At 39.7% G+C, this 60,948-nt stretch overlaps 1 protein-coding gene across 2 annotated transcripts; it reads right to left on the reverse strand.

Moving 5' to 3' along the window:
• Positions 1 to 24,461: 24,461 nt before the first annotated feature.
• On the reverse strand, positions 24,462 to 59,364 carry hhip (hedgehog interacting protein). Of its 2 annotated transcripts, none has more exons than XM_053340793.1 (13): positions 58,530 to 59,362; positions 54,387 to 54,579; positions 49,376 to 49,514; positions 47,194 to 47,395; positions 40,292 to 40,443; positions 38,749 to 38,922; positions 38,113 to 38,256; positions 37,856 to 37,974; positions 36,535 to 36,658; positions 35,511 to 35,656; positions 34,066 to 34,147; positions 27,345 to 27,493; positions 24,462 to 27,106 (listed from the first exon to the last, which is right to left on the reverse strand). In XM_053340793.1, exons 1-13 carry the CDS (start codon positions 58,797 to 58,799, stop codon positions 26,910 to 26,912), a joined length of 2,091 nt encoding a protein of 696 aa, XP_053196768.1. In that variant the 5' UTR covers positions 58,800 to 59,362; the 3' UTR covers positions 24,462 to 26,909. The 2 variants fall into 2 exon arrangements, 1 of the variants encoding a protein (XP_053196768.1); XR_008323515.1 differs by having other exon boundaries at positions 26,971 to 27,106; positions 38,117 to 38,256; positions 58,530 to 59,364.
• Positions 59,365 to 60,948: the final 1,584 nt, after the last annotated feature.

A 60,948-nucleotide genomic window follows, 5' to 3' on the forward strand; every position in this document is an offset into this window, starting at 1 on the left:
ATATTTAATATACCATTGGGTAGTTTAATCTATAAGACTCCATATTACCATATTTTACGCTTCATGATACAGTTCTTATGGTAAAAATAACAGATAAATGTAATACAGTGAAAAGTACAACAAAAGTCAAATGGATGCTCTTTGCACTTATGGAAGTACATCACCTGATAAAATGTACGTATTTGCTGTACATTTCATTGATAAAGAAACTATTAAAATTAAGTAAAGAACAGACAAGAATCAAACTTTTTCACAGTTATTTCCTACCGTTATCCGAGATACTGGGCTGATAACCTGTGAACTCTGGGTAATCTGTCATTGTAGTTGTGCTGTCACTAAATCGCAGAGTGACTTACGCTGACAAATGCCGTTAACATTCCTCCATCCCAAACAACAGGAAGTCGTCTGACCATAGCTGCAAAGCCCCGGCTGTGCGCGACCCCCAGTGTGCTCCAGCGCATCCTCCACTGACCTGTGGAGGCTGGGACAAAAGGTTATCAGATCATTAAGCATCGTCAAGCCTTCAGGGCTTCAATTTTAGCACAACATCCACAGTCTGATATACTGGAAGAAGGTTGTACTCTTTAGTATTAGAAATGTTTAGAGGTATTATTTTGCCCTTGCTATACCTGTAGCCATGCAGCAAGCTAAACAAACTTCCAATAAAGCTTGAAGACAAAAGTGGGCCTTTAAAGTTTGTTTAAGTTAAGTTAAAGATAGATAGATAGATTGATAGATAGGTAGGTAGGTAGGTAGATAGATAGATAGATAGATAGATAGATTCACAAAAGAAGTGTTAAATAAGTTATATAGGCTCTGTGCTGCTAACAATCACACAATGTAATGTGCCACACTTTATACGCAAAAATGACCATTGTGCAAGTCTACTGCTGTCCCTGATGACACAAAATGATGATGATTAGTAAGTATCTCAAATCTCAGTTTACTGCAGATTTTTGTTATTCTAATAGTGGAGAAGCCAACATCACTCTCTATTTTGCCTACTATATAGTGCACTGTATTTACCGTCCGCCATTTTATCTGAGGGTGCGAGTGTGTAAATGTACACACTGTATAGTACTCTCAAAAATCCCCCCATTCAACATAAAAGGGCATGACATTTCTGCTAGTGATCCTACATTGTAATGTGCCACATTTTATACAAATGAGATTACCATTGTGTGACTCTACGGCTGTCCGTGACTACGTAACGTGATGATGATCAGTAAGTGTCCTAAATCTTCTCTCTACTAAATAAACTATTGAGCGTTTTTAAACAGGGAGTAGTAAGTGAGTGAACTAGGGAGTGATTTTGTAAAATTAGCAACAGTAAATCCAAATGTAAACTAGAGTGTAGCATTAGCAGATACGTTAGCATCAGATGGCTAGCTTGGTTAGCAGTAAACTCAGAGAAAACTAAATGAACAAATCAACAATAACAAAAAAACAGTAGCCACAGATAATTCTTAGAGAAAGGAGTGAATAAAGAATAATTGTCAATTTGTGCTAGTTTACAGATCTGCTGGCAGAAAGATGAATTTGACATTATTTGTACAAATAACAGAGCCATAAGAAAAGGTCACTTTTTTTATTTGTGTGATTGGGTTCAGCAATGCACACTATTCTGCTTCTTCTTCTGTACACTTGTTGTGTAAGGCTCCAACTTATTTACACTTTTTCTTACACTGCATCCGACTACCACGTTGCATTGTGTATAATTGGACGCTTTCTGTCCACACAGAATTAATTAAATATGCACTTCTTTTTTCGTGATGTAAACAAACCACTTACATCAACTGCGCACTTAAGATCAAACTGGAGATGTAACCACTCAAGTAAAAGATGTGTGAGTACTTGCTATCTTCCTACATTTGACTTTTTGCTTCTATTCAGAAATGCACTGACATATTTTACCATGTCAAACTTTTTCTACCATTTGCATCTTTAAATTTTACACTAGTACACACGTTTTAAGTGTTGTCAGTGTATACATTCAAGCTTCAACATCATTCAGCACTTCTATTTTAACTGCTTAAACTTTTGGTACGCATATTTTGACTGCCTCTTCATTTACAACATCAACTCATTCAACATTTCATCCAAATGTTCCAACTGCATATATGTGAAGTTTCCTCAGAAAATGTTTCATGTTTCATGACTGAGATTAATTTTTGTCATACTAAATTTCCCTCCCGGTGGAGAAAATCTCTTTTTTGATTACAGAATAGCATAACTAAATCCATACAACAGTTTGTTATTGGATCTTTAGAGCACTCTGGAGGCCATTCAGTGCAGCTGTATACTGTAACTACTTATGAAACACCTTCATCATTTTCATGCATTCACAAAAAAGTCTAAAAGAGTGCATTATATTCTGAGCAGTAATCATTTCCCCCTCATTAAAATCTGCTGTCATAAACAAAAGTGCAATAAACTACACAGTCTAGAGAACCATTGAACATAGCTGGCGTTAAATCTCCTCACACCCACACTGCAATAAGAGGCTCTTAAATGATTAGACACAGGCCAATTAGGTTCATTTCACATGCTCACACTGTACTGAAAGAGGCCACCAACAGTCTGTGTGAGCAAGAAATACACAACCCTTCCTATTTTTAAGAAGTTGACTAAATTGTGAAGCACTTTACTGCTCATAGGAAAAAACTGAATCCTATATTGTTTTAAAAAGATTGCCACTAAATACCAATCATTCTTTTTTTTTACCACAAAAATCAGGTTTACTTCTACAAATGTCATTAATATGGAGTCTTACCTTTCTTGATGATGAGCCAAGGAAAGCGTAATAAAATGCACCGTCACCACAAAGACCTGTCGTCTCATTTCAATCATTTTCTTCCACCACAGTTTTTATTATAACCCTTTAAACACATATTAGCTTCCCCTATCCTCCGAAACCTTGTTCTGTGGCAAACAACAGCTTGTTTTAGATGTGTACTGTATGTGTGTTTAAAAAGCTATTTTCGAGGCGTCTTCCGTGCCAAGGGGCATTCAAGTGTGTGTGAGTATGTTTGTTTGAGGTGTGGAACAGGAAGGGGGGACTCATGGTGTAATTGTAGGGTTCTGAGAGTAAGAGGTGTGACAGCTCACCTGCGTGCAAAGAACAGAGAGGGACAGACAATAGAGAGTCAGGAAGGAAAACAAGAAGAGAGAGAAGTCTAGAAAGTATAAAAAGAAAGTATAAGCATCCAAAAAACAAAAAACACATTTTTTATATATATCATTAGTTGAAAAAACAAATCATCTGTTTGGCTTCTTCTGTAGTTTTAGAGCATATTATACAAACTTGACTCATAGATGGAGTTTGCAGCGTTGTCATGTAATTGTAAATGTTCAAATCCTCCATTATTCTAAACATTGACTTGTTGTTCATGCTGGACTTAAAATTGAGCTTGACAGTTCATATTTGGCTTTAGAAATGGCATTCAGCAAAAAAAATTAAAGGATCAGTGTGTAAGATTTAGTGACATCTAGTGGTGAGGTTGCAGATTACAACCGAATGAATACACTTCCCCTAATCCACCCCTTCCAAGCAAGGAGAACCTATGGAGGCCACACAACTCTGAAACTGGTCAAGAGACCAAAACAGAACTCACACTTTTACAAACATCTGAGGGAAATATCTGTACTCTGTACTACATGCTCCACTATATTCCCCAAAGGTATATGCTAACTTATTACTTACTGTATTTTGTTTGTTATTGCACAGGTAGCTTATAATGAGTTCATCAGAACTTTATGGTGAAAACAGCTGCCAATTGGAGAACACTGATGATACAGTAAAGTTTCAGGGCCTAAAACCAAAACAATGAGCTTAAAGATGCTAAAATCCAGAGTGAGTTGATAATTCTCTGTGGGTTCATCACTATGACCGACACCTATCCTACTACACGTAGTTATTTCATCAGTTATCAATATAAAGATTAGTGCAGCTTTAAATAATTAATCATTTTATATTTTCCTAGCCTATGTTAGCATAGTATACCCAGTAGTAAAGCTAAAGGTGAAAAACATCAAATATTAATCTCAATAAGTGTAAGAAATAGACGTAGAGACTGCTTTGAGACTAAGTGTTTTTCAAAGGCTGAGACTGCGATCTCAGGGTCGGAAATAAGTGCTGGCAGCCTCAGAGGTAGTGCCTTTGAAGCCTTAACTATTACCAGCACTGATCAGAGTGCAATCAGTTGTATTAAGCTCAAAGGCGGAGTCCATGTCTGGGCGCCTGGTGGTCCACTCACCAGCAGAATCACACAAACACACAGACGCCACACACACACTGCTTTAACACACGCATCGGTCTGATGAATGAACATCAGCTGTTAAATTTTTTTTTTCCAAGTTGATGTCATGTGTTAACTTCCCTTCAGCTAAAGGCGCAGATCAAACTGATTATACCTTTTCCCACCAAGGGCCAACATTATTCTGCATGTTTTGTCAGTTTACAACAAACCAGACTTTTCTGCTCTCAATTGACACCTCAATTTGTCTGACCCCAGAACAACAAATGGCACATATTTGGCAGGTTTTACAAAACCCATTTGGCTAATTATGAGATTACTGTGGGTAGGTGGCCCCAGAGTGCCACCACTGCAGAGGAGACCATAGTGTAGATGTACTCAAAACTGCATAAACCACACAGTTTTCAGATTCAAACAATTGTACTTGTAAAAAAATATGACTGTGTGTGCTGGATGGTAGAGGGGAAGGTGCGGTTGAGGCTGACTGAAAATTGAAAATTGGTGTGTGTAAAATTTCTGTCTCAGTTCATTTTCAACTCTGTCTTTCTCTCTCTAAACACACACACATGCACGCACACACACATCCAGGCGCAACTCCCCACCCAACCCTCAGCCTTGGATGGTTTTTGTCAAATGTGTCACCACCACACATCAGTAAGTGAGGTGGAAAGAAACCATAAAATGCCTGTGCACGGTCTGCCTTGAATTAGAGCCAAACCTCACTCCGTATCTGTCATATACGATACAATTAAACTTAATCCTGCCAAAGGGAAAGGGAGTGAGGAGAAAATGGAGAAAAAAAGGAAAGTGGCCATCAACAGTAAAGCAGAATGATAAACGTTGTCGGTGCAAGCACAGTGTGTGGCAAGTGCAGGAGTTGATCAGAGAGTTGTGCTGTGCTCTTTTTTCCATCTGCCAGCATGGACTCGGTGGGAGCAGATCAAGATTTCAAGTGTGTGTCTGTGCCAAATCTGCAGATCCTTCTTGTCCTCCTCCTCCTATCCTGACCACATTATAGGTGTAACACACTGGTGGTCTTTGATTCTTTAACTTGAAAAGGGAAGCCCCAAAAAGAGATCAGATGTCTACTTAAAGCCCCTTCCCCACCCCCACCTGCTCAAAAAATATAACACATCCGTCATAAATGATGAGGTTGGAATGAATCCTCCCATGTGAGAACAAGATTCCTGGAACAGTGTTGGTGGTCAATCACATATAATATATAGGCAGCACTTCTGCTCTCATTAAATTGAACTTTTTCATATGTGGATGTGACATGTGGGTGCACTATGTGACAAGTTAGATGCATTTTTAAGATTTTCTTCATGGACTTTCGAGAAATGTTCCCCCCCCCCCAGTGTTAAAAAGACCACCAATGCAATGGAAAATCAAATTAAACTTAATTTTGTAATTGCTGATCATATCAAATTTACAAAAAAGGACATTGCTTTGTACCCACGAACCAAAACGGCTGTAGATTTTGTGCTTCCTGGATTTCATCACCATGCTATAGGTACAAAAAAATGAAAAAGAAAAAAAGAGCAATACCTGCATATATATTTAAAAACTAGGCATGGCACTGGTATAGTAAGAGCTGAAAAATTCCTACATGACAAGTCTTTAATACCACATAATTTGATAATCACTGGGTTTAAACAGTAATCATGACCCATCTGATATAAACAAAAGATGTTAGATACCGCTTTTGTTTTCCCAAATGTATGGAGATGCCCAAAAAGAAAATGAAAAATGAAAGAAGACTGAGAAATTGAGTTTATGTCTCTTTCTTTAGACAGAAAGACTTTTTCAACATTTTGTCAGAGTAGGAAATAATAAATATTAAATTAAGCTGATGTAAACTGTTTTATTTAAAGAGCAAATTAACACTCCCTAAAAATCATGTTTGTGCTAACGCCCAGTACTTTAATGTTTAACCTTGCTGCTTTGATCTAGAAGTGTAGTCCTGGGTGTGTCAGTACATCTTGCTACAAAACACAGAAACTTGTTAAAGATACATTAAGCTGTAAGTATATATTAACATTGAAACAAATTACTCTCGGAAATTGTATTTTCCAGCAACATCTAACTCTACAACATGATGTAGAGTGGGATCATTTTTAAGTTTTCTGAATTGACAAAACCTAAACAATGTTGCTTCATATAAAACTGTGGGCTGCCGCTCTCAGCACAGGAGATGCCCAACTTGAAATGGTAGAGTGCAAAAGTAAATAAATAAATAAAAGAGAAAGACATATGACACTAGACTGTACAACACTTTTCCCCCTGACTCTCCAGAGTGCAAAAGTAAACAAATGAGGAAAATGTGTTGTGCTTTTTGACTTTTCTTAGCAGGAAATGTACAGTTTACTGTCTGTCATGGTATGTATGATAAAGATACTGGTCATACACTACTTCCTTTTCTGTATTCATGTATTCATATGTTTAAGTGCACATGGAAAAGAGTACATCTGGTTCTAATATACATACAAGTATACAGTATGAATGTATGTATGAGTATTTATGTAAAAAAGGTATTCGTATGCATGCCTTTCTCCATTCCTAGGAAAAAATACAAGAAAATAACATTATTATTCAACACATTTAAACCTGTTTTAAAGACAAAAGAGAAAGATGGTAATAAAGTGATACATGATTGTATTGTTGGTTTGTATGTAAAAATGTCTATTTCAGGATTTATCAGGAAGTATCAGATAATTAAACTTTAATAAAAAAAAGTTATGTGTCATGATTGTTTTGAGGGTGTTCTCTAATTTATGGATGGCTGCTTCATCACCACTGAGCGACTACTTTTTTGCTTAATGTTCTTACCAGGTGACCTCAGGATGATGGACAGTCTGAGGTCAGAGTTCGGAAAGGGTATGCAAAGGAGTAGCCCAGGTGTGATGGGGTTAAAGGCTAGAGGTCAGGTATAAGGTCACCAGACGGGACACCTGCAAGGGCCTGATGAGGACAGCAGGGACGGCTGTGGCAGGAGGACAATGTAACAGATCTGAGGGGGCGGGAGGGGTCTTACTCCATCTATCAACATGATGATGATCACCTGGTGCAGCTACTTTTTATTCTCGCCTTCATTCTAAGTCTTCATATGCAGGAACATATGCCAATTTACACATCTATACTGGCTTATTAGAGGCAAGCATGGATCAAAAGCTGTTTAGTTAATATTTATTACTGAATCTTCCTGTTTGAGTCATCTTGTTTTTCTATTTGTGAGTCAAGATCATGATGGTGAGATAATTTCAATGTTTCTGTCATTAGGCTATCTGTTTAAAAGAACAGTTTCAAACATTTCAAACAGGATCAAGTCACTTTGTTGTATGACGTGATCTGTCTCATGGAAACCTAGAAAAGTCTGTAAACACACCTGAAAAAAATCTACATGTTCACCATTCATCATCATTTAGTTCATTAGCATGCTAAGATTTGCTAATTACAACTGAAAACAAAGCACAGCTGAAACTGATGAGAATGTAAATTATAGTTATGTCCTGTTGATGAAAGGTCACGGGATCACCAGAGTTACAATTCATCCTGAGGGGGCATGAATGTCTGTAACAAATGTCATGTCTATCCATCCTATGGATGTTGAGGCATTTCACTCAAAAAACTACAAATGTCAACCTCATGGTGGCCATAGAGGTAACAAAGGAGCACCCAAGATGATAGGATATATCCTCTGGGGGCCATGAATGTCTGTACAAAATTTAATGGCAATCCATCAAAGAGCTGTGGATATGTTTAAGTCTGGACCAAAGTGGTGGACTGACCAACAGACCTACACTTCCATTCCTGGAGCCATGGCTAAAAGCATTCATGTTCTAGTGGCATGTGTGTGATGGAGCTGCAGAATGAGCAGCACAGGATACACAGACATTGAAACTGCAGTTGAAGCAGTATCCAAAATATTTGAGGAGGATGTTTGTGCCATGAATGCACCTACGTCTTCTTTTACAGGCCTGCAAAAAGAACACAACATCAAGTATCAACCAAAAATGCCAAACATTCGCTGGCTCCAGTCTTTTAAATGTGTGATTTCTCTGTTTTATGTGACCGTAAATTTAATACACTGAAGTTTTGGCCTGCTGGTCTGACAATTTGAAGATGTCACGTAGGAATGTTGGAAACTCCAATAGGCATTTTTCACTGACTTTATAAATCGTTAAGGATAAACATTAACGACTGATTTATTAAAACTAAAAAATAGTGTAGAGTAACTGACAATGAGGTAATTGTTAGTTGCAGCGACATCACCATTCAAAACACAAAACTGGGGCCTGCTATCACTGCCAAAATGATTGACAGGTCTTACACGATTCATATAGGATGTCTTCACAACATACAATCAAAAAAATCTCAGTAATTATTCTTCTATAATACCATGACATATTTGCCTACATCTGCATATTGTTGTGATTGTGCCTATAGTAGAGATTGAGCGTTTCCTTCCTTCCCTCCTTCCCAGTCTGTTTGTGTAACAACCTCTTCCTGTCACCACTTTGCCATGCCTGTTAAGCTATAGCTATACTGGAAGTACACAGTGTACAGAGAGGCAGTGCAGCCATTAGACACAGAGCTTTGGAGAGATTAGGATGCACACAGTACACCACCACCACAGGCAGTCTCTGTACCAAAACGAGGATTAGGGCTTTGGCAATGGCAAGGCAACACCACAGAACACCATACAAAAGACACCAGGGCATCACCACGGAAAATCATACACCATATGTGTTTTTGCCTTATGTGGCAGTGATGAGAATGAATGGGCAATATTTTCTGAGGAGGAATGGGCAATGTTTTTTATTCAGTCCAATATTTCACTTAGGAGACAGGCATGTTTACTCTGTTTCTGGAATAACACTGACTTGATTTATTTATGATTCATTTTGTAGAGTGCGCTGTGACGCTGAAGTTGGACTTATCGGGGTGCATTTGTGTGATTGTGTGAGGGTTTGACTGAGAGGCCACACACTGTTGCAATTTGTTGTTTTAGCACAGCCATAAACAATCAGATTTTTTTTGTTTACCAAGCCTCGCTTTGCATTTTTGTTCTACAGTAAATGTTGATTCATTAGACAAGTTAAGAGAACATTTTCTTCTTATTTTAATTGTTGAGTCATTAAAAAGCTTTCCTTAATTAAACATAAAACCTTGAAGGAATGGTTTAACATTATGGGAAATACAATTATATGCTCTCTTGTGGAGTTTGTTTCTCAGCAAGTTTTTGATGTGACCCTTTGAAGTAAGTGTTTAGCTGGTCAGGAGTTGATTAGCTTAGCTTAGCATAAAGTCAGATCTTAAAAATAAGCCTACCAACCTTTTAAACCTCCACTAATTGACACAATGTATCTCATTTGTTTAATCCATAGACATAAAAACAAAAAGGCCAATGTGGTTTTAGATGAGATCGCTTTAACCGTCTCTTGGCCGACAAACATGCACAATCTTGTAATCAGAGTGAGAGCAGAGAAGCTACACAGAAGTGCTGTGCAGATGGATACATTGTTTTCTGTCAAGAAATAGTTACAGCACATTGCTCACCCTTAAACCCCAAATTGTTGTTTTTACATTTATATGCATGTACTGTCTAAAATAGATCAAATGTGTTGTTTGGAAATCTTTAAAGCTATATTTTGTACTAAGCCAGCTATTTCCTCCTGTTTCCAGCCTTTATGCTAAACTAGGTTCATTACCTCCAGAGATGGCCCGATAAATATATTTCCAAAAATGTCAAACTAACAGGGTTTCTTTTTGGCCACTTGGGGTCAGTGACACATTATCACTTTCCAAGTTGATATGGTGAACTTGTGAGTTAATAATTGCCCCTTTTCACATTCAGCCAATATGGAGCTACATTTGAATCTATTTGGAGTGTATATTCACTCTTCTTTTATGTCCGTTTTTGCTCTCCACTAGATGATGAGGGTAATGTCTGGCTCTTTAGCTGCTGAACACTCCACTATGTTCTGTATTAGTTGTTAACGCAGTTGGTTTACTGGATTTATCTGAGCTTTTCCTTGACAACAGCTGCCTGCCTGATGAAAACAATACTGAGAATACTGAGGATAACTGCAGAGTCAGATAATTTTTTGTACGCTTATTACTACATTTGACCCATTTAAAATCCAAGTAGTCATATGTTACTGTAACTATGAAAATATTGACCATAGCTGCTTTAAGTAAGTTGTAATTCTTGTTATATTTATGTTTAAGGAATTAACAAAATAGGCTGACAAGGAGTCAATTTTGTACAATACTTAAGATATATGCTGTAGTGTAATAATAGTTACTGGAACATCTACAGTTCCTGCAAAGGTGTGTTTTTGTCTCCATGCAAGATTTTTCTTCCTCTGCTGGGTTTTTGTATGTGTGTGTGCTATCACTTGTGCAAGACCCCAACCTCTTGTTAGTGGTGTGTGATAAACTGTTTGGCCCACATGGCGCAGCAGAACGGGCCGTGCCTGTACTGATAACAAGGCGGCAGGCATCTGGCAGAGTTCACTGGCCAGGACACACAGACACACGGACACATGGACAGAAGGCTGATGCAAGCTATGGCCCCATTCCAGTCAGGATAAACCACATCTTTGCAAGCAGTGAAAACCAACTGTGCCTTACTTTCTTTTTCTTTCACTCTTCATTTCTCACTTTCTGGTTGGTACCCTTGCCAGTCAGTGTTTAAAGAACAAATACTTATCGGAGCTTGGTCATCAGAAAAATGCATGAAAGGGTTAAAAAGTGAAAATATGAAGGGGGTCATATCTTTTTCAAATGCGAGACACAAAATATAAGCAAATTATGATCAGGTGCCTGTGACACCTGAGTGGACACTTGCTGACCTTTTTTGGCTTTTCTTAGTCTCTCTAGTCGACACACACTCTGAGACAGTCACACAAACACACGCAGTATTTGACCCCAGTGTTAGCTCTGGTGTTAGGAGTAATTCTGCAGCGGATATCTCTCTGTTGACTCTGAGTGATGTAAGCTTGAGATGAGCCCTGCAGATTAAGAGTGAAGGCAAACAAAAGGCCCTGCCAAGATGAGCCACAGTGTATACAGATTAATACAACAATACAGCCACACGAGCGCTGCCGTAAACCATTTGCATAACTCTTTTTAATGTGTTTCGGAAAATTTTCTTGCTTTGCTTTGAGGAGATACTCCCACATGGAAACTTATACCTAGGTGGTCCATTCCAGCCGACATCAGTTGTTTACCTAGCCGGGCTGAGGATCATAGAGAGGGGAGGTAGACAAAGAGTGATGTGTTGTTTTTGACAGCCACATGCACGTTCATATAGATCAGACACACACACACACACACACACACACACACACACACACACACACACACACACACACACACATACACACACATGCACGCACACACACACATAGAAAGATGTTATACATGCAAACTTGTATACAAGTGCTGGACCTTTGTACTCTATCATGTACGCCACCACCCAAGCATAAATACAAACACTTATAGTCACGTATTTTTGTATCCAGAGTATTTGTGCTTTTTTTAGAGAGTTGTGGGGATTGGATGGATGGCAATGTTTGGTCGTATCAGGATTTAATATCTTAGCAATTATTGGATGGCGTGCCATGAAATTGTGTGTTGAAAATTGAGTTTTCCAGACGGTGAATCCTACCTACTTTGGGATCCACTGACTTTTCCTGTGGCGCCACCAGCATGTTGACAGTTTTGGTTTAGAGTGAAATGTTTCCACAATATTGGATAGATTGCCGTGAAATTTGCTACAGACACTCACGTTCCCCTCAGGATAAATTGTAATAACTTTGCTAATACCCTCACTTTTCATGTGGTGCCATCATCAGGTCAAAATTTTTCATTTGTCCAATACTTTGGTTTATAACCATACAAGTGCCACAGAGCAGCTTCACATATCTGCTAGCGTGACTGTTTCTCTCTGTGAAGGATTTCAATCTGGAAGGAATACAGAATAAACATTCCCTGAAGAAAATGCTTGTGATTGCTGCTAGCTAATTAGACTGGAGTTTTTAAAGTGAGTCCATATTTTTTTTTTTTTATCATATGTTTTTTTTCTTATCAGGTTCATTCAGTATTGACCTGAGGACATGAAAATTGCATGACTTTCATGGACCACAGGCACAAGAAAGGAAAGGGACAAAAAAAAAGGAATAAACACATACAGACCCTCAGGCTGCCTGTCACACTAACCTGGCATCCTTTTATGGGGCCCAGTGGAGTAAGCTGGTGCCACTCTGCGCTCAGGCTCTACTGATGGAGGAAACTGCTGCTCTGAGATGGGCAACATGAACGTCATGGTGGTGACATTCATGGTGGTAGGTTGCACAAAAGTAGGTCTGAAAGAAAATAGCAACACTAAAAGTCTGATTGGCAAGAGGAACATGGCTAGAAAGATCATTGGTCAGGCGTGGAAATGTCAGAACTGCGAATGAACCGATTTTGACAGCATGGAAGTGTAAGAGATGACCGAAGCTTCATTTCAATAAATAGAGAACAATTGAAAGGTGGGAGAATAAGGAGAATATTATGAAACAACATAGAGTGATCATAATCAGCAATAGGAGTGATTTACCTACAGGAACAACTGTTAGGAATTAAGATAAATACAAAATGGGGTGAGATAGAAATTCTATGAAGGAGGCTAAAAGCTGTCAGAGGTTTATTAATATAATTTATTAATGTTATGAGACCATAAATGTGTAACTACCACCAGCTATATGTACAACTTACCATATGGGACATAGGGCTTGAGGGAATTTTTGAGCAGAGAGGATGATATTAGAGTCAGATAGAACGTATGTGGATTATGTTGAAGACGATCAGCTGCCCATTTGTTGGGGAGAAGAGGATGAAATTCCCTGCATATCCATGGAGGTAGTAGTGCCTATACTTAAGGGAAGTGGACTGAGTACTACAGAAGTTAATTCAAGTCAATTTAATATTTGCATAGTCAGTATCACAAATTAACCTTATTGGGGCTTACAGTCTTAACAGCAATACAAAATCCTCTGTTGATTTACAATTATGTTTTAGAAAATAATAAAATCTAGATAAGTGGTGTGGGTAGTTTGAAGAAATTGAAGTTGATAAAGCTGGAGACAACCATTGTCCTTATTTAATAAGAAACCTTATTGGAATAAAGAGTTAAAAAGCATTATGGCAGCTGTGCATTAATGGAAAGGGAGAAATTTGCAAGTTTTCAAAGAGGACAGGTTTTAAACTTGAAGAAAAATCAAACATCAAACCCAAGAAATTTTGCTCTGAAATAAACAAACTGGGTCCAAGGCAGGTTTGGAAAACACCCATGTAGGTGATGGGGCTTGACGGTCATCTTGGGTTGTCTGAGGTACTTAATAGATGGTAGAAAGACTTAAAAGGTCTCTTCTCTGGTGAGGCATTGTTTGACAAGGAAGACATGTTTGAGTAAAATGTAATAGAGAGCCAAAAATGAAAAGAAAATTTAAAAATGAGGACCTTGATAAGGGTCTTACTCATAATGAAGTTCAAATGGCTATCAATAAAGTAAAACTGGGATAAGCAACTGGATTTGAAATTATACCTAATGAGACACTAAAATCACACAAATGATTTGATATTTTGTGCAAATTATTTAAAACATGTTTTGAATCTGGCAAAATACCATCTATGTGGCTTAAATCTATTACAAATCCAATACCAAGATCCCAAAGTGAGGACCTGAGGGTGCCATTAAATTAAAGAGGGATCAGCCTAATGAGCACAGTTTACAAGCTGTGTTCCACTACACTTAATGAGAGTCTCATTAAGTATAGTGGCCGTTCTTTGTAGAGAAGGAACGGCTGCTCATGGAAGAGCAAAATGGGATTTGTAAGTCAAGGTCATGTTTTGATTATATATGTGTACTGTCTATAATTACAACACTTAGAATGAGTGAAAACATTGATGTCAGACAGCTTTTGATATGATCAGTGGAGGTCTTTTAGCTTATAGACTTACTGAGTATGAGGTGAATGGAAAATTATAAAAGAAGAAGAAAATGAGCGAGCCATAGCATGTGCAAGATTGAATGAGTAACATACAACCTCATCAGGGGTGAAACAAGATGATGCTTTGTGCCCCTCATTGTTTGCAAATAATTTAAATTAATTGCCTTGGATTTCAGGATAATGTGTGGAAGAAAAATGATAAGAATTCTTCTGTATGTAGTTGACATAGTTTTACTATGATGCAGCAGATACTCACCTCACCTAACCAGTGGTGCAAAAAATGGAGATTATTTCTTTAACAAAAGGAAAACTGAAATTACAACTTTTTGTGCACCCCTAGTGCGCCCAAAAAAATTGTAAAAGTAATTAGGGCCGATGTGCCTTGCAAAAAGCCCAGCTGAGATATCAAATCGAAATACTAGTTCAAATATGGGTGCAACATTTCCTGAGTTTCTTTTACTAAAGGCCTTAAATGTGCCAATGGGCCATGTAAATGTGTTTGTAAAATGGGAATTGACATACCAAAATGGCTGACTTCATGTTGGATGTATGAGAGCAATGATCCCACCAAATTTCATGAACATCAAAGTAACTTTATCCCGACATGACCCTAACCCTAGTGGCTACACAGGAGGTTTTGAGCACTGTCAAAAATTCAATGGCGTCCATTAATAATCTCCACAAAAACAATAGGTTCCTCACACATTCAGCGTCAGAGACCGTTGGGCCCTTGGCAATTTTGTGCTCGGGGCCTTATCACTTTAGAAAACCCTCATTTACCTTCTGTACTTAAAAGTTTAAAGTTGGATCACATACGATGAAATACACAGACACACATAGATATCTCGGTTTCTATATTGGTAAACATATGAATTCCCAAGCAGGTTTTTTGCTGAATCAAGAGGGAGAAATCATTGGTAAAAGTAAACATGTGAAGAATATGAGTTTCCAGACATACTCTAACTGTTTCAAGCATGTGTGTGTCCTGTGTTTGATTATACTGCCAGAGTTTGGGGCCTTAGAAATATCTCTATGAGTGCAAAACAATGCTACACGATATTTTATGGGTGTGCACAAATATGCACCAAAGTTGGCTATAGTGGGGGTAATGGGATGGGAATCATGTGAAGCTTGTTGGAAGAGTATGTATGTATCAGTTACTTGATATGGAAGAAAGTAGGTTGACAAGACAAATATTTATCTGGGATAAAAACAAATGATTGGTTCTCAGTCTAGAGATATGTGCAACTCCGGGTTTGATTTTTTTTAATAACTAAAAGCTCAACATTGATTTGTTTAGAGAATCTATGTTTGCCAAGGACAAAGGGCAGCGGGCTGATGATATATGGACTGAACCAAAACTGCATATTTTTACAATGATAAAAACTGAGTACAGAGAATTATATTGTATGTAATTTGTCTAAAAAGCTATGATCTCTATGTACCCAGCTGAGATCTCGTATTTTACCTCTGACTGTTGAAACTAGACAGTATATTAATCTAGAAGGAAAAAAAACACAAATTTGTCTAATGTGCTGTCTAATTGATAAAGAAAATAAGTTCCATTGTGTTTTCTGCTGTCCTTTTTATTGTATACAGCACAATGTTTTGTTTAGTAAGACAAAAATAGATGTTGGTTTTGTATGCACACTGACCGAGTTGGCTGTTCACACTTGAAACATAATTAGCCAGGGATAAAAGCTCTTTAACTAGATCATCTGTAGATATGTGTGTAACAGTTCTTTATGTGAACAGTTCATTTGGGATTATTGTTTTGCTTTTTTTTTTTCTTTGTGTTTGTTTCTCCTCCTTTTCCCTCATGGTCTCTTTATATATACAATACCAGAAAATGTATGGTTTGTAAAATAGTGGTGTCTTGTAATCCCAAGTGGGGCGAACCAAATGTTTGGCATGAAATAAAACTAAAACTAAAACTAAAATTAAAATTAAAACAAAAAATAAAAATAAAAATAAAACCAAACTTTAAGGACAGCTTAGAAACCCATAACAGTCAACAAACTACACAGTCAAGAAGTGCATCTACATAGGTAGTAAAAAGCCATGGCAGAGAATAGAAAGAACTCCGTGAGGAATGGAGACTTTAATAGGCTGATGACTATTAGAGACTGAAGGGGAGACTTTCAGCAACTTTTCTACTTTTTTTCTCCTCTTCTCCCAACACACAATGAGGAAATGCGTCTGCTATGCTAAAACTGACCACAGACATGGTATGATAATGTGACAGGGTATTTTTCAATGAGCGCAGAAAGAGACAGTACAGAAAACTGTCATGGCAACTGCCTTGATAGTAAGCATACTTCCATAAACACTGACTAGCTGGCTCAACCGGCAGTCTATAGCGCCCATGCTCGGCCCATAGAGCATGTCTAGTGAGCATTCATCTGGTCAGTGCAGGAATATCAAACCCAATACCAGATTAAAAACTGGTGTACTGTGAAATACAGAGATATTAATCTGGCAGTGATAGGCACGTTCATTTATACGTAAAAGTTCCACACTCCAAGTTTTAGCATTTCCACGTCACCTGTCCCAAATTGAGGTTGATCACTCATGCCATACACTGCCATTATACATTTGAATGTTTAAAAAAATACTTAAGATCACTGGAATATGGTATAAAAAAGAAAAGTCATAGCATACATCTCCTGAAGAAGGCACTTTCTGTCTTTTTACAATTATTTTATTTTATTGTGAAATAAAGACTTTAGATTTTTTTTTATGACTAAAAGTTATTTATTTTGACCAGTATAACTAAAAACAAGTTTCTCCAAAAAAAATGAAATGAAATTGAAACCACAAAAAAACCCTTCTGAATTGTCCATCTGTATGCTCAGTATGTTTCCTACAAGGTTACAGTGGGTGAGGGACATGCAAAACATAGATTTTTGCTGAGATTGCTTTTTATATTGTTCCATTACCTCATCTACCTCACCTGACTATTTGCTCTTTCTGTGATTATTTACTCTAAACAGTCACATTATGATATAGGATTTTTTTAAATGTACATTTAATTCTTTAAACTTTTTTCTTTCTTTCTTTTTTTTCATAGATTTTTTTCCCGTTATTGTTTAGGCACTTTTTTTGAGACTCTGAAAGTAATTGTACTGCTAATGGAATTATATGGTTACTTTTTCCATAAACACACAGTGCTGGTTGTAAGGGCAATTAAGGGTGAGTAGTAAGTGTTGTCGTTCAGCTTTATAGACGCTGCCCTTAATTAGAATTTTTTGCCTGGGGTTTTTAATCATTGTTGCCTCTAAAATGAATCACACCATCACCTTTTAGTTTTCATTTCTCATTTTAATGGCACCACTCATCTTAGATTAGGGCTGCAATTAACAATTGTTTTTTTTAGTGCTGATTAATCTGCTGATTATTACTTAAGTATTCCACAAACAGATTCCAGTGAGATCAAAGGATGATGACCAGTATGATGGCAAAATTAAATAATAATTGTCAAGGGATGACAACAATTTAATACAGAAGAAGCTCAGAGAAAGTCTTACCCTCTTTTATGCTTACTCTCTGGACTATTTTTTTTCCTTTCCTGTTTCCAACGCCTTCAGCTGAATGAGGGCATTCACACTTTTTCACCTCAATCAGATTGTGACGTCTGTAAGCCAGTCATCTTTTTGCTGTAACATTTTAAAGTCTGTTCCTCTCTCTGCTGCTGACGGCTGTCATTTCAGTGTCACTTTGATGTGACTTCACCTCCAACCCATTCACCTCTATCACAACCAACTGTTCAGTGAATCCTTCCAGTGAGCTCATCAGGAATCCCGCTCCACATCACATCCACTCTTTTACCACCTCCAATGTATTCATTTCCTATATAGATGATAAATAAACCAAATGAATAATGCAACTCTGTTTGCAAAGTCAAAATACTTTTGGTATGACATGAGGGCATTCAGAAACCCAGACACCCACACACAACTTACATTTTCTGTCTTGATCTTCTAATCTGTGCAGTGTGGATGCACACGTTTCTAATTTTTCTCTGTTACATTTTGCTGCTTCTGCACTACAAGACATCAGACCAACATTCCTCCTCCTCCTCCTCCTCTCATTTTTTAACCACCACCGCTCACCGCCGTCAGTCTTACCTGTCGGTCGACACTCAGAGTCCTGCTCTCAGCACTCTGTGGGGGTTTTGCATGTGTTCACATGACAGATTGAGCCCCAGTGGGAACCTTAATTGCATCATTTCATGGATGCGAGTCAGTGCTGTGGTCCGGGAGAGTAAACAAGCTCTGAATCCAGGAGCAGGGAGAGAGGAAGGGGGAGAGGGACTGATGGAATGAAGAGTGGATGGAGAGATGAAAAGAGAGGAGCATGAGAACGAATACTAAAGCTGGTGTAAAGAAAGGAGGAAACGCTTTAGGATGGGCGATTAGTGTAAAAACGAAGGTTTTGAGATGAATTGTGAAATATGAGACAGTATAGGTGTGAAAAAGGCCAAGTGTGATGACAAAAAATGTCTAAGCTAATAACAAAAGCTGACAAAATTCAACATCCTTGCATAAACCCAGCCAAACCTCCTCCAAGGTGGTCGGGGAGTGCGGTTTGTTTTGTTATGTGATAAGCTGAGAGTTCAGTGAGGTGGGGCGGGGGGGAAGGCGGCAGCGGCAGCAAGCTGGTTGGAAAGTGTGTCTTCATTAGTAAGTGATCGGCCAGGGAATATGAGATTTCAGCTGCCTCGGTCCTGCGTTTCAGCAGTAGTACTCACTGAGGCAGCCCAGAGTAAACACATGAGGTCACAGAATACACTACGCAATTAGGGGTGTGACAAAACCAGATATACAACCGGGGGATTGACTTGCACACAGATGTACACATATAAAAATGCAGTTAACAGACTCACTGAAACAACCACCACAAATGTTTACACAGTCCAGATCCAATATTCTCACATAAATCAATATGTTGAAACCTGGAGGGGGCCACAATTTATGTCCAAAATCTCAAGAGAGCAGTGCCAATATGGACAAACACAGATGTTAATGCACAAGATTAATCAAATTTGCTCCCCAGTTAGGATCTTTTTCTGACAAGACATCATGACTTCATATGTTAACACATGACATCAAAGTACAACATACATTTACCAGTGATTTCCACCGTTTTGTGGTATTGTGGCGAGGCGGTAATGCACAGTTAGATCACAGTGGAAACATTTATTCATGTCGGAGGGGAGAGTGAAATGAGACTTGAAGGGATGTCACAATCAGAGAGAGCATCAGGAGACGTTCCCAAAAAGCTGTCACTGGCGGACATGGGTGGTATCAGGAAAATCAAGTAATCAGTCAGTGGAGTCAGCAGTTAGAATAATGTGGGTTTGATAAAGGAGGACTGCCAGACAACAGGAAAACAGTGGAAAACGACATCTTTTCTTTTTTCTTTTTTTTTGTGGTAATAGAAGAAAATATATGGAAACATGGTTGACCACAGTTAAAATAATTAAGCTTTACTTACTTAATTAAAGGCTCTACCCCAAATGTATTTACATCATATTATATTTAGAAAACCTTGTAAAGGCTAGTAAGCAGCAATTTAAACACATTTTCTCGCCAGCTCCAGGTTTCTCAAGTTTCCATATGACTGGGCAGAATTATATATGTTTTTTATTCCACTACTTTAAGTCATTATACAGTACATGCACTGGCAACACTATATTATGTTTACCTTCATGTGGTGCTCACTGTACTCTGAAGTGAAGATAGTGAAGAGCCACCTGAATACTGACTTACTAACCCTAACCCTAACCTTCCTGTACGCAGACAATGCTACACCTGTATGAAGCTATTGCCCAAGCATTAACTCAGTAAGTTCCCAGTAAGTAAGTACAAATAAAAAATTACAAAATACTTAATGGATATTTTGAGAATTCCATTTAAGTTGATCACATCCAGTTTGAATGAAAAATAGCGAAGGAGTACAAAATGTATCATTCACTTCAATCAAGACTTTATTAAGGACACAGCTCATGGGGGGGGGGGGTAAATAGAACAACGCAATTACTAAATGATAATTCCATTTCCTTTTCTGTTGAGTATTTTTTTTTCCAACTTGGGTCTCATTTTTATAGTTTTTCCCATCCCTCCAGTCTGCATTAATAACTGTATAATTGCTTAGATCTGGGAACTCTGCGTCATTGCAGAAAAGAAGTCCAACAGGGTGAGAAACACGGGCAGTCAGACTATTATATAGGTTGTAAACAAACTCCCAGGTTTACCTAATTTATATGGAAGAGAAAGTGAATGAGAAAGTTTTACTGAAACTGTTGGTTGTAAACATTCATCACGGTTTACACACAGACTTCCTTTTTCAACTCTGAACTATCGTAAAGCACCGACTGTGCCCCAGTTTTTTTTCTGTGCAGTGAGAGAGACATACTGACATTTCAGACACTCTCTTTTGTTTTTTAATCTCCAAATAAAGTGGTTAGTTTGTTAGTATTCCCTGTGGGACTTTGTTGTAGTGATGCATCACTATGAGGACAATGTTATCACAACAGATAGAAATAATGGCTAAACATACAAAACTAAGATCCAAGTTGTAATAAATCAGAATTATCCTTTTAGTTTAGAAAAATACAAAAGCACAATTATGAAAATAAATATAAACAGTTCTTTGTCAAACTAAAGTATTATGGATTAAAATCAAGCATCCATTAAACTTGAATAATGTATGACTCAGAGTATGTATTGATATATATACAACATGTGGATAGATATCCTGAATAAACATAATCTGTATGATGGTTTGTATGGTATTGACTGGCCAACTCTGGAACAACATTTCACCTGTTAAAAAGTTTGCACCCCTCCCAGATGACTTCTTCTTGTGTGTGTATTCATTCATTTTTTCATTGTTTGATTGCTTTGGTGCGAGACAGTGATAGTCCCAAGACAGAGCAGCTATGGGAGGACCTGCAGTAATAAATTACTACAGAATAGAAACACAAGTAAACACAGAATAATGAATTGTTCACTTTTGTCTGGATGAGGAGAAAAAGAATGACGTGCCTCTTTTTAATCACAGGACTATTGTTTTTTCCTGCTCCGTAGGTCTCCTCCTGTTACCCTATAAGTATTGCTTGTGCTGACTCTTTCAGTCATGTATACAATATTATAGCATGCACTTCCAGCCATCTCAGTCCTACAAATATTTGGTATACAGGCTCCTCATGTTTATTCAAAGTACTGGGTTACACTGTTTGGGAAAGATAGCCAGACAAGGGCCCTTTGGGAAGGAAAAAGAAAACTATTCCAAATGAAAAGTAATGATTCATGCCACAGATAGTGTATAAACTCAAATATACGCTGGACCTTGCAGCACTATTGGACAGTTCCACTTTATGCAATTTTGATTGGATCTGAACAGAGCATAGACAACTTAGTATTGCATTACTCTAAATATGGCAGAGTGTGCACTTGTGTGAGTGTGTGTGTGTGTGTGTGTATGTGTGTGTGTGTGTGTGTGTGTGTGTGTGAGGGAGACTGGAGTGAGGTGGGTGGTCTCCGCTCACTATCATTATACAACACAAAGCCTCATTGGTATTTTGAGAAGGAAATTAATATTGCCATCAGCAGTGGCTCTTGCGTGTGTGCCTCCACGCATGAATGTGTTTGTGTACTTCCGAAAAAAAGGGGAAAAAAAGCATGAGGGGGAGAATTTCCACTTCAAATGAGGAATTTTCAGCTTGAACTTTGAGCAATGCCATGACGCTGCATGACGTCATAGCAGCCATCACTCGGCTCTCTCCTCACTGTCAATTTTGGAGGCAGCTTTTCCATTCAAGCGACTGTAAAGGGAAAACCCTGGGCTCATGGCCATGTTGGCCCAAGTTTAACTCAAACATTTTCTCAACATCCTTCTCTTTACTCTTTTTACCTGGCTGGAAGAAAAACCATCAGTGGAAATGTTGCAGCTGACTTACCAGAAATGAGAAAATTCCCAATATGGGGCCACAACTAGAGGGTGTCTATAGATTTAATTACCATCCATCCATGTAGTCTGCAAAATACTCCACAATACCATGCTGTGCTTCCAAAACAATCAAGACCAACATTGTGATTAGCTAATTGATCCAAGTAGCTATAAAATAACACACAACAAATGTAACTCCCTGTATGCCGTGTTGCTCTAAACATTTTAAAACAACAGTTCATTTTTGACAGCACATCTCATGGACTTCATCAGCAAAAAACAGAATTTTCCAATCAGAAGTGCGTGATATGTATATGGATGGATCCTGAGAGGAGACCAAGATACACATACTGCCTAAGACCAACTTTTTCCGAAATTATTTGCAGACTTTAAGTCAAGTATTTATTTTTATAGTCCAATATTACAAATCTCAAATGCGGGTCCTTCAGTCTGTACAACGTTCAACATCCTCTGTCCTCAGATCCTTGATTCAAATAACAAAAAAGCCCCCCCAAAAGGCAACAGTCTGGTGCCCATATGATCATTGAAAGAGGTTTTTATAATTCTTCTTGCTAATAATGCTCATTAAAAGATCCACTCCAAAGTTAAACAGAGACCAAATCCACAGGCCGTTTTTGTACAAATGTATTTAAACCTTTTTTCAAACCTAATACAAGACTTCAGACATCTGAGTCAAATAAAAAAGTATATCTTCCAAGGTTACAGTCTTTTCAGATTAAAATCCCCTCTTTGTGTCCCTGGACAGTGTTTCCAATTAAAAAAGACTTTAATATTGATTCCACTTGATTTGACAAATTTGGACAGCTGTGGAGATTCTCAGTCATCCAGGTCATGTTTATCCAAGGAGGGTTGAATCGAGGGCAGATGGACTCGGATGAAGATACTGGAAGATGTTTTGCCTCTCATCGAAGCTCTTCACTTCTTACTGATAGGCGGGGTAGGGTCCCAGGTATTTAACCTCTGTGGGGTCATTATTAAGGTCATTGATGCCACTTGATTAATTAGTGTAGTTAAGAGTCTTTGAGTCACCTGAGGTCAAGTGTAAATGACAAGCACAAGCACTAGAGTTCTCACAAGGCCAAATATGAATGGTTCTGAAGTGAGGAAACAGCAGCATTGTAGATGGGTGATAAGTGAGGTTGTAGACCTCCTCCCCTGTAAAGAGAAGTTTTCTCTACTTGGACGTAACTGGACTCCTTCAATTCTCTGTCAAACCTTCAAATCTTTAAACTTTTAAGGCTTCAGATAATAATTCAAATACATTTTTACTGTGGATTTTGTCCTCCATCGCTTACATTGTAAGCACATTAGGAGGAGATCTCTTAATGGCAATGGAATAATCTAATGGAATAACTATTTCATTGTTCATTTGAAAAAAAGAAAAAAAAAACCCTTAGGAACAACAGAGGGCTCCCTCTTCCAGGATGGGCAGACATGCAGTAGGTGTTCTATGTAAAGAAAAAACAGAATGACAAAATTATTGATAAATTGATAACATGTATATGATATTGTTAGGAGCCTGTTAAGTTACCTCCAGGTGCCACAAACAGGTAGCTAAGGTAATTTATTGGACTTGGGCTTTTCAAAAACACAACAGCCAAAATAAACATATATTTATAATTTGCACATGTTTAGGCAAATTTTTTGTTCTTTGATACGTTTTTATACTGTGGGTAATTATTAGTTGTCTTTTATTAGTTTATTGTGTGCGCAACACACATTTTTTTCTGAGCTTCCAGCATTGGCAAATAACCTTGTTGGTTCGTCCTCCACAAGGTTTACCTTCTGGTTTCTTTTCAGAAAAGTAGCAAACCTTTAGCTCGTCTGCCAGAAAGAATCATAGCTTTCCTCTATTAACATCAAGCCAGGCGTTGCACATCCTCCATTCATTAGCTTTCAATTTCGACCATCTGGTATGGGCACGTTTAAGCTCTCCTGCTGCAGCCTCCTCCTCCATCTGAGCAGCTCTTTGGCCTGGACTGACTCTGGAGATGGCTCCAGTTTATCCATGCTAACAGAAATAGCGGCTAATATGTGGCTCCCTATTTCTGGATTGTATTTATTTTAATTTGAACAGGATTTACATGCAGATAAAGTTAACCACGTAGATAAAAATAAAATATTTAGAGATTAGATTCTAGGATCATTGTTTTGCACACTGAATTTATGCCTATACTAAAATTTTACTGCTCAACAGACACTGTAAACACCACAACAAAGGAGACAAACATATTTCAGACATGCTATAAATTTTAATAGACATATTGATATTTCTGGAGAGAAACAAAGTTATCCCTAGTTTTATTTACAATACAGGAATAAAAAAAATGTCACATACAGTACAATGGTAAAAACAACATAGAGAACTTAAATAATTATTTTATTTGTGTAACTACTTAAATAATGAAAATGGTTATTCTATTCACACCACGCCGTCTCAGCAGCTACAATGCAACTTTCACATTAAGTGCTAAAAAAATTATAATTTTCCATTTTACAGCATGAATTCCTTTTTGACTCATTTAGACCAGGTAGAGTTGATTTATTTCAGCAAACACAAGCGAGGCCGGGGAACAACAAAAACATCTTGAGGGACACTAAACTTCAATTAACCATGATACACGAAAACCAGTTTTTTAGTGTCGGGAGAAAGCAAAACTGCAATTGTTTGCCTTCAAAAACACAGTGACTGATGGTTCTGTCGAGATTCATTTAATGGAATTTGAACTAATGTAGAGATCTTAATAAGATAAGTTATTAGTTGAAGTGAATATTGTGTCTGTATGAACTTCAGTGTGGCATCTGAGAAGACACAACACATTAATGTGGCTCCAGACGATCCCTGTCTGTGTTTAACTGTTTCTCTGACTACGTTTCAGAGTCAGATGCTCATTAGTTTAACTTTAAATCTTCAGGTTTTTTTGTTGTTTTTTAAATTTATCTCCATTAGACAGGTCCTCAGGTTAATCTTAAATCTGCTCTCTACAGATAAGATCTGCCTCTCGACTGTGAACTGCTTCCACAGTGACTTGGTGGCCTGACAGGATCTTTGATCATTTCAAAACAGAGACACGATTCTGACAATAGTAATGAAACCACGCCAGGGAAAAGAATTAGATGGACTCAGCCAACTGCTTCGAATTACTTTATGCAGGCACAGACATGCTTTACTTTTACACTGGGAAAAAAAACGTAGATTAAAAAAACAACAAAAAACTTCCTCTCGTGTCTTTTTAACAGAGGCAAAAGCTGCATATGTATAAGTACAAGAACATGAAATGACATGAACTGACAAGCTTAGTGTAAAACTGCTTTCTATAAACACCATTCTCTCCCATATATTATTACGCTTAAAAAAATAAACCCTCCTCTATGATAACAATAGTAATGCTATAGTTTTTTTTGCAATGCTAAGTAGTACTTAGGTAAGCTCTATTGGAAATATACATCACCGCACTTTCTCTTCCCTTTGTAGTTTTGAGTTCGGCTTCAGTTTCAGTGTGTGACGCAATGACAGGAATTTGTTAAACCATACCTGTGCTAGTGTGGCATTTGTGTGTGTGTGTGTTTGAGTGTGAATATGAAACTACTCTCACTGTGTTTCAATACATGTTTAAATTCATTTTGAATAATAAAGTGAATGAAAGAGAAAAAACAAAAGGAATACAGTGCATCGGAGTCAACAACTCCATTCAGATTGTATGAAACTGGCTTTGACAGTAAAACGTTCTCACTTAATTATTCGGATTTGTGTGTCGATAACAGTCTGCTATTGTTTCTGTACATTGATACCAAGTGAGTGTTGCAAAATGAAGTATACATACTGTATACTGTTACAGCTTTTTATGACAATGTGCCCACAAACTAAATACAACATCATATGGGGAACAACATGGTTTATCTCTGTTGTATTTGCGTCTTACGGATAGTATAGCACAAAGCACTGCAGGCTCTCTGTGACCTACGATTCTCAAAGACCTCTCAGCGTTTTATAACTGAGCCTGAGGTTCCTTCAAAGTCTTTATGTAGGTTTGAAATGGAAAAAGACCATGGGCACAAATTGGATCTTGAGCTCGTCAACCACTCCTTAAATTTTGAATCCTTTAGATCACCCCTGAACAATCAACCGTCTCAGCTGAAATGCCTCAAACTCCATTAATGTGGATGGGTGGGTGGGTGGGGGTCTTAAGTAAGGCAACAGATAACCTCTGAAAGTCTTGGGTTAAAATGGTCTGTTCCTATGGAGTGTCCTCTATGGCTGACCAGGAGTGGGGGATCTTCATGTGGAGTCAGCCGCATTTGGGCCTTTTTCTGAGCGAGAGAGGAAATGTCTTAGTGGAACTTCCGTAACTTGGCCATGCTTGTCAATCCTCTCGCTGCCGTCTGCAGGTCTCTCTGAAATGTGAACACGGCTTGGATGCCAGGCCTGGTGCTCAGGAGCAAGTAGCTTATAGGCGAAAGAGGAAGAGTTTGGTATGGTGATGTGGATGAAAAGCAGTCCGATGGGGATCTTGTTTGTATTTGTGTGTGCGTGTGTTTGTGTGTACATGCCTGTATGGGTGTGAGGAAGATTAAGAGGCCATATTAAGGACACCTCGTTTAGAGTCTGCTGGTGGTGGTAGGTAGATTTGTGTCAACTTGAGGATGACGGCAGGGAGCAGCCGCCCTCTGCGCACCCCTATACGATATAGCTGGTCAGGTCTAGGAGGTACGAGGTCATGTCAATGATGTGGTCCAGTATGCCGTCTTTCTCCTGGTCGTTGGGCATACCCCGCTCACTCTTCTCACACTGGGCGCCGGAGTAGCCGCTCTTGCACAGGCACTTGTTGGGCTCCATACACACTCCTCCGTTGCGACAGCCTGGGTCACATTTGGCTGCAGAGAGACAAGAGAGGAAAACAGAAGCAGTCAAAAACAAAGTAATTCTGATTCAAAGCCACAAAAGATCAAATGAGTTTTTCATTATTTATAAGGAAAATTGTGGCATGCCTACTGTGCATACTGAGCATTACTAAACTTCATTTACACATCTGGAGAGGAACAACACACTAATGTTTGTCCAGATGACATTATTCTGAAAGCAGCAGATGCAAATCTGCCAAAAAGTACTCACCAACTCTGCAGAAGGGTCCCTCCCAGCCAGGACTACAGCAGCACTTGCCAGTAGGGGTGCAGTGTCCGTTCTTACAGTGTCTGGAACAAGCCGTCATCAGCAGCTCTGGAGGCTCCACCTGACGCTGGCACTCCTTAGGGGCGTGGGGCCTGCAACAGTTGTTGGAAGGAGGGAAAGTCAGTATGTGGGGGACACAAGCATCACATGACATGATAACGAATTACAGAGAGGGGGGCGAGGAATTAATTTAATATTATTGCTTGCTGACTTTCAATACAATCCCGCCCTGTTACAGTAATGATATTAAATAATCATGACACTAATGTAACTATTAAGGGAATATTATTTGAAAACTCACTGATATGATTTTAATATTAGCTATCACTTACCAAACACAACACATCATGGTAATAATCCTGAATATATTTAACCACATCCCTTGGATGAGTATTTTTCAACTACAGTAGCTAATGAGGAGCACATACAAAATATGAACATCTTCGGCTCTAAGGTCGCAGGGTTAAGTCATGGCCTCACTATTTTAAATTAAGTTAAATGTTAAGCTAACATCCAATAATAATGACTGTACTGGAAATAATTACTGATGTAAACAGGGTTGTTTTTTTCTCTTTTTTAATCAAAGGCCAGCAGAGTGTGGTGTAAAAATGTATTTGGAAGATTGCATGTTATGTGTCTGTTCAAATTCTTTCTAGTTTTCAGATTTTTGGCCACTAACACTACATGGCTAATCAGTTCTGTGTTCAGCTGCTGTGCCAAATGGAGAAATTGGCAGGGTGGTTATGTCCAAAACAGAAATGAGTTCTCCAGTGTATACAGGTTGTTTGATTGCGCTATTAATCTATAATTCTTTCTTTCTTATGTCTGTGTTACATGAGTCTGTTGAGAAGTTTGAGCCTTTCAGTGAGAAGTCACACCTAATAACACACATCAGTTCCTATTTGCCAGATCGCCACATTTTCACAATAAGTTTCGTGCAATTCCATTCAAAAATATCCCTAACAGTCAAACAAAAAGCTGTACCTGAGCAAAAACAAAAACCTTCATCCAACTCTTGTTGGCTGTGGTAGAGTAATACAATATTATGATTCAGAGCAGTACTGTAGGAAATATGTTCTATTTAAACCACGTCTAACACCATGTGGTTGCTGTCATGTGAAGCTTTTTTTGAATGGCACAACAAGAAGACCAAGAAATCCTCTGTTGTACATGGTAATGTATATTTTTTAAACTATGTGGATAGTAAGGAATGTGTGTTTATCTCTGTATGTTTTTTTTCTCTTCTCCAATAATTTTTCATTGACGTATTGGCAGATTTTCAGTTAATTGTAAATTCAGATAATCAATTGTCAATTGTTAAACTGGATTTATATTTTATTCCTGTGTGACAATTCCTGATTCAAGTGGGGTGTTTTTCTTAAATTCCTGAAGAACAAAACAACACGTTGGCCTCCCTCAGATATAAACATGATTTTGAATATGCAGACACACACAAACATCTCCACACCATATGCGTAAAGTCTGAATGCCACACAGACATATTGTGATTATTCCATATTAAGACAAACATCCAGACACGCACATCAGCAAATGGGCTGAAACAGAATTATTTCATATCACGCTCGACAAATCTGGAAATAATACAGCGAGTGCGTAATCAAGTTCAAATGTGAAGCGTCTGTTAGCGCCTATTGCCCACTGGCCCACACACACTAGTGTCTCTGTGTGTGTGTTTTTGTGGGGGGAAAAAAGAGATGGAGAAAGAGAGAAGTATGGATTCATAAACATCTTGGTTGTAGCGAGGAAGAAAGCTAATGAGGCAACACTACTTGCTGGACACTGAAGGACACTGAGAGCATGTGCACACACTTTTACACACAGGCATGGTAACTGGACTCCTGCAGACTGATGCTGGTATTAGGACTCAGAGTCATGAGTAGTGAGGTCAGTGTGTGTAAGTATGAATATACGTAATGCTTAGTCCATGAGAGCAGGCGTCATCAATCATGGCTGGAAAGCAAATGGTCAATCTGGACTGGAGACCAAAACTAGATTTTAGTTTATCTGCAAGCAGCGTGATCATTTTTATATTAAACAGAAATAAAATTTTATTTCTATTTATTTATTTTTATGCTATATTAATTATTAATTTTATCCATCTGGGTAACTGAGTTGACTTTACATTTACTGTAGTTTGTGGACAATCTTAGTATTCTATTCTGCTATGCTAGTTGACTGGGTTTGACAAGTCTCATCTGTCCTTGTTGCTATCACCATCATCTAGCTTTATTATTTCAGTAACTATTATAATTATTTTACCTAACGTACAGGTGTGACTGTGTCAGAAAGATATGGATGTCAGTTTGTGAGTTGATTAATAATTGCAACTACAATTTGGAGTGATGATAGCTGTATTTATTTGACAACTTCCTAGTTTGAAAATGTGCTGCATAAGTTCTGACAGACACACTGAATGATGGCAGTGCGTTGTGGCAATACTGTGACTGTGTGTCTGCTTTAAAGTTGCTCTAAATTTGTAGGATGGAGGGTGGTGGGGAGGGGGTTGATTCCCATGCTCCCATCAGCACCCAACTCCAGACTCCATCCTTGCTGGCTTTTGTTGTTGCAGGCTGCATGTAGTTAAAAAAGAGCGAAGGAGGGAAGCAAACAGAAAGAGAGGGAGAGAGAGAAAGAGTAAGAGTCCCTGGAGGATTGGGGGGTCTGTAGCTAACACTGTTAATAGTAGGCAGGGGTCAGCAGCGCTACTAAACAGTCTGTACGACTGCCAGGGTGGCTGTGAAAACAGCACCTGCTGGTAGCGCCACTTGACAAAGGCAGCTGGGTCAACAGCCACTGTGGGAATTTATCAACTTTGGGAGGGGTGGTGTATGTGTGAGAGCGAGGGAGTGGGAGAAGAGCGACAACGCTCACACATGAGGTTGTTACATTGGCAGAGGGCGAGTTGATGATGATGATCAGATACTTGAATAATTTGCTGACTGAAATGAAAATGAGAGTAGAAAGCAAGTTAAAAGTGAGAGCTAGGAACAAAGTGCAGGTTATAATCTGCCCTGCCTTTCTGTCCTCACATCAGATGAACAATTACACATCCATTCAAGTCTGGGCCATCAGAGCAGTGTGGATAAATTACCTCAAATTTGTTTCCTGATCTGTTTGATTATTATGTTTGTTAGTGTGTGTTTAGCTTGTTGGCTCGCAGGGCCTGTTTGATTGACATGAGGTATATGTGAGAAAAGGGCCGTGGAGTGGTGTACATTGTGCGCCCCAACAATGGCTTAATCAAACGGCCCAGTGTGGTCTCTTTTGCTGTTTTGTCATCCGACTCCATTGTTTGGGGGCTTCTTTTGTAGCTTCATTCCTTGTTTTAATTGTGCAAGAAATTTACTGTGTATTGTAGGAGCCAGGGCTATTCAGTGGGACTGGCAAGCAGCTTTGTCAAGGGGAGGACCACAGCAGAGATGTAGGAAGATTTAGGAGGGATAGGAAAATAAAGAAAAGGCTTCTTTTTTTTCTCTTCTGCAGCGTGCTGGGAGCTAGCGTACCACACGCTCACACAGGCTCACAGATGTGCATGTTTGCGTTTACCCACCACCCACACAGTTTATATCTGTACACACAAAACACAGAGAGGCACACATACAGATAAATATATCCGAAAACGAGCACCCGCAGCCTGCTTCCCCTGCACATCCAGTGATTTGTGACTTCCATTGCTAATGCAGTTCATAAAGGAGGTCCCAGGACCCTATTCGAAGTTCACTGTGTCTTTTTAAGGTCTCTGCTCACTGTAATTCAATCAGTCCAGCCTGCAGCTGACAAAACCCAAACGTGTGAAAAGATCTTCATAATACAGCTTTCCCTTCTTCTGTGTGGAAAGGGGCTGTAACAAACAGAAAGGCAAATCACATTTTACACCAGAAATCAGCAGGAGGCCTGGCTCTATATGTTACAATTAAGCTGTTGCCAAGGACCAACTGTAAGAGCATGGTTGATGGAGGGCAACATGTGCCTTTTGAATTATGACATGATAAACATGTAACTTTTACAATATGGCTCCCCTGACATACTGTATATACACAGAGGGGCTAAAACGAATCCCTGTGTTGTGCTGTGTCACAATATCTTTGTTAGTGTGTGTCTTTTCCAAAAAGTACAGGGTTCTGGTGTAAATACAATGCTCACACTGTGTAAATAATTATACTCTTAAATGCAGACTCAGTGGGAATGAAAAAGTTGAATATCTGCCTACAGTATATGAGCAGTGCAAACCACAATCACAATAAAGTTTCAAGCACTTTAAGGGCTACTACATTGCTAAGTTGTCGTTTTTTAAAATTATATGGTGTAGCTTATATAGGCGGTAAGATCATTGTAGAGCACGAGATGAGCAACTAAGATATACAATTTTCAATATACTTCATCTCAATTAGTCATGAAAATATTTAGGTTGGATACAATATTTGAGCACTCAAAAGTCCACTTATTAATAATTTGGAGCTTTCAGCTGCATCTCATGGTCACCATACAGAGAACTGGTACAGAAACAGCATCAGCAGGGACTGAAATGCCCTGCAAAGAAGGGTTTGTTTGGCTGAATATACAATAGGTGGTGCTCTACCCTGCCTGAAGGATATTTATACCAAGCGCTGTGAGAATAAGGCTCAGACAATCATTAAGGATCCCAACCACCTGGATAATAGACTCTTCTCCCTGCTGTGGTCGGAAAGAAAATGCTACACCAGACCAGCACTGAGAATCTCAGGAAGAGCTTCTACCCTCAGGCCACTAGGATCCGAAATGAGGTCACTCATATATATATATATATATATATATATATATATATTACTATTCCTAATCTATTCCAACTATTTTTAATGCAAAAATTGAATGAACTGGCGTGATAAAATTTCCCTGTGATTTTTTCCTAATATTACAAGTGACAAATAAACTTGATTGATTGATTGATTGAAATATGACTGGAAACATTTCTATCACATTGCTAAACCACAAACAAGTCCCTTCTTGCTCTCTGTCTTTCTTTGTTTTACTCACTTCGACACACACACACACACACATACATACATACACATACACATACACATACACACACACACACACACACACACACACACACACACACACACACACACAGCATGTTTCAAAATGCATGGTGGCCTATTTATTATTGGAGGGGTACTCCAACTGACAAACAAATACCTAGAAATGAAGTCATCTGGCCAGGACATGTTTACACAAACACTGCTGAGGGATTTTATGGCTGATGTTTCCCTGTAAGCCTTTACCCGCTCTCCCTAACAGTTCCTCCTTTCCCCTCTATGTTCCTAAACACATGGTTGATCAAAACACAGTGCTAGATGCTATACTGGACCACATAAACCACCATACTCTCAAACAAACCCCTTTCTGAGGGAGCTTTAGGGTCCAGATGTCTCCACAGTATGGAAGAGAAAAGAAGGGAGGACCACCAGACTTGATAACGTGCTGAGGTCAGACACGTTAGCTACCCCATTTAACTCCCCCTGTCACCCCCTCTCCATCCTCCCTGTAACAAGATCCTAATAATGTATTAGGAGTCAAGACTCCAACACCACAGGGTCTGCACAGACTAAACAAGTCCAGTTGATGGTGGAAAGAATTGTTCTTTGGGAGAAATGCGTCCAGCGGCCATGCCAGAAAACATAAATATGGAGTGAGCCACCAGGGCCCCTTTGAAACATCTGTGGTGTAATTAATTGCGCTAATGCCTGGGTGGCACTGTCGTCACCCAGGAATAATCAGCTATGGATATATTTCTATTGATTCTGAGGCATGCAAAGTCTCTCTCTCTGAGTCTGCTTCTCTTACTTTATCTGCCTTTCTTAATGAAGTGTGACTTAGCCTAAATAAATATTATTCATTTGGGACTTTTCTTTCGTGCATTCAGTGGTTCAAAGTTTAGCATGACTCATTAAATTACCTTCAACAGAGCTGATAAGAAGATCACGGGGGTTAAGTTTAAACCTTTTGAATAAATTGATTTGAATTACAGTCTGCTTATGTTGGCGGAGGGGTTATATATTAGATAAAAATGCTTATACTTCCCTACTGTATCATGTGGGATGACTTCATGCCCTATGAGCATGTTCTCTCCTCTTTAGCAACAAATGCTTTTCACATGTATTTCATTTTGCAAAAACAGATTATAGATCGATCACTGTCCTAATGATTTCTAATACTGTGATGCATATGGTAAGGATTAAGACACAAACACACACACGCACACATTGTAATTATGAAGTTGCACACACGTGCACGTTCCCCACACATTCCAGTTTTTCAGTGTCAACTAATTAAGTATTCTACTGCACAGATATAAACTGGAATGCACCACTCAAATATGAACGTGCTGCAGAGTTGTTGTGTGTATATATATATATATATATATAAATATGAACATGTGCATGAGTTTCTACATGTGCTTCAATAGAGGAAGTGGAAGTAGCCGTTTTTCTTACTCTCAGCAGAATAAACCCTACTGTCAAATGTTCCAGCAGGTAAAAGTTACTAGAGTGAACACAACCAGCTAGTCAGTGTTGCTGTTAACATCTCCAGATTATAAATGTGAAACAAACTGCCCCCCAAAATAAAAATAAAAAGTTTGTACTTATTAAACTTTTTGTACCTTTTGGGATCCACCAGCTTGTAGAGCTTCCCACTGTGTGACTGTACCATGCTTTTACTGCTCGCCAGTATGTAGACTTCACCTGAAAAAGAGGAATAGACACATGGAAATGATCTTTCTGCATGATTTGCACTATATTATTTAATATGTTGCATATGTCCCAGTGATTGACCTTTGTGCTTGAGGACACAAATGAGTGCAGTAACACCGTAAGTCCATGCAATGCATGTGCAACTGGAGTGAGGGGATTAAAGGAAAAGAGACAACAGGTGGGGAAGACAAGAAAAGAAGAAAGAAGACAGGAAGACACAACAGGAGAGGAGAAAAGTGATAAGAAGACATGAAGATGAGAGGAAAATGAGTGTAGCTAAATCTTCTGCAATGTTGCACTTGCCAAAGGACCTTAAGAAAGAGTTTAATGGGACAATTGGTTACTCATGACTGGGAACCAGGCGGATAATTTAATGAGGAACAAGCCCGCAAAAAAATTCCATAAGGGGACAAATTGTAAACATGTGTCTGTGGGGCCCATACTTTGGGACACATGCCCACCCCTCCACGATTCTTGCACCACTTGCAAATCATGATCAAATGCAGCAATCTTTAAATACCTCTTCAAATAATAACTCCAAGACCTGGCAAGAACCATGATCAAACATTTCTGATGGGTGTGTGAGTGATCCACATCACATGTTCATTTTAAATCAGAAACACCAGAGCTGACAGTTAATAATTCTGTGAGTGTCTGGTTGGGGTCCAACTGGTAAAAAATGTTCTGTATCTTATTAGTGTGCTCACCTCAGCTCACCCCACCTTATCTCAATGCTGCAGTCCTGCAGGTAAACAGTAACACATCTCACTACCCATGCAAAACACTGCCTTGTAGGTGGCCCAATACGCAGGGGTGGGTCTTTGGAGTATCTGTGCTATCTTATGGAAATGACAATTAATCCAGAGGGAAGTACACACTATTTAATATCCTGTTGGGGATATGCCATTGACATAGAGTCACAGGGTTATTCGTTTCCCTGTAGTTTGAGTGGCACTTCCTGTTGGCTCGAAGTTGCAATTTTCCAAGATTTTTTATCTTGTTTCTCTGCATCACTTACTGTTAGGATAAAACATTGCAAACATCTTGTTAAATAACCAACTGGGAAATTCCTCACGCAGAGGTTTCATGTAAATACATGTAGCACCATTAAATATACAACACAGTGACTGTAAGCCATGATTTTTCCATAGTTTTGACATCTGTCATTTGAAGTCAACAAGCTTTCAAAGGCTCATTTTGAAAAACCTCAATGTGACTTCAGATAATATGTTAACAATGTCACTCATGTGGATATCGGGAAATGAGCATTACAGAGGAAGAGACAAAAGACAGGGATGGCCAGATAGAGAATCTGATATTTTTCTTATTATTTGTCTATCATTGTCCTACTAACCCAGTTCATCTTCTCCGAATCCCAAGATTTGTCCCACAAGCATAGAGCCACAGGAACCAGTTGAGCCCAGACACAGAGCTTTCTCCAGCCACTGTTCACCAGCTGCTGATGTTGATAATGAAGACTTTTGCAGGATCCGCAGGTTACTGAGACAAAAGACAAAGGGTAAACACAATGGTCAATTACTGCAACCAGTGAGTATATCTCATGCAGACTGTTAGATAATACTGGATATTATATATAATACATTGTATGCATATTTCTTACATTTATTGTACAAATGAGAAAAACAATACAATTCATTTGCAGCTAAATTGGCTAAATCAAAATTGAGATCTGGAAACAAGGACAAACTTTTACTTCCTGTAACATGGTTCACTGACCCATCTTCCTTTTCCACCCCACGTCCCACATGGTGTTATTTAAGACCTCGGCTTTTAGTTTCAAAACAAACAACATGCCGGAGCCTTCACTTAGCCACAACAATATGCCCCCAAATTGTAATGAGGCACAGAATTAACCGACCACACATTGTTTTAAACACAGTGCCAACTCCTGATATTGTACTCCCCCCTACTATTTACTTCCTTTGTTTACTCAAGCGTCAGTGTTTGACATCAGCAAAGTAGGATGAATTACAAACCAAAGAAAAGTGTGAACAGCACAGGGCAGGATGTCTAATCTCCATTTACACTGTTTGGGCTGAGCCGTAGTGGTGACAGTAACATAAAACTTGTTTTCCCCACGTGGATGGAACTTTGTGTTTACTTTGGCACGAGCCGATGCTAGGGACAGATTTTACAGTGTGAGAAGAGAAGGAAGAGTCGTGTTGATCTCGATAAGACAGGATGGTTCAATAACTCATAAATAAGCTGCACTTTAACGTCAGTAGAATGAAGCCACTGTGATGTGTACAGCTTTCTGACATCAAGTATGTAGGGAGTCTAGATTTCACAACACGTATCTTCATTTTTTGTTACACTGTTTATCAGCACTGTGTGGAGTACATCAGTTACTTACTTACCCGTTTTTATCTCCAAACACATAACTGCCATAAAGTCTTCTAGACTGGCAGCCCCTGTAGATAAAGCCCCCCACAGGTGGTGCTCCTCCACTGGACTGCAGGTCATAGACAGAAGGTTCATTTTCTGCAGAGGGACAAGAAGTCAAAGGTCTGATTCATATAGCTTTTAATCCAGCTGCCTTTCACTCATACAGTAGTGCTACCATATTCTGCATGCATCAATCATTAGCAAAACATCATAGAAAGAATCTAATCTATATAACTAAGATCAGATAATATAATAATCAGGATTTGCAAGGTTGCTATCATCTTTACTTAAGGGTGTATTATAATTTATTCCTACAGTAATACATGTTTTTTGTTTGCACTGGTATCAAAAAGAGTAACAATGTTTACTTCACTTCACTGAGTATAAAGGAGAACAGGGTGAATCCTGACTTAAGTGGGGCAGCAATATCACTGAAGACTTCTTTCATAGCAGCTTACTTGGACTTTTATGTCTCTATCAAAACTAGAATGCATTTATCTTGTATTCCTATGTGTAATGTTGAGGCAATATTGCATTTTTTCTGGATTACAGTTATCTTGGCAAAGGGAAACATGAATGGAGGTTTGTTGCCTTTAAAAATGTATGATCTAAGACTTGGTGTGCTGATTTCCCAACTGTTATCACTTTAGAGTTTGGGTAACTGGCTAAATCAGGCATCAGGCCAGGGGGAGGATGAATCCGTGATAGGGAGGAAGCTCACTGATTAATCTGGAGTGAAAGATCAAGGTTGAAGGATAAATTAGGGGTTGCTAAACCAACACATAACTTGAAATCAAGTAATTTGAAACAAATAGCACTCATTTTTTCATTGTAAAGAGAAGCAGGGTGAGCATTATCAAGGCATTGCTGGTATTGATTATTTTCTCAATGTGAGAAGAACAAGATCACCCTCAGCTGTGTTTTCAACAATGCTAAACCATCATTTAGACAGTTATTGTTGTTGACAGATTTAAATCTTACTTGTGGACACAATCTCACATTCCCCTGGCAAATCTACACTCTACAAGGGGGAATCTTTCTAGATCACATCATTTTTACATTTACCCTTCACTGTCTCTGTACTCAACCCAATGTGTTTCTAAACTTGTTGCCAAAACACCATGTTCTTACAAAATGAAAGACATTTGTAAAAACAGATGTCATTTTCATCCGTAAAAATATGAAAGGTTAGTCAAGAGGTTGATGTATTTTCATGTCTTTCTTGAGACGTAATGGTATCAAAAAAATCGCAGCATTTTTGGGAAAAACTCGAGGAATAACAGAATAACTCACCGTAATCTTTACCCTTTGCAATCTCCAATATTCTCCCTGCTGATGAGTTCTTGCCACTGGCATCTGTACAGAGGATCGTGAGACTCCCATTGTCTGTCTGAAGTCGATCCACTGCACACCTACAGAATACCATGAATGAGTATAGGACAACCAGAGGTCATTTTCAATCAGGCATAGTTTTTTGTAGGAATAATAAACATTGTGTTTTGCTCTTCAGTGTGATGCTCTTTAAGTGTCCCATCAAGTGTTTGACTCACCTGCCTGGGTCATGTAATCCATGGGCAAAGATTTCAGGTGGCTGGTTGGTGCTGTTGAAATATGGGTTGTTCCTTGGTATTGAATAGGGTGATGTGCAGCAGTCCGTGTCCACATCAACCCTTAGGACGGACCCTGTGAAATCACTGCATTCAAACACACAAACAAAATACACCTTCACAATAGGTGGAGCTAGAAAAGGATTCAATAATGGGGCACACAACAGTACTTTGCAGGGTTTTTGCCAGTGTATTGCAAACTCTGAGGCCTACCAGACCTAAACTTTGGGGAATTGCGAAAATGCATTTCTAGATTCAGTTCATGATTGTAGCGTCATTTGTCTAAGTATTGATAACACAATTCATATTTTACAAATTAGAGTTTTTATATTTGATAAATAAGAGGGCTGATATGTGAAAACGAAGTAAGTGGGTTTTATTTCAATATAATCGGCTATATCGGATCGGCCGATTATTTAGCATTTTATGCAATTTGTGAGATCGGCCTCAAAAATCCTGATCTTGTAAAGCTTAATGTAATCGTTGTATGCTCGAACACTGTGTATCACCAGTAACAACTTTTCTGGTGGAAACCCTACTTGGTCATTTAAACCACAATTCTTTGATGACTTATCTCACCTGAGTCCATCCATCTCCTCCATGTCATCCAGGGTGATCATGCCATCTCCCAGGACAATATGCAACAGGCCATCAGGGCTGAACAGAAGTTGCCCACCAAGGTGTTTCCTATGCAGCTCTGCCACTTCCATTAACATTCGGACCGTCCTGGTGTCCACCTGGTTTGGGTTTTTCCTGAGTAAACACATCATTGTCACTTGACTTTCTGTTACTGGAAAGTCATTTATATTTATCAAAAATATCTACAACATTTCTATACCCACATGCTTCCATACAGTTTCATATTCATATCCAAAGGTATGAGTTGTAGTATGGTCTTGGCTTTTGTATGGCCCAGACTGGGATCAAATCTTAATTAGTATAAAAGGCACTGAAGAAATGTGGTCTCATGTTTTGAAATAAGTACGGTAGATAAGATTTCATAAACGAGTTCACAACGATTGTCTTTAATTACTTTAAAGAATCATTTCTTAGTGGGAAGATACCATGGTAATGTCAAGAAATGCTGACGTGACATACCACACAAAATCCAATAATTTAAATAGTTTTTGTCTGAAGACGTTGAGTCTAAATCTAAAGCAAATACAGTGGGTGGAAGATGTAACACAGACTTCCAAATGTTGCACAATTTTCTGGTGCAAAGTGAGGATTTGGCTTCACAGTATCAGCAACAAATATTTCATGATGTGTTATTTTGGGTAGGGTGTTTAAAATCCTGCAATTTAAAAAAAAGGAGCTTGCCAAAGACAAAAAATACTCTACTCAAATACTTTAACTGTCATTTCTCTATTAGACCCTTAAAATTACAGACTATATGACGCAGTCACCAAGACTATAATTAAGATTAGATCATTAAATCGAACATACACCTGTGATTATGCAAATTAAAATGTGACAATTAAACACTTTGGTGAGAAAGATTGTTTTCTTAATCACAGGTCATTGTGAAAGTAGTGCGAAGTACGTGCACAGAGAAAAAGCAAAACACTGCTTTCATCGTAGGGTATCATCATAATGAATGAGCATAGTATATTAAGCAAAACATTACACACAGAAAGTTTACATTTCTCAGACGTGTGACCTACATTTTAAATCCTCTGTTTGGCCTTCAAACTTTTTTCTGTCCACAGTGGTTTGTGAAAATGTGTCAAATCAGTGTTGTTGGCTTTCAACAGTCAATGAAAGAATCAATCCATCCTATCAATACATCCTATATTTATGCTTGTTAGTATCCAGCAATAAATACATGAATTAAAGCTTCTAATGAAAATCAGTTTGTGGCCATTTTCACCAACTTTCATAAAACCCTTCTTTGTAAACTGCTTTGTATTTCTTTTCTTTTTTTAAAATAAAGATGCCTTAAAATAATCTTGTTTAAACAAGTGGGCTTTTCATGAAGAGATGTATGTCCAGGCTATGGTAATCCACAGTGGTTAATAAATAAGTTGCTGTGTAGACTGTGAGGCAGCTGAGGTTTTGGTGTCCCTTCAGGCATTGAGCAACCTACATTTAAGGTAGATTTGGCACACACTTCTCCCATTACCTTGAAACGGTGTATTCAACCACACGGAGAATGTGGTCGTGTGGTCCGATGGCCCAGCGCTCTTGGTTGGTGGTGTAGGAGACGTAGAGCTTGCCATTCTTCTTGTAATTGGGGTGGAATGCCAGGCTTAGCAGGCCCCTTTCATCTCCACCCTGCAGTCAGATGAGAAACACAAAAGATCCAGGAGTTAATTATGTCCCTCCTCAGCTTCTGCTCGGCTGTATGGGGTTGGAATCACCCCCCTCGGTCATCTTCATCATCACCAAGACCACTACATGAGACCCCAACACACCCATCACCCCCTACCTCCTTTAATTCTTCAACCTCCCTAATCCCCTTTTTTTTTATTTATCCATCACATTCCCTTTCAAACCCCTGCTATTCTCTCATTCTTTCTTTTTCTACCCTCGCCTGTTTCACTTCACACCTTCACCAACCTCCTTGAATATACCATTACCAACCATTATAAAGTATTTGACTCTGGGTAGAGTTGCACCTCCTCTACAACCCCCCGCCTTTGCCCAGTCTTCTCTGCAGCCTGGTTATGTGCGCTTGTCCTCAGGGTCGGGGGCCCCTGTGACGCCCAGGCCCTCCCGGTGGCCTCCATTGTGCAGTGATTTGTGTGTGTAATCTTTGGGGGATATCCGTGAATGCTACGCTGAGTGGCTGAAAGAATTTATTAGCTCACTCACAGTTCATAGAGAGCACAAAAGTGCAGAGTGCTTCAGTCCGTGCTTTTTGCTCCCTGTCCCCTCGTTCCTTCCTGGTTTACACAAAATCCCTGCAAAATTTGAGGCTCTGAAGGGGGGGGGAGGGGAAGCAGCGTAAAAAATGAAAAATGAAAACCTAAACAAGGAAGGAGCTGCCAACTCCCACTGTCTTGGCAACATGTTTAGAAAACATCTAAATTGCTTGTGTAATATGTAAACCTTTGTCTCACCCCGGAGGCAGCTACATCAGTTGTCACTACCCTGGTGGTCCTCCCATCATAGTTAGCTGTAATAATCAGCTATAGCATTTCATTCCCTACGCAAGGCAAGCTAGGTCTGCCCTTTTTATTTTATTTTTTTAATGTTGTACTTGCCCTCACTATTTCTTCTTGACAAAAGAATGAACATAATGTTAGGCTTAGGTGTGAAGACTGTTTATGAAGTGGTCCCTGTGTGATTGTATCCCTCCAAAACAGCTTGATTCTCCATCCTTTTTTCTTTGACAGAGAACATTAAAAAAAAAACCCCGAAAAAAACAAAAACAAAACAGAAACTGATGTCTTACTCATGGAAAACAAACAAGTGTCATGTCCACAATTAACACAGCTGTGTCATCCATCAGGTATTCCCTCTAGGGATGCATTTTTCTTGGCTGTTTTTTAAAGCCTGATCTGGCAATACCGATCCCAGATGATACCAATTTTCTTTAGTTTGATGTGATTAAAAGCCTAAAATTAATGAATTATTTAATTAATTGATCAATCAAAAATGTACCTGTTCTTTAATAGACGACTTTGTGGTCTGCGCATAAAGCACTAAACAGATTAAAAAACTAAAAAACTCTGAATGAAAATAAAAATAAAAGTGTGGAAGGTTACAGAATATGTTTTTCCCAGACAGCAGACAATCTATTTCTGAAGAGCTTTTTACAAGTGCGGATGTGCAAAAACTGTAAATAAGGAAACTGAGCTTTTAAACAAAATAAAAAAAACACACTGTGAAATGTCAGCGAGTAAAAACTTTCTGTTCTACATGCTTATTGAAGAACGCTTAATTTTATGTTAAAATTATCTCGGATGAAATCGGGGATTTTCCGGAGTTTGGCGAAGTTCTCGGGGAAATTCCCATTTTTATCCGAGATTATGAAGAGGCCGACTGACCTGTTCTATTTGGCAGATGGGTGCGCCAGCTGCACTGCGGTGACCGTCTGGGGGAGGTCGTGGTAGGGGAGAAACAAGACTATGGAGAAGTGCATGTATACAGAGATTTTGTGTAAAATCAGTGTGAGGTAACATGACTTGGTTACTCTCAATAATTGGGTTTCTTCTTTGCATGTTAACATACTGTTCTTGCTAGTCAGTGGACGCAAGATCAGCTACTACAACCAGCTTCAGAGAGACCTGCCAGCTCTGGTCTGAGCCGATCAGGCGTAAAATTGTCCAAATTCAATCGGTGGCTGATTAATTGGTGCACCCCTAATTCCTTCTTTAAAAAGTTACAAAGGAATTCAGAAAAAAAAGATTTTGGTTTGGGCTCTGGAGAGACGTAGTCTACGTGACAGGCCAAAGAATACACATCATAAATTGGTGTACTGGATCTCCTAGTTCTGTTTGGAATGGGCCTGGCCTGGCCCAGTCAAAACAGCAGTGACACAGGCCACATGCGAATGCAAAAGAGATGACTCCTTGCAAAGGAATGTACTTAAAGTACCAATGAGGAACAACAGAGACCCACATGATAAGCCACAGGGGTTCTATCAATCTGAATATGAAGTGAAATGTTGTGAAAGTTGACAAATAAATCTCCACCCAAAAAGACAGAGCTTCTCTGCTAAGATTTATGAGTACTACTAAATGTCAGATCATTGAAGTCAAATAAAAAAGGAGTTATGTGGGAGAGGATGCAGCACACTGTGCAGCTGGATGTGAGTCGGTGCAGAGGTGATTGCACTTTGCCAAAGAAAGTCAAGAAGTTTCATATTGGTAAGAAGTTCTCACCCTCACCTTAAAATGCTGGATCCATACATTGGATTTGGGGATGCAGTGACCCACATCCCTTAAGTCATACCCATTTCTCTTCCTTTGTTTCTTCGCTGCAACTTCAGTGTGACAGTCCAATAAAATGCAAAAATGCCCAAATATTAATCCATAAAACCCCCCACCCCCACACACAATCTCAAAGAGGCCTAGCTCAATGGGGGACCACCAAGATACACAGTGGTTAAATGAGCTGAAATATTAGCCCCCTTGCTAATGACTAGCTCCTTCAGCAGCAGGCGAACAGCAGAGCTGGCACCAGAGCCATTAGAAACAAACACTGCTTCAGAAAGCATTTCACTGCAGAACCAATCCAAGGCTGATTAAAAGAAGACAAAGTGCCAACCTGTGGCTCCTGAGCATTGATTATGGTAAAACCGCTGCCAAAGCTGCAGTAGGTAAGATATTCTTGGCATGCCTCAAAAACTAATATACTGTACAAACAAGCTAATTTAGAGAATGGACAAACTGCAGGCTTCACAGCTGCAAAGCTATGTTGTGATGTGGGTTTAGCTAGATTTAGGGGCCTGCCATCTCCAAACGTCTATCTATCTATCCAGCTATACAAATGACTGTGTTCTATTAACTTAAAACACATTCCCTCCATTCTCCCCTGAACATCTTCGTCTTTTTTTATGATCATTATGATCATTCATCATTCTTCCGGAGCCAGGCAGGGGGTTCTGATTGAATCTCTCATGAGGTATTATCTCTTCATTTTTCACAAACACCTGCCTCTGCATTCCTCTTTTCCCTCCAATTCTGTTCTCTAGGGCTCCAGCTTTGGCACTGTCAAAGGTTTGGCGTTGTTCCACAGAAAGCTGGGAAAGTGAGGTGCAGGGATGAGGAGCGGTTGTTATCTCACATCTCACGGTGCATTACATGGAATGCTGACCCTGTCTGAGTGGCGGAGGCAGTGACACACAACGCTACGATTTCCAATTCTGCAGGGGCAGCTGTCTTTTGAGTCCAGTGACGCATGTGTTGGCTCATGCATTGTTAGGCCTGAACCTTTTGATCCTCGCTGGCTCGTGGGCATTCCTCCACCGAAAGACATTCCACATGAGTTGATTGGAGCAAAACAATGTCTACGCCCTTCACTCAAAGACTACCTGAAGCATCTACATTCACACTTCCCTTACGCACGCCTCCTGTGTAGCGTTCTTGTTCCACTTTTCTCTTGCGCAATGAAAACCATGCTGTTCCAGTCTCCAGTGCAACCTCTCCACCTCTTGATATATAAATCCAATGAAAAGCACTAAACAATCTCATGATACATTAATCCTCCCACCCCAAGAGTAGACTCTTTCCTATTCAAACATAATCCATTATCTGGCCATAAAGTTAATAGAAAGATGATTTCAGCTTTCAGCAGTAGACATCCCACTGTTTGAGGATAATAGTGAGATCAGCATGAGTTGCCTCTAGTTGGAGTAAATAGTGAAGATGAGTAAGGCCACTTATTTTCAGCCCTAAGCCTCTGATGGCTGCTGGGAATGCGGAGCAGCTGTCAGTGGAGCAGGGACAAAAAGAGTAACATGCTGTGACTTATTTGTTATTACTGTGAAATATTTTATTGCAGGGCCCTGTAACAGTGGACTGTCAGCTTTGCATTACTGCTCACAGATGTCTTCATTTATAAAACTCACTGTCACTTTCACACACGCTACTCTTGGGTGTCTTTTCTAAAGCTGTGCAGCGTGAGATGTCGTCATTATTTGAACACTAGACTAGAGATCAGCATCAGACTTTACAAACAGCTCTAGAGACCGCAGAATATAAGGAGGTTTTAAATCAAAAAGCATTTCTTTTGGCTTTAACTATAGTATCTTAAAACTGGATGAATTGACAACAAATCCAAATGAGTTCATGCATAATTCTAATTCTTGTCGTGTTTAATTATATTCAAATCTTTGCCACTCACGATTTACATACAGTCAACTCTTGTATGCTGGAGGCACAGCTCTCCAATAAAACATGGAAACTAGGGAGATGGAGTCAAACACTACCTCAAACCACAACTTTGCGTGTTTGGCATTAGAATGAAGGATATACTATTTTGTACTCGAACTCCTGAGATTTCCCTAAAATCTGAGCATAATAAAAAAGACAATAAAACAAGAGTGTTTAATATTGTTTCATATGTGCCTGAAAATTGGTGACTAAAATGTACATAGAATGTCCACATTGATTTGTATTAGTCAAGCTCTCGTAAGAACAGTCAAAATCGGTCTGAATTGCATCGTGCCTCTGTCCAATCATATTAGTGGTGTGCGAGTGTGAGCCAGTTGGAGAGACCACTGTGATGATGACATGGGGAGTGTGTGTGTGTGTGTGTGTGTGTATATGTGCGTGGTGGGTGGGGGGGACTGGAGTATAGAGATTGAATTTCAGGAGACGAACACCCACAGCGCTGCTAGGAGCCCACACCACCACAGCACTGCATTGTTTCTGTGCAGTTCAGCTTAATTGGCACCGGGGGGATCCATGGAAGGAGGGGGATAGAAGAGCAAGGAGGAAACACAGAACATTACAATCAAAGCATGTGCATGGAGCTGATGATAAACCCGTTATCTCCCCAGTCTCCTGAGGGCTTGGGTTCCTCTCTCTGTATAAAGGCAGCTCCATCCTGTTGATGCTGCCAGTAAACACCTTAGCCCTCCCCTGGTCCTGTCCACCCCGTGTGGCTGGGAGCCCGTTCTGGCAGCCAACATCACAGAATAAGACTCCTGGGGCTTGCCGGGGATCGAGCCACGTCTAATTGTCATAATGATCACTTTATCCACAACCAGTTGGGATTGAATCATGATAAGGGAGCAAAGCAGAGTGGGGAGAGCATCCCGCAGGGGGCAGTTGCATATTCAAATGCTGTGCTCTGTTTGACTCCTTGTAAGCAAAGGGTCTTGTCAGTGGAGGAGCAGGAGGCATGCGTGATAGATAAACTTCCTGTCTGGGAGTGTGCCCCCCAAATGTCCCAGCTAACCCATCTCCTTGTGTGATCTGAACAATTTCCGATCAATTATAAAACTCAAAATCTGAGATGCAGTGAGGATTATGGATTAAAAATAAAACATCAGGACATTACCCTGAAAATGACACGGTCAGATACCCCGATAGATTCCTTTAAGCAAATATAAATAACATCTAAATGTAAAGCCAAACAGAAGTGCTACACATGTTTACATGCCCCCTGACAATTCAATATCCTGCCATGTCCCCTTTTTTAGCCGGCAGACTTTCATGATGGCAGGAGGACAGGTAGACTGATTCCTATCAGATATACGGACACATCAATATTATCAGCTGTTCTCTCTACTTACATCACTAACCCTTCATTATTTTACACCGAGGGAGCAAAAGACACATCAGACACATCACAGAAAAACAAAAAACATTGTCTTTGTTAAGTGAATAAAAAGTGTGAAGAAGGTAATTTAAAACTGAGAGACACTTGAAAAAGTACTACTCATTATGTGAGGTATAAAGTCAGTCAACATGTGGGGTATTGGGTAAGACACCATGTGGAATATTAGAATCCTTAGTGGAACAATGTGGGAGAGATTAAGAAAGCCATTAACCCATCTTGTGAGAATTAGCAGAAAATTAGCAGTGAGCACAATGTGTGCTGTATGTACAGTTAATTAGCAGATAATAGTGTAATGATTAGCTGCGATCACATTTGATGAATGACTGCTTGTTTGGTGTAATTATATAATTGAATACTAATAGTGAGCAGGCACCACTTTTAAGAGATTTGTCTTGGCTTGAGCTCTTCCTCCCAGTCAACCAAAATAGGTCATTGTTACTGTACATTTCTAGAATAAGGATTTAATGCGGTAGAGCCTTAACACATAGGTGAAAACTATTTTAAATGTTGCTATTTTGGCTCAACTTCATTAACTCTTTATTCTAGAAATGTACAGTACCAGCCAAAAGTGTGAGTACACTGCCTCATGCACTTCAATGAGAAAATGTGTCCAAACTTTTGACCGATACTGTAGCAATAAAAATGTTTCATATGGAGTCAGCCAAGTGTCTTTCCTTTTCTCTTTCCTATTGACATCTGTGATCCAATTCTATCCATATGATCTCTGTAATCCCTCCAACACTGTTAACCCTGCCAGTGTTAACACCATGAAGGCATCCTCATTCCTACCTTCAAGCCGCTTTGTACTATCTTGTGGATGTCCAGGAAGGGCTCCTTGAGCAGCTGGAGCTCATGAGTGAGTATCCTGACAATTCCCTCCCTCTCCAGGACAAAGAGCCGCTGGGATCCATCCCCACAGTGCACCACAGCCACTGGCTGCCTCAGACCACTCAACACCTCTTGGGCACAGTAGCAGTTGTGTTTGTGTTTCCTGGGTAACAAGGGAGATACAAAAGGTCAGACACTGATTGTGGTGGTGAATAATCCAGTTATAAGGTAGAAGGGGAGAATTTGAAGTAGTAGTATAAAGAAGGAAGCATACAATAATCAGCAATAAGACATAAAAAGATAAAGATCATCAGAAAAAAATCTGAATTAAATAATACTCCTGTCTAGGTCAACACGTCTCAACTGACAAAACTAGCAGATGCCTTTCTTTCACTCTCAAGCCTTGGTTTTAAGGTCATGTGTCACATTTTCCAGTGAGTTTTTTTTCTCACCTTTGCTTTTAACTAATTTAGTGACTTGCCATTCATCAAGGTGGGAAGAAAAGCACAGAAGGAAGAATGTTACTGGCAATCCAAACACATTGCCATTTGAGTGTCGAGATACACAACACTCAACACAATCTTGTATCTGCCAGCTCAGACCACAAAGCACCTTTCAAGCACAACAGCTTGTGTGCTGTTTGAAGGCTAGCTGTTGATTAAGTCCCTCTAGAGCCATCTGATGGCACCAGGTAAACAGTGTTTTCAGTGTTCAGTCTCTAATCTCAGAGTCATGTATTGACAAAATCCCCTTGATTAAATCTTGTACAACAGCACCAGACTGCTGCAAACTAACCATGCAAACTTCTGTCCTCTCTGTACACCAATCTGGCTGGCTATGACTCAGAATTCGACATACAGTACTTCTACTCTACACATCACTCTGGTGCCATCAAGGGTTTTGCTAATTATAACACCCTCAGGATCCACTGGACACATACATATTTTATTTAATGCCAGGAAAAATGAAAAAGTGAACACGCCCAATTGGGGCCTTTGGATTGCATGACCAACCTAGAAGTACCACTACCAGGAAAGAAACTTTCTGTCACTGCGGTTCTTCAGTAATTGGCCAGAACAAACTATCATCTACCCTTGGTGGCATATTTGACTGCTCTGAATTCACATTTGGAACTTTCCAACAATATTATTTTCTTTTCAGGAGAAGCTGGTCTGGACTCTCAACTCTATTACCCAGTATGTAATCAGGTGCAGGGGGCATTGATTTTAAGCAGGATGATACAAGCTGTTGTGAGCGGCCACAATCAATAACCAAGTAACACACCGATTGATGTATGATGATGCAATGTGATATATGATGATGGACTCTTTCTTTTACTTTTCCTATTATCCTGTTTTCTATGTGTTCCTAGGGTGAGCTGTGCACCACCAGCCATGAAAATACCAAAACGTTTACGACCACTCCCTGTGCATTGTGCAAAGAACGCATGGCTGTGCCTTGATTCCTAAAAACAAAGTCCATAATGTTAGCCAATAACTGTGACTTTGGCACTTTCTCCTCGACTCTAATGGAAGAAAGTCCTGCTCACTGTGATTTACCCAAGTAAATCTACTACTTCTCAGTAGATAAGGTGCAAAGGCGACAAATGAGCCCCTGACTACTTTTGGAAGTTATTATACTAAACTTTGGTTGCTGTTATTCAGGTGCATATGCTGCCTGGTCTTCTTGCCTCGGGGAGAACAGATGAAAGGCATCCCCCCATAGACAAAAGGGTAAAGCCCTCTGTGATGTAAAGACCTTTGCAGTGAGGGGGGGAAACAGAATGACGCAGGATAAGCATTTTCATTATGTGAGCAAAGCTGAGCAAAAGCACTCTGGACAAACTTTAGGATTAGAGGAGAGATAGCATTGCATTTCTGTCTGAAAGTATGGACCATGTCAAAATGGACCAGTTAACAAGGCACATGTGACTGAGGCTACACCTGTTGCTCCAAAAAAAATAAAAATCACTATTGAATGTCACGAATCTAACATGTGGGTACTAATGAAGCCTGAAAAGCTCATTTGGCAGAGACACATTTAAGAACCAGCCAACACTTTTTCAAAATAATAACATGCACATATTCCATAATGTAACCCAAAACCGAGACGGAATAAAACATGGTAACAGTCGGCTACAAACCTGATATCTTCTAATCTATCTCCCAAGTAGTTGGAGTCTTGCCCCTGTGGTTGCTTTCGTTGAAAATCTGGAAAGCATGGACTGGCATCTCTCCTCCCGTAGTACTGGCAAAACTCGTCCACATCAGCTTGAAACAGTTCTAGTGAACACAGCAGATACAGACACAGACAGAGGGTCTTAAACTTACTGTGGACAAATCATATTTAAAAAGACTTTATACAGTGGACACACGAAGCCAGTGAGAATATCCACTAACATTCTCTCAAAGTTGTTTTATGGTACTTTAGTTCTGTATGTGCACATGAAAGCAGTGTGTGTGTCTGTACTGACTGTGTGTGTATGTGTGTGTGTGCAGAGAGAGAGAGAGAGAGGAACAAGTAAGTGAGAGACAGAGGAAGAGAGAAAGGATGTGATGTACTTGTGTGTTGGGGAGGGTTTGGAGTTATGCTTGATGAGCCAAACCAAATCCTGGCTAGACTGGGCTGAAATGAACAAGTGAAGAGAAACTGGGCCAAACCAAATGGATCACAGATTAGACAGGGCTCTGCAGTGAACTGTGCCTCCTCCAGAGAGAAAAAAATACACACTGCATTCTCAATTTTAATTTACACTGACATTATTTTGCTTTGTGAAAATGATGTTTGTGCCTGCATTAATGCCTATGCAAAAAAAGACACAGGGCCTATCTTTCATTTAAGTGTGTTCAGCAGTCGGTAGATTAGATAGTATTGTGTCATCGGTTATAAGCACAGCTGTAATCATTTCTCAATAAAAAACATCATGTATCAGCTTGCTCATGGGTCATCTGGGAGCATTGCTTGGTATCTTGTTTAGTGAGCTAATGGCGAGCAAACATTTCCAATATAATGTTCTTGAGAAAGACACTTCAGCTTACAGTAAGCTACACATACCTTGGCATCATTAAAAGTTCAACACGCAATATCTGAGAGACAGAGCGAGAAGAGACTAGTTTCCGTGATGCAAGCAGCATTTGTTCTGGGTTGTGCTACTGTACAACCAATAATTGTAGTATAGTAACAAACAGGTATTCATTGAAGTAAAACAGCTCTAAAGCCTTGTCCTGATGTTCTGCAACTAAACACTGGATACAGAAAAAGTGTGTTTTTTTGGAAATCCGTCGTAAGCTGTTTTTGTTTAATTTCTTTTACTGAAATTTAATGGAATAAAGTCATATTCTCCTCATCCAGCTGGTCCAGATGTTCTGCTCGCACAGCCGTAACACACCCCAAAGCAAACCCAGTCAAACGATCAGCGAAAACAAAGCTGATATTGACTGATGTTTCTGATAATGAATATCAGATAGAATGACATATAGACTTATCTGTGTGAAGAGGCGAGCGTCTCAGCGTCACACACGGAGGACAGAGACAGAATTATACCTCCTTGTGCCTAAATACCAAACTTTGAGGGTAAACATTTTCCACGTGTAATCAAATTATGTCCTGATTGGGACCAAAAAAAACCTAACATATTTTCTTGAAAAGATCACAAAATATGAAACAATGGTAGGATAATTGTCTCATGTCTCAAAATATCCAGTGTAGTGTCACTTTAGCATGCAATTTGTGCAACAATGCTTTAAGTTGAGTATACATTTCATTCTCATTGTGCACACAGAATGACAGATACACTATTTTCCCTATTTTTAATTCACTGGAGCTAAAAACATTTTTTTATTCATAGTTCATAAGGAGCTCTAACTGATCTGTAATAAATAAGACCACTTGTGTTATCCTTCAAAAAAGGTCGGACTGTTTTGTATTACTGAGCAGCACATGGGCACAGCATGTGAAATGAAATAATCAACCTGTTAAATATGGCATGTAATTCCGAATAAACAAAATGTTTTCAGGGTCAGAAATATTATTCACTTGCCGAGCAAAGACATGATGATCCCAAATGCTGGCTGATTGAATAGCTGATGTGAATTCAACTTCACAATGCTGTGGTGTCATTCCTCGTTTCCTTTTGACCTGCTGGTATACTAACGTAGTGTAGAAAGTGATCTGCCTAAACACAGCAGTCACACACACACACACACACACACACACACACACAGTTGGCCTGCCTGCCAGCACAGTCACAACATTATTTCCTAGCAAAACGCAAAGTGTGCAGTGGATCTCGGGCCCTTTGTGACCTAAAAACAATCTTGCCAATATTGTTTCCTTTAGTCGAACCCTCAGAGGACAGAGGAGAGCAAATACACCAGTGATAAAAACACAAACAGGACTCTCCCTGTTCCTCCTTTCATCTCCTTCTCCTACCACACACCGACCGCAAGACCTGACCGCACCAAATACTGGAGGTGATAGGATATCCCCTCAAACATCTAAACACAACATGAAGATCAAACACACATAGAAACACACACACACACACACACACACACAGCTCTGGCCATACCACCCACCCACTTGTGTCTGCAGTTATCTTAACCATGCTGGTTGCGGACCTCGGGCGCAGGGTGGTGTGGGGGGTGGGGGATGAGTGAACAGGGGGAAGATGATATGAAAGAAGAGAGGAGTGCAGGGAAGGTGGGAGGCCTGTGGGCAGAAGTGAGAGTCCAGCCAGTAAATGTCTTTATGGAGAAATGGGGGCTAAGTACACGGCCTAATCAAGGGCCAGTGGGAAGTTTCACAGGAGCAGAACGACAGTTATGGATGCCATAAAGGCTACTGTTTCATTTTAATACCTGTGGTCAGTCCTTTAGAATTAGGACTTTTTAGAAATGTTTGTTGTTACTGTGTCGCATGAAAGGATTAACTTGCAGACATCTGCAGACTCTATGTAAGAAGTGCTCCTTACAATAAAATTTGAATTAACCCGTTGGTATTTAATAGGAGATGTTTTTTTAAAGTTCATTGCGAGGTATTGAAAATACATTCCATCTTTATTGTACTGCAGCCACTAAAAATTTTAAGAGTATGAACAAAGTAAAAGAGAAAAAAAAAAGCATACAAAAGAAGAGAGAGAGAAAGAGAGAGGGAAGAAAGGGGGATAAAGGGAGAGGGAGAGGGAGAGAAGGAGAGACAGAACTCTGTCCATATTCCCGGCTCCCCAGTGCTAAAGTTATACTTCCATCTGGTTATCTTCCAAGGCAACCTGGGTGGCCCACCCAAAGTACTTGACATCTTGATGCACTTCAGCAGTTTTACATACACACAACCTTTGTAGAAAAATAAATGTGTCATTCGTCACCACATATGCTGATCTGTGGAGGGCTGAGGGTAAGGGGGGGCGCGAGGAGAGGGAGCACGACAGCGAACAGAGGGGAGGGAGGAGGAGGGGCGGGGGATTCTTCTCTGGATTCCTCTCTTGAGCTTTTTTGGTTTGACTCTCTGAGCCCATATGTGTGTCTGCTCATGAGCAAGTAATGTAACTCCAGACAAGTCTTCTTCTTCTTCTTCCTTGTTACTATGCTCTGTGGTCTGCGCTCACGCCAAATTCAACTGTAGTTCAAGTGTTGTACACGATATGCCAGCAGGCCATTAGATGCAGACTTGGATGGACTCGGATGGAATGTATGTGTTTGATATTTGACTTGAGCTGCAGCATACCATGTGGGTGGGTTGAAGACAAGTGTGTTTGAAACTGTTCTCTGTTTGCGAATCTCAGCAGATCTAATCAGTTTGTGGCGACAGAGATTGGAAGAAGACTTGGCTGCAGGAGAAAAGACAGTCAAAAAAGCGTTTGATCATGTTTGGTATGCACTCTGAAGGCACAGGTACCTGTGATCTTGCATCCCTTCAAAGGAAATTCTTCTGAAGACCAAATGCTTTCAGGGGGCAGAAGGGTCTCTATCATTTAACAGCACCGTATCCACAAGGAAATACTGGTGCATCAATTACCCCCCCCCCCCCTCCCCATGGGGTCAATTCTGCCATCTCATAACACTTCAACTGTGTTTAGATTCATGTGAATTTACTGCCCCTATGAAAACATACTGGTGGCAGAGAATTAAGAGCAGGTTTTTGAGTGACAGTTAAAGTTTGAGGAAGGCAAGGTTGTCGAGTAGTCATGTCTAGACCATAGCTAGAGTGCTTATGCATCCCAAATGCAAAATCAATCCCAAGGAGTTGAGCCTAGTGAGCAGTGTCCAGGAACAGGTCATACAATAATGCACTTTGCTCCACTTCTTTGCTACAACTGGTCAGACTTGGACCTGCTTTTGTTAGCACTTGTGAGAAATTTGTTTTCTTACCCACCTTTCTTGCAAATCTAATATTTTCCATTGACGTGTCAGGATACAGTATGCCTCAAATTTGTGTATTGTTACTGCGCTCAAGGCCTCCAAAAAAAAAGCCTGTTGTTTTGCAAATTTGTGCTGATTAAAATAAACTTACATGATCCAAACAAACAAAACAAAGACAAGCGAACAAAACTTTCCACACCTGGTGCCATAAACACAGCTAGACTGAAGACTGTGTCGCAAAAAAAAAAAAAAAAAAAAAAAGCACAAATATCCCTGCTAGACCCCGGTGTGCAGACTAATCAGCAAAATGGTGTTGTGTCTGTATAGGCAGAGTGTGGGGAGAAATTTTACTGATGCATTAAAGTGCAACAGTAAAGCAGAGGAGTGAGGCAGCGAGCGAGCAAACGGGTAAGACATGCTCAGCAACAAATGGAGGTGAGGTCAGATGAGGTAAGAGTTGGATAAATAAATATTCACAGACCAGACTACTGACGCACCACTTCTTGCATAAGTCCAAAAATCTGCCAGAAAAAAAAAAAAAAGCTTCTACATGTGCGAGTCTCAATGAGAAATGAGGCCTGCGGTGCATTTTAATTCATCACAATCAGACGTGTCCGTTTCATTTCAAATGTACTAGAGACTGAAATAAGCAAGTGTAACGTAGCCCTACATTCACTTCCTCTATTTTTAGTGTGTGTGTGGATGTGTGTGCGTGTCTGCTTCCGTATCACTGAGTAACCACACAGAAGCTATAATTCCCGTCACCTTCATGTTCATTATTGTCTGTGTAATTACCTGGAATGTGCCCCCTGCAGGTGTAGTAGAACTCGCGGCAGAAGTCCTGGCAGAGCCGTGGCAGGTCTGGCTCCCTGTGTGGCATCTTATCCATGTCCGAGGAGTGGAACAACACCTGGGCATTGGGGGAGCAGCGAGCACACTTGATCTCCTCCAGGAGACGTCCACATTCGGTGTTATTGGTGGAGAAAATCTGGAGACCACACACAAAAAGGGGCCAAATGCCTGATTAAAATTGTGGGCTGTTAGCTTTTGCCCTTTACTTCACATTGCACAGGCAAGCCAACAAGTAGTTTAGGATTAGTTGAACATTTGGTGATATCAACATCATAAATTACACTGTAGAGTAGGGACAGTTTAGACTTTAGGGTCCATGTTTGAGATTTTTTTACGGACTAGAACTACACAAAATGAGTAGATGCTTTCCAAATGAGTCCACATTACGTTTTAAGCTCTTTAAGGTTTTTTACCTAACTTCTTAAGTGTTAGATATGCATGTGTGATTTGTAACAAAAAAAGAGGGTGGTTTTAATTAAATGTTTGGATTGTTCCTATAATAAAAAACACATTTGCCAGATTGCACTTTCCAACTCTCACCAGACTCTTTCCCACTTAACAGCCTTAAATTGGCCAATTCCACCCCAGGTATGACACAGAAAGTCAGTGATGTAGATACAACAACACTTTCAGATAACAACTGTATGTTAACAACACCTTTCTCTCATTTAACACATGCAGACAGAAAGGTACTCTTTTTTTTCTGGCAACAAGGTGTGAAGCAGGGGCTTGGGTGTCATAAACCTAATAGTGACGGCCCATGACGTTTACCTTATACATGCCACATCCTGTGTTAAACATCAACTATTATCACCACGTCTGTTTATATTCGACACAATTTGAAGAGTTTATATGCGTTTAAGTTTTGGAAAGGTGATGTTAGGGTTTGGTCTTGTGCTTGAATAGTTAACAAAGTGATTTTGTTTTGGGGTTTATTCATTGCATCATCTGAAGAAGAAGAAGAGGAGGGAGACAAATAGTCACTTTGCACAGTGTGAAATTCTGCAGCATCTCTGCCACAATCTGCAATAGCTTGCCACCATTCACACTGCACAGGCCCCTCCAAATTCTCACTCTTTGCTCATTTTTCCCACTAAAATATATTTCTTTGGAGAAAAGAAAAACAGCCTCTACAACATTTTCTACCCTTCTCTAAATAGAATTTCAATCACATGTAACTCTCCAGCCTTTAAAGCACTAATTTAAAGTTAAACATTAAAGTCGGATCACCCTGTGTGTTTGGAGAAATAAACAACTAAATCTTCTCACTCGTTGCCTGCTTAACCAAGTTCACAAACTGTTAAAGTCAAATTACAACCCCTCCCCTCCACATGTCTGACAGATCTCAGAGCATGAAATGAGTGAAGCCCAAATAACAGCCTCAAAGCCTGACTCAGGGTCATTACGCAAAAAGTACACAAAGAGTTAATCCAAAAGAAATTAGCAGGATTATTTACATAACAAATTAGCTGTAATAAAACACAATGTAATCTGTTTTAGGTCAAGAGTGGTGCTGCTTGGGCAGTCAGGCAGGCAGGCAGGCAGGCTGGTAGTGCTTTGCTCTGTGTGAGGTCCATGTGTAAACACCAATTTAGAGATAGACAGGCACATCATTCCCACTCTGGTATCAACAAATTAGCAGTATGTCGAAGTCAATTAGACCAGAGGACCCAAGGCCAACATAAGGATGCCTTACACTTCCCCCCTGACTGCAGAATAAACTGCAAATGAGGGGAAAGATTTTCTGTTTTAAGAGTTATACAGAGTCGTAGTAACCCAACAGGTGGCAGAACCTCTGGCAACAACCTGAAGAGTAAACCTGAAAAGTCTACTAACACATGCATTGAATCTGTCATCACATTGGCATTATAAGGGGTGAATTTAAAAGGGGAAAGAAATTCCAGATTATCGCAGCAGTTTCTATAATTAAACTCTGATGTGAATCCGATATATATGTTCTATATTTTATCTAATCCTTGACGTTCTCCTGAAAAAGGGAGCTCCAGGCTGGCTATGACCCTGCATGTATGGTGTGTTCCTCTGTCTCTGTGCCCTCTACACTCATGCCATGTAGTGTTGTGGGCATGCCTGCCCTCCTGCTCTAAATTGCCCATTGATTCTGTGTGCCATGGGCTGGCACAAGGTCCACAGAGAGTAGCATTTGTGTGCTCTCAGCCATGCCCTGTGTCCATATGTTGCTGGGATGGGCTCCAATGTTGCCATCATCCAAACCAGAACAAGTGGACCTTTGTTTGTTGTCTTTTGCTGAATCTCAGTGAGTACGTTCCTCAAAAGCAGGGAGAAAACAGCAATGAGGCTCAGCTGTGGCACTCGAGCCGAGGAGGGACGCAGAAAGCAGGTCAAGAACTGAGTCATAATCAGAAACACAGAGCTGTAAAAGCGTAAAAAAAATGTAATTAACGTATTACTGGGGGGGCTATTTCGGATGTTTACATTACATTTGACCAAAGCTGGCTTCACACCAAGCTGCCAATTCAATGCATAACCTTGTGTGGCAGAACAGCTGTTACAGGATTACGTCTTTCTATGATAGCATCTGTATAATGACTTTTTGCCAGCGAAATTGCAGGAACAAACATATTAATACACAAAGCCTACACTTGGAAAAGAGTACTTGTCATTAAATTGCAAAAAAAATGCAAACCTCATATGGTCCGAGACAGAGAAGGAGAGGGGGGGGGGCAGGCACTGATGTAGGCAACACTAAGCTTTAACAAAACACTTGTCCTCAGGGAATAGGTGTAAGTTGGTTGGCAGGGGGATATAGTGAAGGACACACACCCTCTCAAAGGCATTAACACTTGGACAGGGCTGATGACTGGAAGGGGGGGGGTTATGTTCTCCAGCTTCTCCCATTAGTGAAACCAACAAACACAATGGTGTTGTTGTTATTCTTTTGCCATAATCAGAAAGGACTCCGTGTGTGGGCAGTGTAGTGGGGAGGAGGAGAAGTCGAGTTCGTCCTATTCAGTTTCTCCCCCCCTCCTCTTATTTGCATGACTTGAGCAAATTAAATGATGCAATATGGCTTTTTTGTCGCAACACAAAGTGAGATACCACCCAGCCACTGAATGATTTGAGGAGTGGTTTACATGAGAATGGCCCGGTGAGGATCCAACGGAATCCGCTACAAGTTTCCCCTTTCCCCCCTCTATGCCCCCCGCTCAAAGAACCTCAACAACGGGTTTAAAACCTTAACTACATGCCCAGTTTTAACACCTAACTCGCTATCGTGAAACTTTTCCCCTCTCAATGTTAAAACAAGCTCGGCAAACAAATTGAACCCCCCTCCCAGAGACTGTTAAACAGACCGAGTATAAACAGTTCACTATCAGCTTCCAGGCTGCGGTTAAAAGGTCGGTGGTGGATTAAGTAATAAATTGCAACCGAGCTCCTACCTTTTTTTCTAGCTAGTGCTCTCTTCGCTGACAGCGTAATGTTAGCTGGCTGCTGCGAGTAAGTAACGTAAATCGGCGGGTGATTACCATGGTAACGCCGGAGCGCATTGGACACGCTGAATTCACAGTTGCGCTCGATTGTGTGAAGCACAACACCGAGAAAAATCATAATTTAACAGAGAAAAACTGGGATTTTTATTCATTTCCGACCAGGTGAGCAAGGAAATAGAAAAAAGAAAATAAAACAGACAGGTAAACCTGAAGGGTAAAGACAGGCAGAACCTATAGCTACCAGCACAATAAATTAATAGATTAGTGGCATTGTAAGAGGATATAAACATTTTTACAAAGGTGTCGCAGAGGTGATGGTTGAAAAAACATTTAGATTAAGCTATGATAAGATCCTCTAGGCTACCACTACACCAACACGTTATGAGTCCCAGTTGAAGTGTTAAAATAGCACAATTTCTCGGAAGCAGCATTAAATGTAGCCTGGGGGGATATCTCTCCTGACCATCCCCAAATTCAGCTGTCGGCAGTAAGAAGCTGAATGACAATACACACCGGCTGTAAATGCGTCCCTGGGGCGCTTTAGCAGTAAAAAAACACAGTCCTTTAATTTAAAGTTTTTAAAAAAATGCAACGTGGTGGATGGACATTGACCTACCCTGGCGTCCCTGCGGTGCAGGATCTGATAGGCGGCTCTCCTGGTGGGACAGCAGGACACACGTGGATACAACCTGTGGCAAACTTCTCCGCTGCTGCTGCCGTCAAGCAACACTTTTCTTTCCCTTTTCTTCAGCCGCTTGGGCAAGCTTCCGTCGTAACATCTTCTCCTCCTGGGGCTAATTTCTCCCCTCTCGCCGAATTTTGCGTCTCCGCATTCCCACACGTTGACCGCGATGGCCAGGACAAGCACAAATTGCAAATGCTTCATAGTTTTAAAATAAAAAAAGTCATAAAAAAATTAACAAAAAAAAAAAAAAAAATGAAAATAGGACAAAATGGACCACCTCCTATTCAAAAACAGTGGGTCAAACCTTCAATACATTATATGTATGTATTTTTTTTTAAATTGGGGGGCTATATTTCTCCACCTAGGAGGTAATTACTTCAAGAAAATGACAAATATGCTGTTTGCAAAAGCAGGTGTCTTTAAATTTGATTCACTTCTGTTAAGAAATATGTTTTAAAAATAAATTATTGTTGCTTCTGGAAATTGAAATAATAATAATAATATTAAAAAACAATAATACAATTTATCCTGATGAACACCAAAAAGTCAAACCCCCCAAAAACACCATGAACTGCAAAAGAGCCGTGACGTCCCTTTCAGATGTAATTCCTTTTGAGCGCAGCAAGGCGGTTTGTGCATGCACGGAGTCACCAAAAAAAAAAAAAAAAAGAAAACACACACACACTCTCTCACACACACACACACACAGGCCTATAAGAAATAAAAGTTCTCTCTCACTAAAAGTCCTCAGAGCGCTCACATGTTTTCTCCTGCTCTTTCCTCCTTCTTTTTAACCAGCGCGCGAGAAGAGGAGCGAGCACAGTGACGTATGACTCCGCGGGTACGCGCATGTGTCCAGTCGCGTCCACGTCGAGGAGGTAAACGTTTACCTGGAAGAGCGCACAGCATGGACTCAAGAGGGAGAGAGAGAGAGATAGACACAGAGAGAGAGAGAGAGAGAGAGAGAGGGATAGGGAGAGAGTGAGACGGAGAGGGAGAGAGAGAGAGAGAGGGAGAGAGAGAGAGCAGCAGACAGTGGGAGTCTCCCTGTGGGGCTCAATCGACTGGAAAAAAGAGAGAGAAGAGAAAGTTATGACTCAAGTCTGCTGCATTCTTGAATTTATGATGTAGATATAATATAACAATTAATTATTTGATTCGTAACTGATAATAGATAAGGGGAACATTATACACCTTCACCTGAATTCAATAAATATATAAGATTTAGTTGTGGTTGTCTTGCATTGCATATCTACTCCACTTCCATTACATCACTTTTTACTCTAGCCTATCATTATATGCAGATCAACATTTGACATATACATTGGTGTATTATATATTTTTTTTACTAGTATTGTTTTTATTGCTTTTGTACTTACTGTTTATTGTCCTGTTCTTTTTTTTATTGATGCTCTTCTATTTTTACTGTCCACTTTTTTGCTGCAATAATGTAAATTTCCCCATCGTGGGACTAATAAAGGAATAACTTATCTTATCTTAGGCTAATCATACAAAAATATGATGCCTTCTATAGATTTACAGTACGTAAGATGGTTAAAATAACTACACAAGATCAAAATGCCTCTTACACAACCATCCATCAATAACAATAGTACTATTATATAATAAATGGAATTGTGTTGCATGTTGAGTATAATTTAAGTACCTTAATTATATGAAAGAATGGTTTAGTCCCGCTCTTTTTGAAAAGTGCCTTGAGATAACTTTTGTTGTGATTTGATTTTTTGATCATACTTTTGTACATTTACTTACACTGTGATAATATATGCAAGAATGTAAGGAATCTACTTCCTACTTACTACAAAATTGGAGTAAAAAGTCTGTTTATGTTCATCTATATGCATTTTTCTGTTCTTTAAGACACTGAAATTATGAAAATGTGTAATATTATGTTATATAAAAAGCGGTGTCATGGGTGTTTGACTTTGTTTGTAAATATTGTCTAAAAGGTTTATTCTGGTAGCCGCAGAATGAAGAATTAGATGTGGAAAATCTACTATGTGAATCAATCACCATTACCCGATGCCTGGCAGCTTGTTGCCCTCCAGTACACACTTTAAGGCATCTTAATTTGGCTAAAGTCTCCTGATAATACTGGACCAAATGTGGGACAAATCCTTTCAATCCCGTCTTCTGCAAAATCACACGATAGTGATCCGAAAGGGAATGTCCATCCATGGTAATTACTGGGCAAACACACCACCACCACCACCACCACCACCACCTTTTTAGATACTCAGAGAATCTGAAATCAGTTACATTAGCGGCACCTGTTCTTACTTGGGGGTCTCCGGCACTCACCAGAGCCCCAGCTCAGCTTATCTACAGG

Source organism: Scomber japonicus, chromosome 2 (genome assembly GCF_027409825.1).
Source record: "Scomber japonicus isolate fScoJap1 chromosome 2, fScoJap1.pri, whole genome shotgun sequence".
NCBI classification, from domain to species: Eukaryota; Metazoa; Chordata; class Actinopteri; order Scombriformes; family Scombridae; genus Scomber; species Scomber japonicus.

Excerpts from the sequence above, each read along its gene's own strand:
- hhip (XM_053340793.1), bottom strand. The coding sequence starts at position 58,799 with ATGAAGCATTTGCAATTTGTGCTTGTCCTGGCCATCGCGGTCAACGTG. Across the intron at positions 49,515-54,386 it reads CTGCAGGGGGCACATTCCAG|AACTGTTTCAAGCTGATGTG; the intron begins GTAATTACACAG and ends TGTGTTCACTAG. Across the intron at positions 27,494-34,065 it reads AAGCTGGTGGATCCCAAAAG|GCCCCACGCCCCTAAGGAGT; the intron begins GTACAAAAAGTT and ends CAACTGTTGCAG.